Source organism: Protopterus annectens, chromosome 8.part0 (genome assembly GCF_019279795.1).
Source record: "Protopterus annectens isolate FY-2018-M chromosome 8.part0, PAN1.0, whole genome shotgun sequence".
Classification (NCBI taxonomy): Eukaryota; Metazoa; Chordata; order Ceratodontiformes; family Protopteridae; genus Protopterus; species Protopterus annectens.
Window position 1 is genome coordinate 509,829,124 of NC_056741.1, and position 72,089 is coordinate 509,901,212.

At 37.7% G+C, this 72,089-nt stretch overlaps 1 protein-coding gene across 1 annotated transcript; it reads left to right on the forward strand.

Annotated features, from left to right (window-relative positions):
- Positions 1-14,599: 14,599 nt before the first annotated feature.
- LOC122808302 (melatonin receptor type 1C-like) lies at positions 14,600-50,770 on the forward strand. The gene is made up of 2 exons (XM_044079268.1): positions 14,600-14,783; positions 49,980-50,770. Exons 1-2 carry the CDS (start codon positions 14,600-14,602, stop codon positions 50,768-50,770), a joined length of 975 nt encoding a protein of 324 aa, XP_043935203.1.
- The last annotated feature ends 21,319 nt before the right edge of the window (positions 50,771-72,089 follow it).

Sequence of the window (72,089 nt, forward strand, 5' to 3'; positions counted from 1 at the left end):
TATGTACATGAGCCTGTGTATCTAGGCCTCTGCATGTGTATGCATGTTTATGTGTGTGTATGTGTATATGCATCTACATGCTTGTGTTGACATTAAATATTCATATAACTTATATTTTGTATGTAAAATACTTCAAATACAATTTAATTAGGTACAGCAACTTTAAAACATTAGGTGGAAGAAGAGCAATCTTACATAAAAAAATATAAAGAAAGTGCATATACTAACAATAAAGCAAATATGAAACAACTTGATAAGTAGCCCGTTGTCTAAGTGTGGTAATGCCCTTTAGGATGGATGTTACTGGGGAAATAACAAACTTCCAGTGGTGTAGAGACCCTATACCTGCAGCAGCAGATCTCATTGCACCCCTGTGTTGGCATTATTTCTCCAATAACACTCACACTATCAGGCATTATTGCTTGCTTTGTGGTAACTGAGTGATAAAGCAGGCACTGTAGCTTTGCTCATTTTCCTTGGCTGAAAGATGATCACTTGATCAAAAATGCAATGATTTTCAGTAATGACATTTGATTTTCATTGGTAAATAATCAGTTCACTCATTTATTCATGTAGCAGTGGAAGCAGGTGTTGGCTATGAGGTGAAGGGCATCATTAAGGCAGCTATTAGGGTGGTTCTGTCTTCATTTTATTTTTTTTTTTTCATTTTAGCTATGTATACCCTCTTGCACCTCCCATGGCATCAGCCTTGAACTTCCCATTATTACTGCAAGATGCTGACATAAGCAGAACATAGGTGCTTATCCACAACAGCAGACACTGTGTGGTTGTTTTCCTGGTGTTTCGCATGGAAATCATACCATATACCCCTGTACATGCACATTCACTCCCCCCATGTATTGACAAACTCATCATCCCTTCCTGCAGCTGTTTAATCTTGATTCACCTGGCTGTAATCGGGGCTTTATCCCTCTATGTCACTAATTCAGGATAGTGGAAATGAACATTTGAGTGTTATAATGATTCTTTAAAAGGTAAGTTAAAGTAATACCTATTTTATAAGTGTATCTCCTGTTAGATTAGAGATTTCCATTTTAAAATAGTTATTAGACAATAGACATGCTAAAGGATAAAATAAATTGTCTTTCATTTATGCATAAGAGACAGTTAAGCAGAAAGGAAAATAAACTTGCTGGGCTGGCCTATCATAAAAAGACAGTTTATTAAAAAGGAAGGATAAGCATAAAGTGTGCAGACAGAATGCTCTTTTCTCAAGGAAAAGCTCAGCTACAGAATGTTCCTTAATGAAGCACAGACAAAGCCTGAGACCAAGGTTAGAAAAAGTAAACAAAGGAAATTTACTAAACTAAAAGCAATATAATATGCTGTGTTCAGGATAGCAGGGCAGTTAATGTTAGTAAGTTCATTTGACCTGTTACTTCAGAGAAGATGACAAACATTCGAGCCTGAGTACAGAAAACAGGTCATCTAGAGACGACAGTTTACGTTGTTAAGGACAATCAGAATGATGTGCAGCAATCTGAATTATCAGTAACGTTAATAAAGACAGTATTCGGATATTGTGAACATTTAATAAAATCTTATTAAATGAACTATAGTGTTTGGATAATTCTTTCTGAATGCATAAGACTTGGTTCATAAGAGACTGATGCGTATTCAACAGCTTGGGTAATTAAGACTTTCATTTCTCAGTCTCATTGTATACAGTGTTTCCAGCTAGTTATGGCACAGTACAGCATTATCAAATTTTACAATTGCGCCTAATGTGACCTGCTGTCTGGGGAGAGATATATACTCTCACAGCCCAGCAAGCAGCTGAACCTTTTCACATCCAGTTTCCAGCACAAGCATGTTTTCTTAAGTTCACAATGGCTGTTTATACAGCAGAAGTACTACACCAGCACTCTGGAGAACATACTGTCCTTTCAGTGAAGGTATTGTTCATTTCCAGACTAGGTTACACTATGTGTGTTCTACAGAAATCTGCAAAATAGCAGTGTTTCGCTCAACGTCATGAGTTCTACAGACTACAATTAACACTGTTTTCATTAAAAAGAAGTGCTCCTTGTATCATTCAAACTTCAACAAAAACAGCTGCAGTAATTTATTTCAAGTACAGGTTTACTGCAATAACTTCAAAGTTTCATTAACAGTTTAAAGTGACATCAACTGTTTCATAACAGACCTCAGCAGCATACCAGTGCTTTTGTTTCCATAAATAAAGCTGTAAACTCTGTACAGAATAAGTTAAAAATTACGGCATGACAGTTTCTCATTAAGACAGCATTAAATTGCACAGCACCAGTGTTTACTTCAAAAAAGCCTCACACAACTTCAGCAGACTAGTATTATCAAAGCAGTGTTCCTTCACAACATAAAAGACAGTATACCCACAGATTTTCATGTTTCTAGAGTGATGTCATAGAGTCAAGAAACAAGAAAAAGGTTAATAAGCTACAAACATTGGCTCACATTTCCTCCAACCCATAAAGTTATATAAGCCTTTTTATGCACCTTTTAGTTAACAGTTCAACATAGTTTAAGTTACTTAAGGTTTTTTTTTGCATGTAAATATGTCAAGTAATACTGCTACAGTTAAAATGTCAGTACATTTTTGGTTTAAGTTTAAAAATGTTCTCTTAAAGTTAAAGGTTATTAGTTCAAAAATGTTAAATATGTCTAAACGCAAAAGGTATAATGACTCAGAAGTTAGTATGGTCTCCAGTTTAAACATACATGCTTCAGCACATGCAATTCAACATGATTTCAGTTGTAGTATAGTTTCACGTACAAATTTTCAGAATATAATACATACAATTCAGAGTACAGAAGTATGTTGCAGTATTACAAATGTCAACACAGTCTACATACATAACACGCAAGCAATGTTTCAAGTTCACATTGCACTAAACAGAAATAAAAGAAATCAAAACTGCAGATTCTGTACCTGAAGAACAGACTTCAGTGCTAAGTAAAATAATATATTCCATAGCTATCTGTAAAGATCAAAATGAATCTATCATTGTTTAAGGTTACATTGTTTACAGACAAATCAATTTTAGTTACACATAAAAAAGATACAAGTGTGGTCTGGTCAGAATTTAAAAGGTCAAAGATTATGGTAGCTAACAGTTCAAAGTGTAACTGCTCTGTATATACTCGTTTAGACTTCAGTAAAGAGATATGTGCAAATGTACAGATTTTAATAAATTGGTTATGACAGAAACATGCAGATTTATGGGTTAAAGATAAAATAAATTCCAGTTCAGCTGACACAGCTGAAGTGCTTAGAAAGACATATTGGGTATAGTCATAAAAAAGGGTAACTGTATGCCTCTATGTCTTGTAAGGTATATCAGAACTAAGAGTCAAATTAATTAGCAGAATAAAGGTGTGCAGAGTCTGCATGTCCTCTTTGTGGTCACGTGGGTTTCTTCTGGGTGCTCTGGTTTCCACACACATCTCAAAGACATACTGTAGGTGGATTGAACACTTTAAACTGGCCCTAGGCGTGGGTGCGTACACATGTGTGCCTTCTGTGGAAGGTTGGGCGCCGGGCTGGCAACTCAACACTGTAAAATCTCCACTGCCAATCATGAGCAGACAGGTGATCTGCTGTGGTGACCCCTAACCAGGAAAAGCCAAAAGAAGAAGAAGAAGAAAGGGTTTGCAGTTACAGTTTGGTAAAAAAAAAATGTATTAAGATCTTTGTATTAAAGTGTTGCAATGCATAAACAATATCATAATATAGACAGAGACAATATAATGTTTGCTAGTTTGCAGAATGTAAAATTTCAAGTCAATGCTGCATTGTAAAAGTGACAGCACAGTTAAAAATTTAGACCCTATGTATAAAAGTATACATTATGTAATCAGTTTGAGAACTTATATGTTTTGTACAGAGATGGCAGTTTGCCAAGCATATCAGCTCAGATTACAGCTAGTCTAGCAAGCTGAATTAAAGACAGTGCTATCCATTTAATGCATTACAGTTTATTATTTATCAAAAAAAAAAGAAATGTAGACAGTAATAACACAATCTTGTGGCATTCAGTACTAATAAAAAGTTAAATGACTACAGCTAAAAAAACGGGCATGGTGAAAGAATGGGTGGAGTTTCAGTCACTGAACAATATGTTAAAATCTAAGGGTCACAAGACAAATGTAAAAAAGTTTAACAGTTAAAACTGATTGTATATAGGTGCAAAAATGCACAGTTTTACATTATTACTTTATTTTTAATTTAAAATAAGTTCAGAAACATGATACAACTATCACGTTAAGTGCAATTGCTACAGCTAAGACCTTAGAAAAAGCTGACCATTTAGTGGTAAGACAGATACAAATTTTGGCAAGCATTAGATGCCAGTAATGATTTTTTTCCCTGTAAATACTGATATTGCAGCAGTAAAACAGACTTCACCAGTCCCAGCAGTTAAATGTTTTTTTTTTTTGTATGCAAAAACAGTGCCCTAAATACTGGACATGGAAACAAAAGTATGTACTTACTTCCAGTAGTTTCCAATAAAGCTAAACAGGCTACTGATTTAAATATTGTTAGCTTTTCAAATACAAGGCAGCCCACTATGGTTAATGATTGGGTAAATGACATAAGTAATGTACAAAGTTCGAGCCCAAAGGATAATCAAAAGTATGTTGTAGCTCAGGTTAATGTTGCCAGTGACATACCAGATTTTCAAAATTTATATAAAGATTATGACAGTTCAGCACCAAATCAGTTGGTGCATTTGACTTTATTCCAGGTTAAAAGGACAGTAGACCATACATTTCATTACTCATGACAGTTTTCATGCTATCAGGGTTTAAAAGGTCAAAGGTAATTGCAGTCAGTAGCAAGCCTTTGGAGTTTGGATTTTTAAATAAAGCCAATCAGCCTGGAAATAGAATAACAGCAGAATTCTTGTTACATCCCCAGTGTGGCAGTACCATTTTGGAAAATTACATTATGTCAAAATTAAGTGTTGTGTTAAACTTTAATGTAAAAATCAGTTTGTCTACAGACTTGCAAGAGCCAATTAGCAGCAAATGTTTATTTCAGGTAGAAAAATGTATGTTTATTTTCATGTAGGAAAATGTAAATAAAGTCAGCACACAAGCAATGCTGCCAGTTTATAGTTGTTAAAGCTGCATCTCATGCAGAAAATGTAAATAAAGTCAGGGCAATAAGCAATGATATCAAATTAAAAATGCAAATGTTATTTTAAGGACCTGATACTAAATACAATCAAACAAGAAATGAAAAGAAGAGGTTTAAAAGGCCTAACTATAAAGAAGACACCAACATTAAAGCAGGCCTTCCTTTATTTCATCAGCGACTGGAACAATGCAGAGCAAAATTTGATGTGTTTCAGTTATTTCTTCAATGTTTGTTTAAAGTTAAAGCAATCACGTATGTATTCATGTTTCAGGTTCATGAGAATTGTATAGCAGTAGTAGTTTTCAGTCTATCTGTGTTCAGATAAATTTCAGTTTATTTGTGTTCAGGTAAAACTGTCAAAATGTTCTCATGTTTCAGAAAATTGCACAATATTATTAGTTAGGATATAGCATGTACCAGTTTCAGTTATGCTTTTATCGATTTTTAGTTAACACTGGCAAAAGCTATTCTTTTGGTTTAGTTAGTTTCCAAAATATACACAGCTATTTTTAAATGCTCAGTAGATGCTAATGTAAATATAAGTTGAGTTTCAGAATCTAACATTCATATTTACTTATGCGTTCAGTATAATACATGTCAGTCAAATCTTGCTTCACATTATTGAGTCATTAGTTAAGGGTAAAGTAACAGGATTATTTTTTGTTACAGGCTTATTATTTAAATAATAAGCAGTGATAGTGATAGTCAAGGCATTGTACATTTCAGTCAAATCTCAAAATACTTCACATTATTCAGTCATTAGTTAAGGGTACAGTAACAGAATTCTGTTGTACAGGCTTATTTAAATAGTGGGTAGTGATAGTTATTCAAGGCCCTCAAGGCATAACAGGGCAGGCTTAATTTCTTATGTAGTTTACAGATTATAATACATATTACATTAGACATTAAGGACCCTACCAGACAATGTAAAGGTATAGATTTAAAATACAGAAAGCTTAGGTTTTAGTAAACTATTACAGCTCATAAATATTCATAAACATTAGAAAAATTAAGTAGCATTAAATAAAATGTATGGACACTAATTAACACAAAATATGGTAATTATGCTTAAAGGCCACTTATAAAGTTATATTTTTAGTGCAGATTTCAATCATTCTTCAGAAAATAGCTATCATGCTTGATAGACTATACAATATGTAGCATAAATGCTGCCAAGGAGGGGATTTCCTCTATATCTAGTGCAGTAAAAGAAAATTAAGGTAAAAGGTATAGGTGAGCCAAGTGGGCTCAACATTTGAGGCAAATCCGGCAAAAATCCAAAACATGCAAGAAAAATGCTGATAAAAGGGCACAATGCAAAGTTGCCAGTCTAGTCCCAGGAGTAAGGTTTTAAGCAGCTAATAAAGTATAACCCATCAGCTACTAAGTTATATAGGTTTTCAGGAATTTTGGCCTATCATAAAGTATAAGTTTAAAAAAAGCCCTTGTTGCAGAGAGTGCCAGTTTCAGGAAAAGCATGGTACAGAATACAAATACAATTTGCAAGAATTCTTCCTCCAGAAAAAGGAGGTTAAAAATCAAATCATAAAAGTTAAGAGACTTCAATCCAAACAGGCCATAAATGCTCAAGTGACACCTAGTGGCCAAAATAAAAACTGCAAGTTTATTCACATCATAAAGTTAATTCAAATTATAAAGTTAAAAGACTTCAATCCAAACAGGGCATACATGCTCAAGAGACACCTAGTGGTTGAAATTAAAATTGGAGGTTTACCAAATATTTTTTTTTATTTTCAGATTATAAGTCAGGTAGCATAAAGCTAAATACAGTAATTAACAATATAAATATAAGATAACTACAGAAGTAGGTCCGAGTAGACTTTCATCAGGGACCTCAGTGGCAACTTCAAAGGTCTTACAGAATTATCAAATTTTACATCTCCCAGTATTAGTATATCATACTGATAGCACGTGGGGCCATCTCTTATAGTAGAAACTCCATTTTCTAAAGCAGTTGCACAGACGATTTTGGACTACAGGAATGAAGATAATTTTGCAAGCAACTGCTTACTCATCAATAAAGCAGCTGTTAGAAGGATAATCAGGTACTGGTTAACCTGAGAAGGTAGTATGAAGGCAAGGTTAAGATCCTATGGGATCCTACTCAAAAAATGTAATTAAAAAAATCTTAAAAGCATGAGACAAAAACTAAATGTGTTAAGCAACAAAGTATAAAATCTCAAAATGGTGCAAATTCCTGGACTATATGGGTTCTGTCTCTAGGATCTTCATCTTACCATCATACTGCCATATCAATTTAACCTTTATGTGATTACCCTTCTTTCCCCTTTCTTACCCCTGTCTGTTTGTCTTTTATCCCCACTATTGCTCCTCCATAGAGCCTATATTTTAACCCTCTCCTACTAATACCCCTTCTTTACCCACCTCGTCATCTTACCTATCTACTATTATCTCATCCTCTTCACTGTGAGAACTTTTCTACTTATGTTTTTCTTGATTATTTCTGCTTATGCCCAGAAGCTTAGCTTGGGCAGGATGAGAGGGGTAATGGCCCTGGGTGTAAAGTATTGGGTGGGTGCTGCTGGCCACTGATGATCCCAGTAACTCGTTAGTGCGATACCGGCTGTTGAAAGTCAGTATTGCATTTGCAGTCAAACCTAAGCACTGCAGTACTCCATATGTGGTGTAAACTGTAGCAAGCAGTTTGCTACAGTTTAAAAGAAGAAGTGTTTTTTTTTTCTAAAACATTAGTGCTATATTGCTCTGTGTTCCATGCAGGCAGGGTATACAATGTAGTAACTGGTTGCTACATTTGTAGCACACAGTTTCTTCAGTTTAAAAGAAGACTTCTTTTTTCCTAATACATGAGTATCTGAACTCCATGCAGGCAGGGTATAAACTATAGCAACTGTTTGCTACAGTTTTTAAAAGTGGATTTTTTTAATGAACTCTGTCAGGGGAAGGGGGGTTAGGGCACTGTTGGGGCAGCTACAAAAATGGGTCAGGAGAGGTTGTCATGCATCTGGCCACCTGTTTAATGTACCAGTAGAAGGAATGACATTTTTTTTTTTTTTTTGGATCTTCAGTGGAAGAGTTTGTTGGGAGAAGGGTGGCTCTAACTGGAAAAAAAGCACAGTTAAGTGCTTTTTATTTATTTATTTATTTATTTATTTGTTCTTCACTTGAAGAACTGAAGGAATGGGGCACTGGTTTGTGATGCAGGCATAGGGCTCAGACTGAGACAGCTACGCTTCTGCTTATACCCTTCCTTTAATTTCTGCTCCTGCTCTAATGACATCCCACCTCATTAATGTCAATATATACATATACTAAACCCATGTTCATTATTATTGTTCTTACATCTGCAGTTATTACATCTTAACATGTCATCGACATATGTAAAATAATATAACTTCTAAAGTATATGATAAATGTCTTTACTACGTGTCTCAATATTACCTGCAAAATAATGCTTAAAATGTCAAAGTAACACTTAAAATATTTAATTTTTATAGTTTTTCAATGTAAATATGTATTTTATGTAGCGCTTTTCTCTGCAGGCCTCCACTGAAAATGGGACTTGTGCTCATTCAGACTTTTCTGGTGAACGAAAACAATAAATAAATAAATTAAACAAGAAGATGGCATGTTTGTTTGCCACACTAAATAAGTACTTAGTTCATGGTTAACCTTTACTAGTATTTATAAATCCCCACTGTGTATCTTGCACCGTTCATTTGTGCTAGTTTTATGTTTTAGCTGTTTGTGGTGCTTGCTAGCTGCCTCATGCTATCTCAGCTGCTTTCTTGGTTTGTGTTTTAATCTAAGTTGAGGCACTAATCTGTTGTATTTGCTGATACGTGTCATTCATATTTTTCTGAGTTTTTTTTTCTCACTGTGCTTGTGTTCTATCACTGATCTTTTGCTGCTGCTATTTATAAGAAGCTCTACCACATTCTGTATGCGCAATTGGCAGCTGAATATGAGTAGTGGTACCATTATTGTGTGTGTCTAATGATTTAAGGTTTTATCAGATATTTTGTGGCTTCCAACCTTGCTATCTTTGGATTGTAAGATGTCTATTTTAATCAAGTGTTTTATGGTAACTTTTTCAACATTATTTCTATTAATAGGATTCTTTTTGTAGCCTGGAAACATTTGGTATTGCACAGACAGCTTAATTTATTTTAAATTCTGCCTGTTACAGACTGCTGCATTGTCACTGGTTTTACTTTGTAGCCTGTCCTCTTTAAGGGTCACGTTAAGCCAGATAGCTATGCAAGTTCATTTGGTTCAACGGGTCACTCAGCCTGTACATTAGTGGTTAGATCGTATGCAATGTATTACTTTGCATTTGGTCTGGGTTCTGTTTCATCTCAAAGAACTTGGCCTCAAGCAAATTGTGGATTTCCCAGCTGACAACCTGAAGAAATGGTTACCCTAAGGGTGGGATCAGAAGAAAATATACTCGGGTTCTTCCTTTATTTAATTACTGTACTCTTCCTTCCACTTGTCCCAGCATAGCTACCAATATTACTATGCCCAGGCTACTGGTGACTCATACCCTGATTGTACTGATTATTATTTTATTGCAATTTTATTTGTTTTCTTTTAACCTGATTTCTGTACTTAATGCTATAATGTTTTAACTTTGGTTTTACTTGGAATTTTTAATTTTAGAGTTTTTACTTCAGTGTTGTTTGAAATTTGTTGTGTCTTCTTATTCTATAACAGTTCTTTTTAACTTAGTATACATCCCTTTGTCTCCTTCCTCTTCTACCTACACTAATAAGTCAAATGAACAGATGATTATGTTTACTGCATAGGTTTTGGAATGGATGGTGTGTCTGACCAAAATGGACATGCCCATGTTCATCACCCTGGTTGTTCATCAACCTGCTGTCACCTTCTTTTGCTGAATTCTCAGACTTATTTTCAGGATACACTTCCCAATGTCCCACTTTTCCCTCTGCAACAGATGTTTGCACTGGTCATCTGATGACCTCTATTAGGGCACTCAGTATTAACACAGTCATTCTGCAACAAGTCTGAAATTACCTTTGATTTGCTACAATGTGTTTGCCTTTTTCCAGATGAAAAGTTTGACTTTCATTTTGACCACACCCATGCCTTATAGATTTTTGGTGATTTAGTGTCCTCTGACAGACATGACTTGAGAGTAGTGCTGCTATCTGTAATAGTCTTGGGACTGGACTGAGACAAGTTACTGTGTAGTGAACCTACCATAATCACCGGTGAAAACTTTAGCTTATATATTGTCCCTCCTCATATATCATCCATGATTTGTGCGAGTAGGTTCCTACCACAGTTTTCTGATTTCCCAGCTTTACAATCAAATTAAAAGGCAAATTAATGAAGCTAAAAAGGGAAACTATATCTTTCAGAATATCAGTAAACACAACCCTAAAAAAATTTGGACAGCCATTAGAGAAATCTTACATTCTAGCCATAAATACAAACCTAACTCCTCTCCCAATGACTCATCACTTGAAACCACAATATGATTAAACTCTTATTTCTTAGATAGTATATCATCTCTAAGGATTCCTCAACATGTAATCCTAAACTTGCCAGCAGTCCTATATTACTACATCTACTTTCACCTTCAAATATGTGCCCACATCCTATATAAAACTACTCTTAAACAAACTCAAACCATGGTCTACTTCAGCTGATAATCTTCCAAGTGAATACCTTCAAATGGCAGCCGATAGCATTGTTTACCCTATCTCAGTCCATATAAATAGGTCAGTTCAAGAATCCCATGTTCCCTTTCTCTGGAAAACGTCACACATTATCCCTCACACTAAGGTGGAAATTCAACAGACCTTACTAACTGTAGACCTATAGCAAGCTTAACCCCCTCACAAAAATACTTGAAAAATGTATTCAAAAACATTGACTAAACTATGCCCTGCAGGAAGAACTTCTGTCCCCCACTCAGCATAGCTTCCATTCTTCCCATAGTACCAACACTGCACTTCTAGCCTATTTAGATACTGTCAATAAAGCTGAGATAATGGCAAACTAATCTCCTCTTTATTTATAGACTTGTCTTTGCCTTCAACACAGTTTGTCACAGCAAACAACTACTTTGAATGTCCTCATTGTGTCTCTCTCAGACCACCATTCTGTAGTTCAAAGTCTTATTATCCAATAGGTTTTAGTCAGTAAAATGGCAGTCCACCCTCTCACCATACCTCTCATACCTCCCAGTCATCACTGGTGTACCACAAGGCTCTAGCCTTGTTCCCTCCTCCTTAACATTCTGACAAACACCCTCCACACATCCACACAACAGGCCTCCATAATAGAACACACAGATGACTCCACACTCATTTGTACATCTGACAATGTTGCATACCTCCAAAAATTACTCAAGAAGCATTAACAACAACTGAAACATGGTTTTGTAACTCCCAACTCATGTTCAACCTTCCAAAAAAAAGCTATTACTTTTTCATCCAAATCCCTCTCCAATGAAAAAAATAAAATTTAAAGTCTTCTCTCCTGATAATATAACCATTGAAGTCACTTCTCATAGTAAATTATTAGGGATGATAGTGGATGATAATGTTATATTCAACCTGCGTATACAAAATGTATCAAACATTATGGAAGCTTTACAAATCCAAAAACCTTCTCACTGACACAATGGAAACTACACCTGCCACTACCTATCTCCTACCCACACTTCTTTATGGTATTCAAATCCTTACTAACCTTCAGCCATCACAAAAATCAAAACTTGAGCAATGCTATAACAATGTTGCTAAATTTGCAGCAAATCCTCTTTCAGAACCCACCACTGTACAGCACTAAAAAGCTAAATCAGTTAGTATTTCATCAGCTAACATATAGGCAGTTTCTTACCACCTATAAACATATCCAGAATCCATCTGCTTAACCAGCAATAAATAACATTCTACACAACTATGTCCCTCGTTGGTCATTATGGTCCAATGACCAAAAACTCCTGTCTGTCCTCAATCCTATCAAATCTGCTCAGCATTGTCTGTACTAGTACCATGTTGCTAAGACCTGGACATGCTTATCTCTGTCAGGTCCATCGCCTCCTGCTCATCCTTCAAAATGATTCTAAAAGAATTGCTAGCCAAAAGCTGGCTACCAGGATAAATTAAATCTCTAAATATGGAGAAATGCTTCTTCATACCTTACATGCCCTTGTTCTACTTTCTTCAATCACTTCATTTTCTCTTCCCTAGATTTCTCTCTAAATATTCTTTTTTTCTTTTTTGTAACTTTGTAATAACTGTCTGGAGCTTTTCTCCTCGGGTCTCCAATGAAAACGGGCCACTGGTTCAAGCTGGACTAACCCAGTTAACAAATGACAAATAAATAAATAAAATATACCATATGCTTGCTTTTTTCTCACTTTGTATTGCAATTCTTGTTTGCATTATACTAACGTCCCTTTAATTTCTCTATAAGCAGGCTAACATTTCTCTAACTTTTAAACTATTGTCATGTAACTTCTAACTATGCTTAACCAATTATATCTAATTAGAAATGATTATTTAAATCGTATTTGTTTTTTGTATTTTTTTTAAAGACTGTAAAACTATTATTCTTAGAATGTTATGAAATACTTTGGAGCTTTTCTTCCTGAGCCTCCACTGAAAATGGGCTCCCACCCAGTTGGTCTTGCCCAGTAGTCAAATGTCAATGAATAAATAAAATAAAATAAATACACATGTACAGAGTGAGAGAGAGAGAAACAATCAGAAGAGGTGAAAAAAAAAACACTGAAAAATTCTTTGAGTTGGACTCATAGAGACTGACAAAGAATAAATAAATTATAACCATGGATAGCCATATGTCAGCATTTTAATTAATGCTGAGGTGAAGACAAGCTAGGGGCATTTCACATCCTAGGACTTGCCATGGGGGTATAACACTTCAACTCCGATACACATTCAAAAGCCTAGACAGCCATCATGTCAATAATGTGGCATTTACCTGCATTTCAAACATGCATTTACAGTAGATATATGTTAGCAAAGTAGACAAGTACTCATTTATTTCTACCTTGCATAATACACTTTCCCAAGTACGATAATTATAGCACTGACATGTTAAATTTAATCTTATGAGTACACAAGACAGGGGATCTTACAGAAATAATCTGGGTTCAAAGACCATTTTGATTCTATTGTAGTCAAATGCAACTGTGTCAGCTCTCTTGTCATGTATCATATGCAACTTTGGCATGTTCAACTTTCAGCCTCTGTACCTTTGCTGAGATAGTATAATGGCAAGTAAGTGAATGACATAATGAATGCATCATCTGCTCAAAAGAGCTACAAATAATCCTGACTAAATTTAGTTACATAGCAGATGAAACATTATGCTACTGATGTTCAATATATCCAAACCCAAGGATCTGAGTTTAAGCTGCCAAATTTATTATAGTCTGATATGATCACATTTTTTGCAGGAGAAAAACTTTTATACCATACTATTAGTTCACACATTGACTCATTAAAACTATTAAATGATTATCAGTGCACAGAGATTGTGCATCCTGTTACTGAATCATATACATTACTGTCCTGTTTATGCATTCTTCTGGAATTGAAATGTAATTTTCTTTCTAACTCTCTTCCTTAACATTATTTATCCAAAAATGTCTGCATCTTTCTCTTCTTGTCCCCCTCAGGATGGTTGAGGTAATTGCATTTTAGGACTAAATCCATAAACATGATTACAATTCTTCATAACACTAATTACAATATGTGGGAAACGGGTATACCAGTGTAATCCCATGTGTTTTCACTTTTAAAATTTACTCTTCCTGCTCTTTAGGGAATTCTGTTTCTTATAAAAAGGAACATAGAAATGAAAAGCCTTATAAATGCATGAAGTTTCCTAATATTCATAAGCATGTAACATAGCATTGTATATAAAAACATTAGCATAGTATAGTGTGATAGCAGCATGCAAATAACAATTTCCAGTTTCTAGTAGTAATATTAAGTAACAATTTTAGGGATACATTTGTCTAAGCAAAGGCAATGTAAATTCGAAGAAAAAAATATCTGTATGCCAAATTAATGAAACACATTTCCTGCCTTTAATATACTGACAGATGGATCACAGAAAACACTGAATGGTGTGGTTTATGTCTTTTGTGTATGGTCTTCATACTTTTTGTTATACATAAAATACAACAGAATTGCCTTCATCCATAATCTGAAAAATATTACTGAAAGATAAGTTCAACAGAAGAATGAACGTTTGTAATGTGGGTATCTGACCTTTCCTTTAGAATAAAATGTTATCCTACAGTTAAGTTCCATCACTTACAATTGTTGCATGGTACTTTCTATACTAGTAATTATTATATATAATAATAATAATTATGATTTGAATGAAGTAAAACTGTATTATATAGAGAGAATACCGCCATTCTTATATTTCATCAAGATAAGTGACATGAATGATAATTTTACTGAATCATGGCAAATAGGAACTAATTGCAGCAAATTAATCAGTCATCCATCCAAAGCTGTGACCACTTTGCAGGCCATTGTGATGATCATCACTACACTCACAGATATATTTGGAAATATTCTTGTGATACTTTCTATTTTGCAAAATAAGAAGCTGAGGAATCCTGGTAAGTGGAACGTTTAACTTTTTTTTTGTCTTAGGAGAATTATGTTTCTTGGAATCTGCCAAAACAAAATATGCTACTTGTTTTATATGGATTTAAAATAAGACTACTAACTTGCTTAGAATGTCGGAAATACAAAGAAAATGAAATATATATATTTATATATTTGTTGACCAAAGTAAAAAGTGCTGATCCCTCTGGGTCATTCTCAGGCTCATTCTTCTGTATGCAACCATGGGAAAAGTGAAAATAAAAATATTTCATGTCATGCACGGTAACTACTAATGAGATGCATGTTAAGCGAAGGGTATGCCCAATGTATTTAGTTTTTGAGGACTATTAATTTTAAAAAAGTTGTGCTTACATTAGAGATAAAATTTTTTGTAAAGTATATTCAGTTAGCTCTTAAAAATAGACCAGCTACACAGTTAACAAAGTTGTTACTGTAATAAGTCCTCCAGGCACAAGTGTCTTTTCTCCTGATAGGCATGAGATTGTCAGTCTAATTTGCTAAAAAACCCACGACATTCAAAGAGAAAGTAGGGAGAAATAAACCAATGACTTCAAGTTTAAGATTTTTAATCTTACTAATTTGTGCTATATTTCTCATTTAGAAAAATGATTTCAGCATATGATAAAACTCCAATGATCTGAAAACATTCTAAAGGTGTACATTAATGTAAAGAAAGAGCACAGAGCAAAATAAGTTCCTCTCTTTGTGGTATTCATTCCATGCACTGTTGCTAAAAGCTTTCTTTAAGCCACCCTTTGTTTTCTGATCATTAAACACTGCTAATAAATGCACAAAAGCAAAGTCGAAATGCCAGTGGAAGACATGTAAACAGCAATCATAGCAGAAGTGAGTATATCAGCAATTACTGACTTACCAGCTGCTGTGAGACAGAAGAGCACACAGAGTTCAACCATAACTGTAAAGAGCATACCTAATGCTTTTTGCTATTGTGGTTAAAGTGTGTGTGCTTGTTTACATAACAGCAGCTGGCAAATCCAGTACAAAATGCAGCAAATTATTTACATCCAGACAGTGAACTGTCAAGTGTATCCTTCTTTGCATATCAGTCATGTGTGAGTGTGTGTGTATGTGTGTGTGGTGTGTGTGTGTGTGTGTGTGTGTGTGTGTGTGCTCACAGTGTGTGTGTGTGTGTGTGTGTGTGTGTGTGTGTGTGTGTGTGTGTGTGTGTGTGTGTGTGTGTGTGTGTCTGTGTTAATTGTGCATTAAACATTTATATAATGTTTACTTTTTGATGCAAAATACTTTGTTCAAAAATGTAAATATCCAACATCAGCTTTCAGACTGTAGGCATGAGAGCTAGTTTATCTCAATATGTATTAAAATAATATGTATCTATATCTATATATATATATATATATATATATAAATATATATATATATTTTTTTTTTTATTTTTTATTTTTTTTTTTTCTAAGTGCAGTAATGCCTTACAGGGTTGGAATTACAGAGAAATAATGATCCTTCCAAAGGTTAGGAGGTTATCTACTGATGGCATTGGGTCACACAACAGAGGAACGTAATGCTCCAGTCAAACAGTTCTTCTTTGACTTCTTTAATGGCAACTTCTGGATGTTTCTGCTGTACGTTACAAATACCCAAACAACCTAACAAAAACAGAAGGAAATTTTAAATGTATATGGTATAAAATAAGATCTTTAAGTAGAACGACTCACAAGTGTGTATCATGATCCAGATGATCCAGGAGTATTCAAAATAATTATAGAAAGTAAGGACATTCAATATAATTTACAGACTTATTAAAGGCAAAACACAATTAGCATATAAGGCCTTTAGAAACAAAACTCTGAAAACACTGCTTGGACTAAAATTCTACTCAAGTATTAAAGCACAAAAACTTTGCCATAGTAAATATTGTAGTTACATAAAAAAACAACAACTTTGCAGTGCTAATTCTTCAGAGTCTATGAAATAAACATCTATCAGAAGTTTGGTCAACTGAGAATACTGCACAGAAAAAGTTAATGCCAGGTGACTAGATAGTTATTAAAACTACAGGTATAATATTGTACAGACTAATCCCTGTACACTTGCACATTTAACGCACTGAGAACTTCTAAATCTAGAGCATCGGTTAGCTCAGCAAATGTCCAAATTTCTGAATGATAATATTAAATATTTGTTTATGTTAAGACTGAATAGCAATTTTGCTTCAGGAAAGATAAACTCTGACATTGGGAAATTTATGATGAATGCTGTGAGCTACAGGAATTCATTAAGTTAGATGCAATAGCCAAACTAACTTCTCAGAACTGTATTGGGATATTAACCTCCATATGGCTAACACAGGAGGAAGGGGGCATCAAAGACAATGAAGTGTTAGTGGCTATATGATACGGCAGTGGAAAATTCATTCCAGTAGGGGCAAATGAGAATTAACTGCTCCAAGTAGCAAGCAACCGTCATTATGCAAAATACTAAATGCTATCAACTTTATAATTATATTTCACTTAACCAGCAATAAACTAAAGTTCTGTATATATTTAATAATACAAGAGAAACGGATACATATGAGTTAGTTCATTAAGTTAAAGAAGCATGCTTTTGGATTAAGTCTTGTTTTGTAGCTATGTTTTATAGTAGGCATTGGCTGGCTTTGTAAAAAAAAGCAATGCTCCTAAAAGATAACAGACAATGTCTGTTTGCATTCCAACTGGCTAACAGGTCCATCACAGTAACAGTGGACTGTAATTACAAAAAGTTCATATTGAAGTACATTGGATTTTTAAATGTGTTACATTATGCTTATAAATGTCCTTTTGATGATTTTTTTATAATTCACTAATATTTAAAATAGATATCAGTAAAAAGCATTTCTTAATACTAAATGTGTGTCAGGCTCTTTCAATATAGAACTGCAAGGAATGTGCACTGCTTATGACTCAAAATGAAGAACGTTACCCATAAAGACATACATTTGAGAGGTAAAAGTATTCATGCAGTAGGTTTTGACAATTAAATTTAGTTTGCTGCCATTGATCAGGATCTTGTTTGTTCTTGTTGCATTTGCTCAAAGGTAGATACATAAATTAGGAAACGAACTTTGCTTCATTAAAGAGAGCTCCACTCATTTTCATTTGTTCATGAACATCAGCTATCTCAAAAAGTTTCATGCAGGCCTGCTGATGTGTTGAGGATAATCTTGGATTTGATATTGGGCATACTAAAGGCTCTGATTGATTATGCAGAATTATGATTTTACTGTCTCTGCAAAGTAATATTAGGTTTGGATGAAACTCTGACATGCAGAATCCCCTTTCTTTAATCTTTCATCATAAGGTGTAAGAAACTACAGATACAGAATGAAAATATGCTTGTGAAAATGACATATCAAACCAACTCCTGCAAAGTTTTACTGGTCACCTAGCTGGAGTTTTCTGACAATGACTATTGTATGCTTTAAGCTGTGATTCAGCACTATATTTATATTTTTCTTGAGCTTGTCTGGATAATAGAAGCTAATTTCAGTTCTATGTCAATATAACCTTTTAAAAAAGGCTTTCCAGTAATGGACTCACTGAAATATGCTAGCCCTGCAATCCATGAGAATAACATATTAACAATAACCAATGAGTGGGTGTGGTATATTGAAGAACTACCCACTGTTGGTGTGGTTTAAACATGAGGTGAAAGCCCAAGTGATTAAACAAAGGCAACCGTTGGCAAATCTTTAGTATAATCACACCCATGAGTCAGTTATTGATATCATACAATGACATTATTTAAGAAAGAAATTACTTACTTTTCTTAAATAATGTCTTTGTATAACTGCATTGTGGTGTTCTTTTGCATTATTTCTACATTGTGCTGCTTTGCTGATTTACTGTGCATGTGCATGGGACTTACATTCTAACAATTACACAGTACATCAGTGCACTGGAAAGCAAGCAGCCAGGTAAGGAGGATCTCTGTTGCTTTGTAAAGAAAGATCTGTAAAATCTGGAGAGTTTAGAGGTACAAGAAGGGCAAAAATACAAGGAAAGTCATGTATATTTCTTTAGTTTTGCAGAATGTACCTGATTTTCTTTGTATTTTCTCTGCCCTTCATATATAACTCTTGACCTCCAGCTGAAAATCTGTACACTTACAGTGGAGCACATACTAACAGAAGAAAATATAGTCGTTCAATTTACAATGAGCATGCCAGTTGGGATAAACAATCAGCATTCACGTTTTTGAATACTAACTAGCTATCATTGCATAATAATGCCTATAACATGACAGTCTCTCTTGCAGTATTGCTATGGCTTATTGTAGGCTTGAACTGTATCCGCATTTAATTTTGTGATATAAATTGCGACATAAACTATTCTAGTGATTCAATAAACTCCATATAGGCTTATCATAAAGACTGCATGGAGTGTACTTGTTTCTTTGGTGAGCAGCAGCGCTCATTACATATTCATGCTGCACACCGTGGTAGAAAGTAAATAAGCATGGTTTCTTGGCTAGCAATAGTGTTGCTGGCTGGGAAACCATGAAAAGCAACATGGACAGCAGCAAACTTCTAATCCTGCTCACCTATGGGCAAACTAGGTGTGCGAGTTTGCGTGAAATGCCACAATGATTACCATGGTTATTAATAAGGAATTGTACATAGTTTTGATACACTACATGGAAGTCTACACAGTGCAGAGCATTGGGGAAACCTGTGTTGGGCATAATGAACAAATGTTCAAAAGTTATGTAAATGATCAGTAAGGGTACATAGACTGCATTATAAAAAAACAGTTAGGGGAAGTGCTGTGTCTTCAATAAGGACACAGATGAACTGTAGGAATGAACACAGGGAAAAAGGACAGATAAAACAAAATAATGTACAGCAGATGAAAGCATGTCAGTGAAGACAGTTGTACATGAACACTAATCACACATCAACATGATACAATATCTGTATATATGTTCGTGCATTCTTACGTTTAAGTGAGCTTTACTTGGTGTATTGGAGGACTATTGAGTTTATTTTTCAAGCCACAGCGTTCCACGTTTATGTTTATTTTATATATATATATATATATATATATATATATATATATATATATATATGAGTCCCTATGAGTTGATCGACAACTCAAAACAGCGACAGTGACTTCACCGACAAGTCACATCGCCATAAAACACGGAGGTTTACCGAGTAACAGATGCAAATTCGCTACTCATGCCTACCATGGTTTGTTAAGTGTGGCAGTGTCATGCAACCATGGTAGGCATGAGTACCGGATTTGCATCCGTTACTCGGTAAACCTCCGTGTTTTGCGATGTCGGCGATGTGACTTGTCGGTGAAGTCACTGTCGCTGTTTTGAGTTGTTGATCAACTCATAGGGACCCATATATATATATATATATATATATATATATATATATATATATATAAAAAACAAGCAACCTAAAAGGGAAACCAGTAAAATTTGTGCTTTGGCTGCTAGATGGTAGTAAAGAAAGATTAATACTTTGCTGTTTTAAAAGCAGAAAAGATTTAAGTTTTTAACTTACTTACATAACAGTTTTTATATGTAAACATTTTTATATGCAACTTCTAATATTTATAAATGTATATGTTTTTTATCTCATATATAGGGCACATTATTTATTTATTTTTAGCATCTTTTATATATAAGAAGTACTGAGATTAATTTTTAAATTTGTAACTTGTTTTAATGAGTGTTTGACTGTTATTGGATGGTGTGTAATTGATAGGTGGGGTTTTTGATATATAAATGCAACAGTTTTATATGAAATTTTATCTGAAGAAGTCTTGAAATGAAAATCCGGTGATTCAGTTAAAGTGTTAAGTTTTTTGCTGACCTTTTAATAAATCTTTTATTTTGCACTGGACATACTGCTTCACAAGTGCTTTTGGATTTTAATGATACAGCATATATTGCACAGTGAATGTATACGTAGAATGTACCAGCACCCAGGATGAAGCCACAATATAAAAAAGAAATGATCAACAATTGGCTTAGCTCCTGGTGTTAATCTCAGTGGATCCAGCATCTCTCATCCTGGAATGTGACAATACCACCCCTAAGCTCCAACTAAGTGTTAGGGGACCTGGAAACACAGGTAGATATCAATCTGAACTTTGATCAACAAGTTTTCACAGTTTCTACAGTGGTAAGAAATATCCTTCTACATCATGCACCTCATATGTAAGGGCATCACATCCAGGTCTGCAGGTGTTATAACACCAATGTATTAATAGAGTACAATTCATCCATTTGCATGTATCTCACCAGATACCTGCAGCAGTTGTAGAGATCACAGGGTTTTATCAACAAGAGAATTCATGGCCTCCAAAACAATGCAAGAGTTGCATGAATTGACTGAAAGCCCTGTCACTGTATCAAACTGGCTTCTGAGATGTGACTTGTGACTGGCCTACAGGGCAGGCTCTGACCCTGTGGTAAAAGAAATGCTACACATCCTCAAATCTAATGGCCATCTAAACTCCCAAATAACATGAAGCAAAGCTCCTCACTGACCCTATTCAAGTGCAACCTAGAAAATGGATGGGAGACCATAAATCCACTCTAGGTGTGGCACCCATGTTCCTAGTTGGTGTTGACCATACACTCACTCTGCAAATTCCACCCACCTGATATGGACAATTGGTGCACTTATGATGAACACATCTAGGCTTCTAAGGGCTGTAGGACCAATAGCCTAATAACTACAAACTAACTACAAACTACAAAATGAACTGGCACCTCACCTATGTGTCATGTTTAATCATAGCCTCACCTCAGGCTTCATGCCTGTGAGTAGTGCACAGCTACAGTTATCCCACTCCACAACGGGGGATCCACCTTGGATCCCGGGAACTACTGCCCCATCAGTCTGATGAGCCTAATCTGCAAGGGCATGGAACGTATTATCATGGAACTTAAAAACAAAGACTTTGGCAACCTTCAAACACTGGACCCCACCCAGTTTGGGTTTGTGAAGGGCCGATCTTGTCTCCTGATCCTGATTGACTTCTTCAAATTAGTCTCCAGAGCCGTGGATGAGGGTAATGCAGTCCACACAGCCTATCTGGACCTTGCCAAGGCCTTTGGCACCATCCCCCACTCTGGAATCATAGATAAGCTTACTAAGTTGGCATTAATCACTACATCACTCGATGAGTTGCCAACTTGCTTACTGACAGAACCCACACTGTAAAAGTAGCCGACTCCAAATCCAGCTCCAGACAAGTGACAAGTGGAGTACTTCAGGGTTCAGTCCTGGGACCAATATTGTTTGGCATTTACTTCTCTGAAGTACAGGCCAATACTAAGGGACTCTAGCTAACAAAGTTCGCAGATGACTGCAAATTGGGAGCCATTATTGAATCTCCAAATGATGTGGATACTCTATAAAAGGGCCTTACAGAAACAGATGCTTGGTGCCAGAGCCATGGGCTCAAGCTCAATGTCAAGAAATGTAGTTATCCCTTTTGGGAAAAAACATGTACCCGTGAATTACCACATAGGTGGCAGTACACTAAACACCGAAAGTGTGATAAGAGACTTAGGGACACAGGTGGACAGCGGTCTCACCTTCGATAACCACATCACCACAACAGTCAGGAAATCCATGTGACACACCTCATCACTAAGAGCTATTCATCCAGAAAAAAGGAGGTCATTCTCCCACTGTACTCATCCCTTCATTAGACCCATTATAGAATACAACACCCTATTTGGTATGTACCTCTCAAGACACCTTCAACAACTGGAAAGGCCACAGAAATACCTCTCTAAAAGAATCACAGGCCTAAAGCAGATGCCCTATGCTGACCGCCTTTAAAATCTCCAGCTATACTCTGTCGCACATTGTCTACTCAGAGACGATCTCTGCTTAACATACAAGGCCATGTCAAACCCAGAGCTGTTGGACATGCTACACTTAAAGAAATCCTAATCCCTCAGAGCCACATGCTCCAGGGATCTAAACCTTGTCATTACAATAAATAAAACATGCTGGAGGGATATGTTCTTGACAAAATTGTAATGTCAGATGATCATATGGTCATAGGATGCTATCAGTCTAATGGCCAACATCACATGAAATCCTAGCCATTACTATAAGATGAAAGTAACAATGCCTATATGTATATCACTGAAGATAGACCTTTGCTTGTATGTGCATATTTTTTGGATTGCATTACATTTTGCCACTGTCCATATGTAACATGGCACTACACCATTGCAGACTTAGCAATCAGACATGGAGTGGTCTGGGGATATCTTCCATAGGCTCATGGAAGGGCTCTGCTTCATGATGTGTGTATGCATATTTGACATGAGGAAATGCATCACTCCTTTGCAGGATGGATGTCATGTGGCCAGAGGACAAAGGAGGATGTATGAGGCTACGTGAATTAAACCCCAAGTGGTAGTGAAATGAACAGCTATTCCAAAGATCACACAATGATCATAAAGTACTAGCAATCAAACAGACAGCAGTATACTGGGGCTGATATGAATATTACACCTGTGTAGGAATAGAATATTATGAATGCTGTCACAGTAAAAACACCACATATGCCTGGTGGTAACACTATCACATTGCATTTTATGGAGCATGATAGCATCACTGTATGCTGAGGAGAATATGTTGCAAGCACTGGAGGGCACGGATGGGGAGTCACATCCCTGTGCAGAATTACCTCATACATGAGAGTTGTATATATAGACACGCAAGTAGCTTGCTGTCAGATTAAAACACCTATATGTGTAGTTAAAGTACATTGCAAACACAGTAGTTAATTTACTGGCACAGCATGGCTTTGCTTTGTATACTGTCAGAGTGCATGTTACACAGGAAGACAAATAGTTATCTGTATGCTACAACATGATGCTTCAAGGAGTGCTGGAAAAAACTGTGGCCTCACATATTTTAAAACTACCTATATATAGAGCACTATAATTAACACAAGTGTCAGAGCACCATTCTAGCTTTCAGAGTGCCAGAGAATACTTTATATGACATCAGCAGAGTCTGGGGAGAGGAAGATGATAATATGAGTATGCCACATGCTGTTGTAAAATGCTCTCTCTAATGGTAAGCAAGAAAACACACACACTCACACACACACACACACACACACACACACACACACACACACACACACACACACACACACACACTAGATGATTGCAGTGAAAACAGAATCCCTACCTAAGTTTACTGACTAGAGACCTCCATATTTAATGCAAGCGCCAGAGTCTGATTTGAAGATTGTCACACAACACTTTATAGCTAATGATATCAGCAGTATCTGGTGAAGAGAAGATGCTTATAGCAGTGTCCCACATGCCGGTGTAAAATGTTCTTTCTATTGTCATCCAAGTGAACACACAAACACATCAGTTGACTGCAATGAGATTAGAACCACTACCTATCTAAGTGCACAGACTAGAGAATACAGTATTTAAGACAAGTGCCATAGCACAAGTCTGACATTTACAAGGCTGCAGGACCATTTATGGTGGCTGTGGGACCATTTATGGTGGATGACATCATCAATGGATGTTGGAGAGAAGACGTTGGGAGCCCTGTCTGAAAAGGATGTGTAGGCATGACAGTTTTTATAACATCATCATTGGATGTTGGAGAGAACAAGTTGTGAGCCCTGTCTGTAAGGGATGTGTAGGCATGTCCAACTGTCAAAACACTGGTACTCCATGGGATTGAAGTGCTTACTGCAAGATACACAACTATGATCTTCTGACTAGTAAGACACGCACACCCCAGTTGACTATAGTGAGATTAGAAACCTTACTTATCTAAGTACACAGACTAGACAACTCAGTCTTAACACAAGTTCCATGGCACAAATCTGACCTTTATAAGGCTGTAGGACAATTTATCAATGGAAGTTGAGAGCCCTCTCTGAAAGGGATGTGTAGGCATGTCCAGCTGTCAAGATATTAATGTTATGTATTATTCCATATTGATGTGTGTGCAAAGTGTAGAATTTTCTGTTGTGTTTCCAGTGTGCATAGATATATGGTATATAAGAAAGCATTTGTTGTTTTTTTGTGCATGTACTGTGTGTTACCTTAGTGCAGCAGGTTTAGGCGGCATTGAGCAGAGGTAACCACACCAAGAAAGAGCCGTTCACCATCACTTGGCATTGGTGAACAATGCCAAACTCTGCAGAAACACAGAAGCTAGAAAGTGAAGGGCTTCATTGTTATTTATTTTATTTTTTTTTGTACTTAATGTGTGTGGTGTGCGATTCTGTTTTTTGACCAGATTAAAGGTGTTAAAATGCTGAGATAGGAAAGTGGTGAAATTTGAAATTGGAGACAAGCAAGGGGAAGAACAAAGGGAAATCAATATAGGAATGTGCAGTGGGGATAGAAAAGAACTATAGCTACCCAGTTCTTCAACAGTGTGAAACGAAAATATGTATAGAATATTAGCTGAATTTGGACTGTCACCTTAACAAAGAGGGCTGATGACACAATCATGTTGTATAGCCAATTGGATCAAATCAAGTGTTTCAAGAAGACATCTGTGAAGTGGAGAGCTATAATGGGATGCTCATGTTTTGTGGGACAGGTGCCCATGTATTTTTTTAATTCAGTAAGAGATGAATGTCGGTTGAGGGACATAGGTATTTCTAGGTCAGGTAAGTAGGGTAGGTAATAAAGCATATGCAAACAGGACAGACAAGACATGACACAGGGATGGTGAAGGACACAAACTGTTGGGGGACAACATGACTGAGGTTAGGGAGTGGACAACACAGTCCCATACCTGTCAAACATGGGGACAGTAAGAATGTAGTCTTCAACTGTGGGACTGTCATCACAGTCCCTTTACTCTGCCAGCTGCTGGAGTGTTTGATATCTCTTCCTACAGACCATGAGTGAGAGCAGCCTCTCTATCCAGTATAGGCATGCACCAATGGTGATATGCACAACCTTACACACCAATCCTGGCATCTTCTGGTGGGTGATAAAATCACCACTTCCTCCAGTATTCCGGCAGGGTACTACAACACCAGCAGCCACTGTAGTGCTACTTGAGGGTACAGTTAGAGTAGTTTCAGCAGAGGTATTACTGAGAGGTTGGGTACCAGATGTGCTGGGTGTTAGTGCCAGAGCCATTGGAGCTGAAGCAGGAACAGGAAATGACACTGGGGTTGACCTACCTCCCTGTGCTGTAAAGCATTTTGTGATTTGTCAGACATGGATTACATGAAAATATCTTGACAACACATTGCAAAATAAAAAAGTGATAAGGGTTGAGGTGACAGAAAAAAAGAGACATTAGTGCCATGTTATATGTGAAATACAATGCATTATAACAATAATGACAGTATTTTATCTGAACTTTTACATGTAACTATACTTCTTAACAACTACTAACTATAATTATGGATTGGTCAGACTACTCCTTGCCATGTGCAGTTAATGCACATATGCTTGGTCCAACTACAGAGATTAGGTTAACAGCAGGCCATTTATGGCACTTATGTAGAAATTAATTTATGTAATTTAAGTTTTACATGATTTTTGTATTAATTTCATACTTGCTACTTGTGGTATTTGAGCCCACAAAATCTAACTACAGTCTTAGACTTGACTGCTATAGTTGGTGCGTGCTACATGGGCATGCTTGCTTGCTTTTACAGTTAGGATATGCATGCTTACTTTGCTACAACTGCATAGAAAGCAAGAATTTTAATTGAAAAGATGCAATAATACTGCGCTTGTACTGTGTACATACTCCTTGTTTCCCTCAGCCTCTCCATATGCTCATTAGGCATACCAGTCTGGCCTATATATAACTTTCTATCTCCTAGAAATTATCTTTATTAGTATACTTGCACAGTTGTGGGATGTTCTCAGTCCTGAACTCATCCAGCCACTGTTGAGTGTGTCCCCCATTTACCTGTTTAGGTCATTAAAATGATGTCTACACTGTTCTCCAGTCCATGGAGTGCCAGCCACACTGTAGCCAGCCTTGGCCAGACAACTTCAAGCTTCAGACATGTACTGGGTGTCTGTATAGTCCCCTTGCAGAAGCTTTCGGTTATGGCACTTTACAAGGAGTCCAGTAAAGATCCTCGACTCCTCATCTCCACACTTCTGCACCACAAAATTGGGTACCTTATTTTCTACCATCAGACATGTATAGCTAGAGATAACTGCAATAGAAGACCACTGAGGGTGTGTTTTTGGCCTTAATGAGCTCAGCCAGGACCTGTTCCTTGATAATTGTTGGGGGGGGGGGGGTTATACTACTAGACATTTCATTGTGGAAAGCAGGGGACTGGGGATGGAGAACTTTGACCTGAATTTGTCAGCCAGCAATTTCACTATGTTGCTCGGCTCCATGAAGGTGGCACCATTAAGCACCAGTTTGGCACACTAATGTGTGCTGCCTTTGAGGTATCTTGCATAGCTGTAGAAGGCCATGTGGTTGACTTTAGCCTTTGAGGCTATTTTGACCTTGTAACTGAACTTGTTGGACATAATTTGTCTTCTTAGTTTCCTGTTTAGCTTAATAAGAGAACTCGTATCACTCCGGGAGTTGGTCTTCATGGTTATGCCCATGACATTTTTTTTTGCTACATACCTGACTAAGGTTAGGATTCCACCCGTGCGTTTTTTTAGAGGTTGTTTTGGGCTTACTTCTAATAGGTACAGCAGCTTCTATACATCATTTCATATGGTTGCACATGGTTTATCTGAACTATTTTGCATACATTGTCGTGTACCCGGATTTGGGAGGGGCATTGAATTTTGATATTCTATTGCTAAATAGGGTGCAGTTTGCTTTGGAATAGTTCTTAATTGTTACAGAGTTTGCTGGAGTTACTAAGTTGGTATTTATTTTGAAGGAGACATATTTGTGGTCTGATCTCACCAATGAGGATGTGATACTGGGGGAAGTTGCACTTCTTTCCCATATACATGAGTACTAGGTATGATCGAACCTCTGGTGGGTGTGCACTCTATCTGGGCAAGGGTATTTGTGTTAATAAAGTCCAGACATTATAGTACCTATGAGGCAGTGTATGTTTCCCAGTCTGTAGAGTAGTAGTTAAAGTCTCCCAAGAATAATCTGTATGTTTTAATGCTGAGTGTCTCTAGTAGGTCTTGATATGAGGTATGGGAATCTAGGGACATAGAACATGACTTACAGCTTTTGGGACTTTGCATATCTGGTGATATGCACATGGATAAATTCCAGAGCATCAACCTGTTTAACCAATGTAGATTTATGGTTGTTGTTAATGTAGATTGAGACTCCTCCACTTTTTGTCCCTGTCTGTGCAGATGAAGATCCAAATGTGTGGAAGGCACTGAAGTTTTCCACTGCCAGAGGACTTTCTGTGGACTTAAACCATGACTTGATAATGGCACAGATGTCTGTATTCTCCTGCATGAGGAGAACTTGCAGCTGTGAGTTCCTTGTTTAGGCTTCTAGCACTGAGCAGTAACACCTTTATGCTTCTTTGGGTTATATGTGCTATATTGGTAGGTTTTTCAATCCGACTTTCCCTAAAAAAGGGTCTATGAAGGTGGATAAAGTTTTACTCAACATTCAGATGCCTAGGGACGAAAGGTGAAGACCATCTTTTGCAAAATAAATGTGGTTGGCTAACCACATCCTCCCATGCTGACAAATATTAAATTCCCCTGGAATGATATCAGAAACTAAATCAATTATGGAAATCAGTCATCTTTTGTTCATACCGTGGTATCATCCTTGGTGAAGGTAGAATGCTGCTCATTGCAGGGCAGATACCTGTCCTGAGACACATATTCAGAGAAGCCAACAATGTTCTATCTTCATATAGTCCAGGGAAGCATATCTCAGGTCATTAATGCATACACGGACTATAATAGAATCATACTGGAATCTAAGGTGTAGTAACTTGAGTGTGTGCGTAACTTGGAGGATCCAGATAAGGAACTAGTCTTTGTCTTTTTTTGTGACCAGTCTGGTGAGTGAGGCATCTATGTGTTGTACAATTAACTACCAAATAACAAGATAAACCATGTGCAACCATGGTGTTCCTGGGGCACCAGTGGGAGTAGGAGTATGTGTGGTGTTTAGTGTTGTTTGTTGTGACTGCTTTAGGGATTGCTGAGGATAGGCATTACTATTTATAGGCTTTAGGTGGTCTGGGTTGGGAATATTGCTTTTTAATGCCTTAGCATAGGTTGGTCTATGTGTGGGGTGGACAGAACACTACATGTGGTGGATGCAATGTGTGTATTCATCTCAACTCTGTTTGTATATAAGATTTTTCCCTCTAGTGAAATTGTGTAAGTTCATCTCTTGCATACTTTGTTTTTTTTTCCAGGACTAAATGGTTTTCTGTGAACATAAGACAATTGCTACATTGTCTCAGGATTCCCATATTTACCAAGTCAGTTATGGAGACATTTATAAATTGCACATCCATGTTGTCAGGACCTGTATATGGTTGGGCTACTGTAAGTCATGAACTGGATTATACAGAGGTCACATGGTTAGTTTCTTCTGGGGTTTGTCACCACACTAGATTAGATTGTGGGAAGAACTGATAATGCTGTTTTAAAGTGCAAAACTAGCAGCTCTAAGCTTGTGTTCACACAATGGTTTATTTTAGCTACACTAAGTTACAAGTTTCAATTCTAAGTGAAGTCTAATAGATAAAATTTACTTTTTTGATATTTGTATCTGCCCAAGGCACTGCTAACCTCTTGCTGTAATAACACCAAGAGAGACTGCTTGTAAATGTAATGCAATAATAAAACTTAAACTAACTTGACAAGGAAATTCTAAGTATTGGGGACTTCTGGAATGATTTAAAGGCAAAATCAACAAATAAAGCAAAAATAAGGTTATCTGATAAGGATAGAGCAGATGGGAGTGCTGGAAAAATGAGCAGGAGACAATTTGTAGTATAAGAGGTTTATTCAAGTGCAACACTAGTTTGCTGGTTGGGTACTTGGTATTATGGATATATGGAAACAATAGGCGGAAAAGTCCTTAAAGAAGTTACAGAACAGACAATAGGAATGAAAGAGGTTATAGAGAGACTCTTGTCATCAGATTACCATAAGGGATAGAAGTCAGAGGCATAGCCTTTTAAAACCACAGCAAGAAAATGTTGGGAGGGTTTGGGGAAAATTCAAGCTGTAGCTCTAGTCCTGTGTTTACAATTTCAGAAACTTTTCGGGCACAGTCAAAGAACAGGAGTAAAATCAGTAGCAAGACAAACAGAAAGACACTTTGATGTAAGTTTAAGCAGGTATATATATATATATATATATATATATATATATATATATATATATATATATATATATGAGTCCCCTTCAGTTGAGGGAACGTTTACAAGTTCAAACCACATATGGCCGAGACCATAAGTTCTAACTTGTAAAAGTACAATTGGATTGAATGGAGATCTCTGTACAGAGTGGAAAGGGAAGATTTCCCATTTCTACAATGTAGTTTGATCTCGGAGTTAATATATTTAAGTAAGGGGGGTGTGGAGGTGCAGGTGCCCCCCTGCTACAAATGTTTAGTTTTGTGTTTTTTTGTTTTATGTGTTTTTACTTCAGTGTTTGAACTTTTATGAGTTTGAACAGATGGTCTCAGCCATATGTGGTTCAAACTTGTAAAAGTTCGATCTACTGAAGTAGATCCATATATATATATATATATATATATATATATATATATATATATATATATATATATATATATACAGCTATAAAACATACAGAATCACAAACCCTGGAGAAGAATTCACAATACTGCCACAACTGCAATCCCATCACATATTGGGGCACCAGATTATAGGATGACAGCTTTAAGCATGCATATACAGCTATAAAAAGTACTGCAACACAAACTCTGGAGCAGAATTCACAATACTGCCATTTCTGCAAACCTACCACAAACTAACACACCAGATCATGCAGAAATTTACCAGTAACACTGTAATACATGACTAAATAAGTCTCAAATCTGGCAGCAGATCACAGTCTTGCCACAACTATGACATAAGCTATAAGATTGTCTAGACTTGGTTTAAAATACAGGAAAAAATTACTTTTTACATGTAGTTCTAGAAAAATAGAAGTGCAGTATAATGTATAAGCAATGTTAAAATCATAATGCACAATTATTATGCAAATACAAATGAAGCTGCGAGAATAAGGTCTCAGAACAAACTAAAAAAATGCAAACAGATAATAGGCAAAAAGCAGAAAACTACAAAAAAAGGATCACCACACAGGTCACTATAAGTGCAACTTAAAATATATAAGCAGAATTTAAATAAATGCTTTTTTTTTATTCCCTTTTGATGAAAAGCTTATCTCACACCTCTCCGGATCTTGAACAAAAAATCAGATACCAGAGTAAATATCCCACAATTCCTTATTGTATAGACAGACTTTCAAATCATTGTGTATTCTTTCCAGTCCTATAAATAGAACTGGGAGCACACCCTAATGTAGTAACAAAATATTCAGAGTCTAAAACAAAATTCCATTTATCCCTCATTATACTTTTTACTCAGGAGACAATTTGACAGTACATGGAAGTAAAAATGGTTTATTATGTTTCACATTTTCATTCACAATAGTATGACTGCACAACTGGATGGCAGTTAATGTCACAATGAGATAACATTTCACTAAAAAATATTGTTTTTACACACCTTAATTGAATTATCACTTGTGACATAGGCAAATGTACATTTATACAAAAGCAATCAAACTCTATTACCAAATTAACATTAACAGACATTAATCTTCAAATATATTGCTATATATCATATAACCTAAGCAACATTACAAAAATTATTCAATCCCTACCCCCATTTTTTTAACAAGAAACATCTTTATTAAACCATCACTTATGACATAAGCAATCATACACTTACACTAATGAAAACAAACCACACTGACACAATCCTACTTAGAAGCATTTTACATAACAAACCATACTGACACATTCCCAGTTGCAAATAATTTACATCACTTACAATCTACCCAATCATTTTCAAACATTACATAGCTCATTTAAGTCCTGCCTTCTTTTAAACCACATTCTTCCCCTGCATGTATTGTTCCCACAATTCACATTTTTCCTATTTAATCAAATCTCTTTGTAATAACATTTCATTGAGGTACTCACCTTCCTTTATAATTATACTGCCCTCTGATAACAATTGTACAAAGCTCTACATATTGTCCATTAATGAAATTCTTCTTTTGCCATTTTGCAAAGGTACTCGAATATTAAATAATCATTACAAAATGTATGTTTTCTGAATTTTGTTAAAGTGAAATGTTTATGATTCTTTATATATATTTGACTATCTAAATCACTGACAACCATATCATAAGTAATTTGTGAATTTCATAAAGGATATTGTGTTTTCCAGATATTTAAACAATGAAATAAGTTATTTTTTTCCCTTCCAACAGATAAATCATCCAGACATTTTAGGTAAGGGACTAATTCAAATCAAATTGCTGTTCATGTTGACTTAATCACAGACTGGCAAAAATAATAGGTCAAGATGTAGTTATAGCCACCCTTCATTCTTCTCTGAAATTTCATACTCACACAAAAGATAATTACATTTTAGTATTAATTGCATAAATTAGTATAGCTTCAGCTTTAAAATTTTGAAACTTAATCAAGTATTCATTAAGCCATGTTAAGCCATGTCATGTGGTAGCACTAATATGTCACATGAATCTGCTGTTACTAAAAAAAACTCATCAAATGATTTTGTATTCCTTATTTGTTCCAAAACATGCAAGTAGTCTTTTAAAACCTATGGGTAAGTAATGAAGGTATCTTTTGGGAAATGGCCTACATTCTTTGCAAGAGATTCTGCCTTAGATCTGATAGCTAAATTAATCAGTACTATTGGCAGATTGTCCATGTCTTATGTGCTTTCATTATCCCAAATACTGAAGAGATAATCAGATGCTTAGCAATTAAAAATTTATAGAAGTTACTTGAGATATGATAATCCAAAAGCAATTCATTCAGATAATTGGTTACTGTCTCCAGCTTGGGTGGATACATCCAAATTGCCCCTGCACTAGCCTTCAGATGATTGACATTATATATCTCTCCTGGCATTGATAGAGTTGGGAGCTGGAATTTGAGATAGTTGGCATCCACACCATTTCCTCCAGGATGGGAGGAAGTTGTGATATGAGATGGTTGCCATCTACACTGTCTCCCTTGGGATGGGCATATCCATCCTCCCAGCTGTACAAGCAAGTGCTTGAGTTGCTAACCAAACTCGGGTTACTTGGAATGCAATCAGGGCTTTATTCCTATTGGCTACTGATGATGCAGCTAGTCAGATACCATTTTGTATTTAGCAGACAGGATTCCTGCATGCTTCAGTTAATAGAAACAATTATGTAATTAGTGGGTGCATAAAAAGTTAAGGCTGTAGCACTCACAAACAATGGAACCCTTCCTCTTTTTGAAGGGAAAGAACTACCTGAATCATCGGTTCTGGGACTTATGCTACAGTAAGGAAGTAATGCTGTATCCTCAGAAGAAATGAACATCTTGCAGTGAAACATACTCTACTGAAGAGCATTTCTATGCTATAAACTTTAATTCTTTCCTCTAGCCAAAGAAAAGGGAAATATTAGACTTTTTGGGAAATAGTTGTAGTCCTATTTAAGGCTCTGGAACTTTAAAGAAAATATTCTATTTTTTTTCCTTTTGTTCATATTTTATTTTATTTTTTTGGTAAACTCAGTTGTGTAAGAAAGTGCCTGCACTACTGCTGTGTATTGTGGAATGAAAACTGTGTTTTATTAAGGTAATCTCTGCACATTTATGCTTTAATATACAATACTAATGGGTGCAATAGGCAATTTTAACAATTCTTTAACATTGAAACTCCTGACTTTTACATTTTGTTTGTCTGAATAAAGTCCAACTGTTTGAACACTTTTACTCCATTGAAAGATAAAAAGAACATTCCTGTGTTGCTGTGGCATGGCCATTTCTGTCCAAAATGTGAATATGAACTAGAGCTGTTCTGGTCAGTGGTTTCCACTTAAGTTGTTACTTTGTTTTTTGTAGCTGTACTTATAGTGTCATCTTCCCAATGTGCTTCTTAATAAATTGACATGGCTTCTAAGTTGTGTCAGCCTCACTCTCATCTGTAGTCAGGTATAAGGGGGGAGAGTAACTTCATCTCTTACAAAGAGGGATGTTGCTTTGTCTTCTTTAATTAATTCTTCCTCTAGAAAGGCCAGTTCATGAAAATAATTATCTTCATTAGGTTTCCCATCAGCTAGGTTCTATTTCTACTTATTCCATTATTATAGTCCTGCTTTGGTGCTTGTTTGGTGTGTTGCTTAGTGCTCTGTTTGGATATTTTCTTTTGTTTTTGATCCTTATATAGGTTATCTGTCTTTTTTTGGGTTTCTAGTCTTTTTGTTCCTATTCCATATATATGGGCCCATCCTTCTATTTTAGTATTTTGCAGACTTGTCTCCATACTTTGTCTAGTGATATTTTATGCAGAATATCCTTAACTGTGAAATCCCTCTCCTGTCCAGCTCTGGGTTAACTTCTTCTATAATATTACCCACTCAAGATTTTTTTTTTTTGGTCAGACTTAGTTTCAGATTTATCTTTCTTCTAGATACAAACCTTACTGCTTTTTGAATAGTATACATCAGCAGCTAAGTCTTTATTATTGTTGTATATGTTGCATATGTCTGCCAATATATCTGGTGCTCCCACATATTTTCCATGCCTCCTAGAAATGACAAGGGTCCTGTCTAATTATCACATCATGTACTAAATTAAGCATTAAAGTAGTAACCACATTTACATTTCTAATTGGGCTATTGCACACTCATTCTTGACCCCATGTACACACATATCCTTAATTTTCTGATTGCCAGTATCTTTGCAAACATATTGTGTTCTAATTAAAGTAACCTTGTAATCCTTGCAATTCTTTTCCATCTGCAAAATTGCAAATTTAAAACATTTGGTAGCAGCGCAATAGCAAAAGGCAGATTCTGTACTTTCTAAGGCTAAGCAAGCTGCTTCACTACTTTCTGCTGGTCCACTTTCAATGAGGCTTGCTTATCAACTCATTAACTGTTCTTAGTATATTTCACTAAGAGCACAATGATATTATTGTAAGCTATACAATACTTTACTATATGTCGCATATTAAAACATTTAAAGCTGATTATTTCAGACATCATAGAGGATTATGATCATCTTTTCTATCTATATATACCTGCTCTGTAACATGAAATGTAACTGCAAATTGTTCATTAATAATATTGTATCTGTATCTAAAGGTAACATGTACCTAAGAAATTGCACCTGCTCTCTAGCATGAAACATAATTGTAAATTGTTCTTCTTTTCTATATTGTATCTTTATCTAAACTTTGTAACATGGAGCTTTTCTCCCTGGGCCTCCACTGAAAATGGGCTCTCAGTGGACCCCCTGCGCTTTGGACCCCCCCCCCCCCGGTTATCAAACTGGAAATAAATAAATAAATAATCTTAACTGGCTTATTATGTATTCCAAACATGGATCCCAAGAATTCAGCTTAAGACTGAAGCCCATGATTTGAATCTAGGCATCCATGTAGACAATGCATAATAAAAGGTTATGATTGCTAACAAGATCATCATTCTTTCTCCTGCATTAAGTTTTAAATGATCCATGTACTGGAAAGTGTTCAAAGTGTTTTACCAGTTTTGAAAGCCAGTAAACCATAATGCACTTCCAAACAGAGAGAACACACACATCTCATTTTTTTGCTTAAGAATGCTGGATAAATCCAAAAATAATGGGGAACAAACTATACAAATCAGAGACAATCTTTAAATATTATCTTACCAACTTAAGAAGTTTATAAAAAAATCAATATGCATTTTTGGAACACTAAGAAGTCTGGAGATCTAATATAAGTTGACTGCTAAAATTCTCAGTAGTTTACCAGTAAATTAAAAAAATAATAATTACAACGAACAGAAGAAATATATGAGATAAACTCTGGGACAGTTGAGAGACATTTATAGCTAGTAGAAATGAAGCTGTTATATGTTCTGGCACTGTTCTTTGTCAATTGACATCGTCGACTCTTAGTCCTTAACACAAAACCCAGTCATGACAGAACTTAGCACTCGCTTCAGCAATTTTATGATTGTAATTAAGTATTCCCCTAAGCACTTATGTGATTGGGTATTCCCCTAAGCACTTATGTGATTGGGTTTGACTCTAGGGAAGCTGTTAACAAATTTATCTTTTTTCCAATGTTGGAATGTAATCTTGGTCCTCCATGAACTAAATGATTTTTTTTTATTATTTATTCGCAGGCAAGACATAGTTTGGAAAGGACTTGTTAGTAGCTGTTACTGTATACAAGTACTAGTTGTTCAGAATTTTGTATTACATCTGAAGTGCACAATTTAATAAATTGCTAGATAGTGCCGTTTTAAACCTTAAATCTATAGGGCAAGATCTACCTGATTTTCCTTTTTTAAGTAGTAAAAGTAGTAGAAGCACCTGCATACTTTTCTGCCATTTGCCTTAGTTGGCTCTTTAGTATTTGTAGTGGATTTTTTTAAGATTTTAATAGCAATCTCCATTTTAGGGACCAAGCAGAGCAACTGTAGCCCACAAACAGCCAGATGCAAGTGAAAGTACCAACAGCAGTCCTAAGGGGTTGAGAGGTGCTAAAGTTTAAAACTCTCAGCTGTTTATTTCAGACGTTTTGCATTATAGCAGGACTATTCCAAACTCAGATTCAGAGGAGCATCCTTACTAGAAATATACAACTGCCAAATCTGTAGAAGAAAAAGAAGGATCTCTGGGTAGTGCATACTCTGTTCCTATCTTTCTGCAGCACAGTGTTTACTACTTTCTGGATAATAAAACAAGGAAATTATTCATTGCATTTCCCCACCAAATTAAGTATGTTTTTGCCAGCAGTAGTCACAAAAACCCTTTTAACCATCGCTTTTTTCAAGATTCAGTTTTGGTTTATTTACAAGGGAGGTAAAACTTAAAAATAGTACAGTTATTATACAATACTTTTTACTTTGTGGGAAAAAAATAGGGACTGGATTCAATAAACACTACATGGCCTGCTAAGACCATGTGTATATCATGGTATGAAGCACACATGGTACTACTTCATTTTTTCATTTTTTTAGTAAGTATCTGTATGTGCCGTTTAGAGCTGCTCAAACATGGTAAACACTGTGGCATGCTAACAACAACATAAACAGCTGAAATATATGCTTATCAACTTATTCAAGATGGAAAACATAGTCAACAAGCTATAAAACATTCAAGTAGACTCAGTGCAGGTTTTATCTTTGAATTCTAAAATCTATTGGAATACAGCAACAGAAACTACTCGACACTGAAACAATATTAGAGGTTGCAGTTGCTCTTGTACATGTGTATGTACAACAGGCACAAGGCTATGCTACTGCTGCTGCTAGTAGATCCTCAGCCAAGAAGGAGAAGGGTATTTAGACCCCTTTTAACTTACCATGATCTGCATGATGTGGAAATTGTGGAGTGCTACAGGATGTATAGAGACACACTACAGGAACTCTACAACTCTTGCTGTTAACAACTGAAAGCAAGGGCAAACTGAGAGGAAACAGTATTGTGGAGACTAAGGTTTATGTAGCATTTAAAATATTAGCTACAGGAACCTTTCAGATGCCATCAGGGGATATGCTGTGGATATCACAGGGAGTAGCATCCAGGATCTTGCAACATTTTTTAAATGTTATGCTAAAACATGCCAGTGATTACATACAGTTTCCCCATACACCCAAGGACAAAGCTGCAACTATGCAATATTTCAACTCTACCAAGGTTACCACAGCTGCACACAGGTGAGGAGTCAGACTGATAACCACCAGCTGCTGTGGGTGTAGGTAGATGTAGGCATACACAGTCCAAGAACACAAATGAATTGCAGATCCTTGCACACCGTTACTTGCTCTGGTAACTAAGTATAAGGTGTGTGAAATAAGGTTGTTATGTTTCTATCAAATCACACTCACACACAAACCAGTGCATAGTGCAAAGCAAGGAATACCAATGGAGTACTATATTGTTTGCTATAGAAATACCAAGATGCCTACAGAATTGCAAGAGTAAAACTCTTGAAGCATAACTTTTGTGATAGAAACACACAAATAGTACTTGGCTCCCCCACTCCCAAAACAACAAAAAAATGACAGTTTGCACAATCCAAGGAGTAACACATAATTCACTTGCTATAAATGCTTTCCACACAATTCTCACAAAATGTATTCATATTTGCAGTACAAAATGCAATTGTATACAATAGCTAGGCACCTCTCAGTGTGCCCAGCACTCCCCTTGTAGTGTCTATGGGCCATCTTAAAAGCATAACACCCCATGTGTCATTGACAATATAGTGTTTATATTGCCATGGAATAAGATTGAAGACTGTAAGGTAACTAGTTTTAATAATAACATTTGTAATAACAGTTAATAAGGCTGTCTATCTGTGAAAGTCAATGAATGTTAGGAGTGACGTCTAAGAAGTGTATTAAGATAACAGTTTAATTTCCTAATTCATATGTGCGTATATATATATATATATATATATATATATATATATATATATGTGTGTGTGTGTGTGTGTGTATACACACACACACACACACACACACACACACACACACACACACACACACACACACACACATATATATATAACTGAAATGGATTTGTAGGTTGGCGGCTCACAGGGGTAAAGGTTTGAATGAAGTGTTATCTATTAAACCCCATCTAAAAGGTAGAAAACTTAGATAGATATATGCCAATCACACAAATTTTAACATTTGTTATACCACTAGAATAATATATTTTTTATAGATTAGTTTTGTGGCATGCAGGTTATTGCATTTTACATTTCATCATAGATATGTTTTATGTTTTTATTTCACAGTTAGATGTTTATTCAGTGTACACCTTTTTGTTTGCACATGTATTCTTTGTTGTGTTACAGAATAGTTCCTTTTACTGTGCACTAGCACTTTAAATTTAACTTTCAATTGATTGGCTGAGCTTGAAACATTGTTTTTAAATTCAGTAACTCAGTCGTTTGTTGTTTGTCTGAAGAAGCGGCTTTTCAGTTGCCGTGAAAGCGCTTACTATATTAAAAGTTTTTTATCTTTGAACCGAATGGTTTGTTTCCTTCAGTCTTGGAATATCACTTTGGACTTATATTTCACTGACGTGGAATCTTGAATTTGGTCAAGGACTGTTGACTTGAACTATATATTTGTTATTTTTTCGCCACTCCTCAGTTCCAGCTCTTTGTTGGGTGAATATCTATTTTATCTTGGTCTTTACGTTTGGGTGGTTTATCAGTGTTTTTACTTGGGCAATGGAAGGAGCTGAGAGCAATCAAAGTGCAGTTGGCAATTCAAATCAGTTTGCTGTGCAATTAAAAAGTTCAATGGATGATAGCGTGAACCCCTTGGTCAGCTTTGATGGTAATATACCCTCCGATAATGTAGAACTTGGATCGATGGATGAAGCATTAGTAAAATCGATTAAAAGGGATATGGAAAATGAATTCTACAAATTTAAACGCCTCCAAACTCAAAGATATCACATGGAGGCTTGTTTGGCTAAAGGCATTGTACCTAGGGGTTTACGCATTCTTAACATGCCAACGTACGGGAGTTTATATCCCGTTTTACTACAGAAATGGCAACAGATTAATCTGAGTGCCAGTCGGGCCTATATACAGCTACTAATAGACTTTTTTCTTCCAATTGAGGCAGAATGCAAGACTAATATAATTACTTATCAAGATCGATTGGCAACTGTATTGGGAGATAGTCCCACTGAGCTATATACACATGAACTCCTTGATCGCGTTGGTCGTTATGAATCCAATTTGTTAAATAACAAGAGGAAGAAAATGTGCAGGGATCTAAAGGATTTTGCTGAGCAACATGTGTTTGTCTGGCCACGAACGGCACCTGAAAGGAGGGACACTCGAGTCACTGGAAGGAGACCAGAAATTACACGTGTGGGAGAGGTACAAACTACTGCTGATATGAACACAAAAGATCCGATAACCAGCAATACATCAGCCAATAGTAATTTCAACAAGTATTCAACTGGAAACTGTTCTAATCCTGCCCTTACAACTAATATAACTAATGGTGTTATCCATCCTACCAAAGAAGGGGTTTCCGTGTTGGTACCTAATACCATCAACTCACCAGTGGAGAGTAACGTCTCTTCAGTTTACACCACTCCCTGCGAGGGAGCCAATGGAGCTGTGTCATCATTTGACAATCCCCATCCATCTACTACCAATTCCAGCTTGGCAGGAGCTGTTAGAAGAAAGATCCAGCTCGAGAGGATCGAGATGCATAACCCTACTGAGGCCCCTTTTCCCATTCGATTGAACAGAAAAAGATCACTAAAGAGTGACAGCATCAGAGGGGCCAAAAGGAAAGACCCATCAATGGGTCAGCAACAAACACTGCAGAACTTTTGGAGTTGAGCTCTCTTGTACATAACATCTCGAGCTACTCCCTATCCATCTCAGAGACTGAGTTGTTGAATAAAGGTATATCGTTTATTCCTACCTCGAATGTTGACCTGAGCCAAACTATTATAGCCTTGAGACTTTTTGCCAGAAACGTATGTCTGAAGCTGTTTTTTCAAGACAGTAAAGAGAACACTAATCTGCTACCCAGGAAAAAGAGCACTTTTATGCCACCTGCGAATTCCAATGTTGACATTTTTATAAAAGCAGTTAAGAAGGACCTGTATGATTCTTGCAATATACATAATTATGAGTTGGTTAACAATTTAACTAGGTCCCAGGTTGAAGCATTGTATAGTCTTAAGAACAGCAACAGCATTACTATACGGCCTGCCAATAAGGGCGGCCCAGTTGTTGTTCTAGACACTCAATACTATCATACAAGAATGTTAAACATGTTTAGTGATGATGCCTATGAGACAGTCTCTGTCGATTTAGTACAACACATGAAAATAAGTATAGATAGGACTCCCTTGGAATGTAAGCAAGCTGGACTTATGACTGAGGATGTGTTCAGGTTTATGCAAGTGGAATTTCCATTAATTCCTACTATTTCAGGACTCCCTAAGATCCATAAGAATGCCTTTCAGCCCGACCTTAGACCTATAGTGGCAGGCTCGGGATGGCTCACTGAGCCGATCTCAATGTTTTTTGATCAAGAATTAAAACATTTTGTTAAGTTGTCCAGTCATATTCTGCAGGACTCGGAACATTTTCTAAGGGAGCTATATATAAGTGCTTCCACACTTGATCTGGATGATGTTGAAACCATCATTTTTGCTACCATGGATGTGACTTCTTTGTTCACCTGTATACCTAACAGTGAAGGTATACATTTTTTACAGTTGTATTTAGCAAAACATTCTAATTTTACATCAACTAAGGTTGATTATTTGTCCCTATTAATGGAGATCGTTCTAGATAACAACATTTTTTGTATGGTGATGCCTGCTATAGACAGGTAAAAGGGGTCACCATGGGCACTAGCTGTGCTAACAGCTATGCCAATTTAGTCATGGCGACCTTTGAGGATGTTTACATCACACATAATCCACATATTTATTTCTACAAACGATTTGTAGATGATCTCTTTTTTTCTATGGAAAGGGACTTATGAAGAACTTTTGACTTTTTACAATTAATTGAATCTCAGCAGTTCATTTTTAAAATTTACAATGAACTCATCTCTCACTAGTGTGGACTTTTTAGATGTCACGATTTTCAAGGCAGATAATGTGATTAACACCAGAATGCACCGCAAACCCTGTTACAAACCAGCCTTTCTCCATAGAGAAAGTATGCATCACTCACACATTTTTAATAATATTATAAAAGGTCAAGCAATGCGTGTCTCTCGTCTCTCCACCAGGACAGATGATTATCAGTCAGGGTTAGACAGTTTACATGAAGGACTCACCACCCGGGGCTATACTGAGGATGAAATTAATAGAGTATATAGACAGATGGATAGTCTCAGGAAGAGTAGAGCCAAACCATATTATTCAGCCTCTATTAATCATGAGCTGGACTTGAAAGTTGAAGCAAGAACTCGACCACTTGGCATTGTTTTACCCTTTGGTGGTGGACTTAATGCCATTCAAGATTCCATCAAGAAACATTGGAATATTCTGACAGTGGATGATAATATAGCTAGGATAGTGGGGCAGGTTCCGTCCTTTACTTTTAGTAACATGTATAGCCTTAAAAGGTTACTTTGTGGCACCCCCGCACCTATAGTCGGATCTAAGACAGGCTTGGAGAGAACGAGTAAATGTGGAAATTGTCCACAGTGCAGGTTTATTGATGAATCCCATTATTTTAGGCACCCCACCACGGGACATCTATGGACTCTCAACTGTAATAGTGACTGTACCACTAGAAACGTTGTTTATGTGGCCCATTGTGTACAATGTTTTTCCTTCTATGTAGGAAAAACTAACAGGACATTAAAGGAAAGAATACGTGATCATGGGTATTGTCTCACCAGAGGGCAAGAATATAGTGCATTAGCGAAGCACACTCTGAGGGAGGGGGATGCACACAGTTTTTTGTTTCAGGTATTACAGGTTTTGAATGCAGGTAGGAGATTGGGAGATATTGTGAACCTAACAGAGCAGGCGGAACTGAAATGGATTTGTAGGTTGGCGGCTCACAGGGGTAAAGGTTTGAATGAAGTGTTATCTATTAAACCCCATCTAAAAGGTAGAAAACTTAGATAGATATATGCCAGTCACACAAATTTTAACATTTGTTATACCACTAGAATAATATATTTTTTATAGATTAGTTTTGTGGTATGCAGGTTATTTCATTTTACATTTCATCATAGATATGTTTTTATTTCACAGTTAGATGTTTATTCAGTGTACACCTTTTTGTTTGCACATGTATTCTTTGTTGTGTTACAGAATAGTTCCTTTTACTGCGCACTAGCACTTTAACTTTCAATTGATTGGCTGAGCTTGAAACATTGTTTTTAAATTCAGTAACTCAGTCGTTTGTTGTTTGTCTGAAGAAGCGGCTTTTCAGTTGCCGTGAAAGCGCTCACTATATTAAAAGTTTTTTATCTTTGAACCGAATGGTTTGTTTCCTTCAGTCTTGGAATATCACTTTGGACTTATATTTCACTGACATGGAATCTTGAATTTGGTCGAGGACTGTTGACTTGAACTATATATTTGTTATTTTTTCGCCACTCCTCAGTTCCAGCTCTTTGTTGGGTGAATATCTATCTAATATATATATATATATATATATATATATATATATATATATATATATATATATATATTATATATTTGTATAACAATTCTTTGTAACGTGAACAAATCTAACATGTACTTGAAAAACGCAATCATACCTTAGCAGCATCAGAAGTATTCTGTGCAAATAAATCAAAAAGAATATCAATGCTCTGTATTCTACAAATACACAAGTCCTCTCACTTTCAATTTCCCTAGCTACATGGTTATCTTGTTGTGGTGCAGATTCAAGCCTCTGATTATGGGGAAGTTGCAAATGAGGTGTGAACTCATTAGAATTGCAGAATCCTAAACTTTTGGATTCATGTCGCAAATGTAAACATACTGTCGTCACCATACCTCTCAACCTTTTAGAGCAAGGAATCTGGACAAAGCCAGAAATTAAAGTGGGGCAAAGGCACAAAAATAGGGACAATTTTTAAATGTTGCTCTTACAAACTTAGAAAGTTGAGTCTGTCATTATTTTCTAACTTCAGTTTTTAATGATTTGCCACTAATTTGCCAGAAAATGATAATTTTATGAAAAATGGACCAAAAATAAGATGTAAAAATCTGGACATTCTGTGAACAACATCTGTACAGTTGAGAGGTATGGTATTCATTACCTCAGTGTTTATTGCTAATGGATTGCAACTATGAATGATTAGTAGGAGGAAGAAGGAATAGACAACAATTCAAACTCCCTAACTACAGCCTGCCAGAATACACTTACTGTAGAAGTAATTGTAGCAAGCTCTGAAATGTAAGTGAACAGCAAACATTTCTCATTTTCAGTGCACAAATAGCCAAACTCTCCTTCCTTTAATGAAAACTGTATTTCTCTTTCATGTAATATTGTCATACAAAACTCAATACAACCAAGTGCACCTCCAGACATTTCTGCAGTTACATCCTACTACGCCTCAAGGCATCAAATATTGTTTGTTCATATTTGCATTAATAATTCCAAAACCATACTACATACAATGTATCAGAATATTTTATCTTGAAGCATATATTATGGCAAACACGACTGCATTGATATTTGACCTCTGTCAATGAGTATTTGTTAGATCTATAATGTGATAACTTCATTTTTAAAGGCTCAAGCTATACCCACTGGGAGTTAAAGGTACACACTCAAAAGAGCTACACTGCAGGGAATGAGGCAAGGACAATGAAATAAATTGCCCTTTCCATCTCATTTTTCATTTCCTCTCATATTTCAAATAATTATCACATGTAATTATTTAGTTACATCATGAATACCTATTTAAAACGATTAAATAGAGCTGGATTCAAACCATGTATCATCTGGGCTCAAAATAAGAAATCAGTGCTCTTGCACCTGATACCACAGAGTCAGCCAAGGAAGCAGATGTGTTTATTACACTCAGTATTATCCAAAGTGCTGACTGCTTTGCCTTTCTGCTTAGCTTGTTTTCACTGAGGAAAGCAAACCACTAAAGCTCTTATAATTTTATCAGTGAAGCAGAGGACTGAGTTTGCTTGTCACTTAACTATGCACAAATAAAGAAAGCAGTATTAGTGATTTTTTTACATTTATGCTATTTATGGCACAGCATTTATGATAAAAACTAATTATGAACACCATAGTATCTTCTTCTCACCAGCCACTGCTGATATCATCAACTATAAAGTGTTGCAGACACTATAAAAAGCAGACTGTACTGTGGTGCTTGCATTAAATGTGGTGGTTTCTAAATAAGTAGAGCTTCTGTTCTTAGTGCAGTCAATTGATATGTGTGTGTTCACTTGGCTGACATTTGAGAGAGCATTTTATACCAGCATGTAAGACACTGCTATTACCATCTTCTTCTCAACAGACACTGCTGATGTCATCAGCTATAAAGTGTTGTTGCACACTATAAAAGCCAGACGTGTGCTATGGTGCTTATGTTAAACATTGCACATTGGAAATAGGTAGGTCTGTTATTGTCACTGCAGTCAGCTGTGTGTGCATTCACCATCAAAATGTTGACAATTTTTAAATGATATGTGAGTCCACAGCTTCGTTAGACACTCAGACAAACATTTTTTTTGTTGTAGCATACACTGATGATATCAACCTGTATAAAATGGACTCTGGCAGTATTCAGGGCAAGCCTGTGCTGTGGCATTACTATTAATTATCATGTTTACAAGTTATTTACCTACACAGATAGGGTTTCCAATCTGAAACAGGCAACTTGAGTGTCTATAAATACAATGTTCTGTTTTGAGACTATTTTTCACAGGAATATGACTGCTCCCATGTCTTACATTCCACCCAACATGTTCTCCTCAGCATGCCTTGATGACATCATACTCCATAAAGTGCAATGTGACAATGTTACAGTCAGATATATGTGGTGCTGCTACTATTACATTGCATGGTATTCATATATTATACATACACAGGTGTAATGTTCAAATCAGGTCTACTGCTGTGTCTATGAATGATTGATGGTTCACTATGGTCATTGTATGATCTTTGGAATTGCTCTTCATTTCAATACCACTTAGGGGAACCTTTCACATACCCCAATGTATCCACCATCCTCCTTTTCCCTCTGCTCACATGACATCCTTCCTGCAGATGGGTGGAAGATGACCACATGTCATATATGCATACACACATCATGATGCAGAGTCCTTCCATGAGCCTCTGCAAGCCATCTCCAGACCACTACATGTGTAATTGCTAATTCTGTCATGATGTGATGCACATGTCCCCTATGGACAGTGACAGTATGTAATGCAATCCAGCAAATATACACATATGCACATAAAGTTTGTTTTCAATGGTATAACAATGGCTAAGATTTTATGTGATGTCGGCTGTTAGCTTAATAATGACCTATGTCCCTGAACAGTTGACATGTCAATGTTGTTGTCACTGACAAGTGGTATCTTATGGTACAGATGTGCAATATGCCTACAAGAGGGTATTACAATCTGTGATGTGAGCTAATGTATTGATGCCCTTTGCTGCCAATTTACTGCATCCTCCTTCTATGGCAGCTGTATTAATATGCCTCCTGAGAACTGTTGACATGGTATGCTACAGTGTTATGTATATTGTTGGTATAGTAGGACATGTGTAGTTGTAGTGCAGCAGATCAACCTTCTACACAGTTCACATTACAGCATCACAGTGATACTTGCAGTATAGCATAGGTGTGCATGTGTCTATATACTATCATTAAGTGTTCCATGACAAAAACCAATATAAATTCATATTGATTACATGGTCACATAAGACTTGTTTCATAAACATATTGTTATGCTGTTATATACACAACAATGTGTCACATGTTTTGATTCAAATGCAATCTTGTGGAATTCATTTATGTGTAATTGTGTTGCTATTCCATTGGATTATCGAGGTGGTCAGCAGCAACATTGTATGGTTATTAGCATTTATGTCAGGGAATGTTGTACATGAGCCACAAGCAACTGAGCGGTAGTGTCCCCTTCCATGGCATCAGGCCACTCAAACACAGCTTTCTCATGAAACACAAATATAGGCATGTGTTGTGCAATTAATGTAAGTAAGTGACATCGGTAGAGTTATATGACTGTGTGAATAGTACCAGTGTGTGGAATGTGATGAATGACCAGGTTGTATCTGGAGGTCTGGTCACAAATCATTTATTCCAATTAATGTGAAATGTTAAGGATAATAAACAGCTAAGCAAAGGTCTGTATGTGGATGCTATCAGACATACCCATCTGGAGAAAATAGACATTCCATTAGCTGGCAGTTTGTCTCACATGTCAACCCACTGTCATCACTGGCCATCAGCCAAAGTATACATGCACACATTACTCAGTTTTTATTCTCAGGAGGGGAGCTCATTCATGTGCACTGTACATCTAATAATGCAGAAGCAGTGGGCCCTGACAACATCACACATTGCCTATAGCATGACTTAAAACCTGACCTACCAGACACAGTTGGATCCATACTTCAACACAGCCTCCAGACAGCCTATGTTCCCATGGAAGGTCGTACAGTAGCATGCATCCTTCTGACTGTGGGGTACCATCACCTGATGCATGGAGTTATAGACCCATCTGTGAGGTAAGCCAATGAGTCATAATGAACCTTCTCTAAAAGGTCACAGGTAATACCCTGACTGTGTACTAAACTCGTGCTTGATTTGTTAAGGCTTCATCATGTCTGTTTCATCTGCTCACTGTCTTCAAGACGGTTATCACAGGCATGCATGATAACAGCACTATCATTCTGCATAATATGACCTGGTCAATGCATTTGACACAAATCTACAGTCAGGTATTACAGAGAAACTGCCTCAAGTGGCCATAAACACCTACATTACAAAGTGGGTAGATGACTGACAGATAAATATGTTGCAGTGTGTGAAGTCATCTGCATCTGTATCTAGAGTGCGTTGACCAGGTCCATACCTCAGGGATCTGTGCTAGGCCTTTTTCTGTTCATTATTTATGTTTCAGAAAACAAAAATGACAATCATTGCTTCCAAGTGTGGAATTGGTATAATGCAGACAGTATCAACAAACAAAAATGATTTCTCCCATATCCATGGGGACACTGTAGATTAAGAAAAATCATGGGTGGAGTACTTCCATTATGAAGGCAAATACAAAAGCTAATTACAATATAGACAGCACACCCCTATAAGCAGACCAAGTGGTATTTAACCTGTGTACTTAGGTAGATGTTATGTGGAACACCCACCAGCATGTGCCCATATTTGTGACCACTCCCTTGTATGTAGCACACCTCCTGAGTATGTGCTGGACATTCACATCAAAAGACATTATAGTTCCATTATTCTCAGCCCTCACCACACCAATAATAGAGTACAATGCACCCTTTTGCATGGACCTCCCAACACATCTTCTAAGAACGAGTTACTCGAGTGTGCCACTTTTACCACAGTGAGCCCCCTCACATCTTATAGCCATACCTAAGTATTCTATTTGGTGCATAAACATTAGAGGTTGACAGTGCAGAGCCTCATTCAAGGTGTTATACAAGATGTATGTGTGATACGTGTTCCTGAGAAGTACACAGTAAATACATAGCTGAATGACAACATGGATGGCATAGGTTACATTTATGAAAGTGAGGACTGTGGCATATATATGCCATGCAAACCTGTTAACTAGCCAGGATTTCTTATAATTCCAAATTCAGGTGTAACAATGTTCCTCCTAAAACTTCTGACAAATGTTAATTTTTGAGGAAAGTGTGCTTGACTCCCTCATAGATTACTGACAGATCATGACAGTTGTACAAGTGTGTTATTGTAGAACCACCTATAATCACTTACATTCACATATGTTATGTCAATGACATGGATTAACAACAGTAATATGATGATATTGTCCATGATTATGCATGCTTCTATTTACTGTTGTCCATGAGCCTGTTGCTATGTGCCCCATTTGGTTGAGAACGATGCTGACATTACATTCATATTCAGGCAATTCATTCCGCACAGCTTCACAATATGCACCTACTCCCAATTGTATATACCATCCTTGATAAGTGTACTCTCCCGTTTTAATGTCAGGATGCTGGCAGTTTATTAAATCTCCAGATAGACTGTCCTCTTATTCCATTCAAAAAAGTACATGTAAGAAGTCTGTCAAAGATGCAATAAAATGTCCAAGTTTTACATTTATTTTCCATTAACAACTTCACAGCCCAAGGAGTAATGGTTACACCGATAGGCAAGACTCTAAACAGCTTCTACCACATGTTCCAATACAAAAGTCTACATTTAACTTTCCTTTGCAGGATAGTAGTTCCACTTTCCCAACGAAATACTTTTCATGCTAACTCCCCAGAAATCTCTCCTGGGATTAGAGATAAGCACATCTTGCAAGTCTAATGAAATCAGGACAAATATAAAGCTTTATCCTCACATAACTTTCTGCTTCCTGCCCATAATGTTTTTATCAACTATCAACACACCCTTTAGTGTACTTTTAGCATACAACATGTGCTCATTTGTGGCTCCATATCTTCCTCTATGCTCCCACTCATGACTAGTGCACCAAACTGGAAAAGCAGACACTATATGCAAACATGTCTATATTAGAACATCGAAAGTTTAATGGTTTGAATCACTAAAGGTCGACCTTTAATGATCGAACCATTAAAATTTTGAATGTTCAGCAAAAAAAAAAGAAAATCTAAAGGGTGTAGGCAGGGGGCAAGCCCCCCTGCAGCCCCCACATTCCCTGCTACTTAAATATATCAACTCCAAGACCGTACTACATGGAAGTAAATGGAAATCTCATCTTACGGAGATTTCCGTTTACCCATTCGACGTTCTGCACTTTCGCTATTCTCGTGTCGACAATGTCAGATTTAACATTGTCGGCTTTCGAGAATACAATAGGTAACCCATAAAAACATATATAGATACAGATATAGATATATACATAGATAGATACACACACACACACACACACACACACACACATCATATATATGTACATTCATACTTTTTTTTTTTTTTTTTTACATTTGATCCTTTCTGGGATATGATATGAGATATGTTTTTAATAAAGTCATCATTAAACCAGATTATCTTCTTTTTTCTTGACAGCTGTTCCATTGTTATTTAGAAATTATAACATGTAGAACCAATAGTACCTATTTTTTTAAAGGATTTGCAGAAAACATAAGTTATACAATTACCTTATGTTACATATCCCTTAAATTATCATGAAGAATTCACTATATGATTAATGAGTTAAACTTAAATATTTAATTCACATTTGTAATTTTCCATTTCAGGTAATATCTTTGTTATCAGCTTAGCAGTAGCAGACCTGATGGTTGCACTGCATCCTTACCCACTGCTTGTTGTTGCACTTTTACAAAAACAATGGACAATGGGAATGCTACAATGTCAGCTTGCTGCAATTATCCAGGGACTGAGTTTCATCGGCTCCATCCTGAACATTACAGCCATTGCAATCAATAGGTACTGCTGTATCTGCCATAGCCAAGTATATGATAAACTTTACAGCATGAAAAATACTTACTATTTGGTCATCTGGACATGGACACTGAGTATTGCATTAGTCTTACCAATGATTTTAGAGGGAGCATTGCAGTATGACCCTCGTGTATATTCATGTACATTTGTATTCACAACAAATCTATCTTTCACTAGTGTTCTTGCAGTCCTACATTTCATTATACCACTGACAACTGTTATCTACTGTTACACAAGGATATGGATCCTAGTTATTCAGGTTAAATACCGCGTGAGACAGGAGAACAAACAGAAAGTGAAAGCCAGTGAAGTGCGAAATTTTTTTACAATGTTTGCAGCTTTTGTACTCTTTGCAGTTTGTTGGGGCCCATACAGCATTTCTGCTCTAATTCTATCATTTAACCCTGACAGAAAGTCACCAATAATTTCTGATGAGCTCTTTGTTGTTGGTTTCTTTATGGCTTATTTCAATAGCTGCTTAAATGGCATAGCTTATGGGATTTTTAACCCAAATTTTCGGCAACAGTATAAGAATGTGGTTTTGTCTTTATGTTCACTAATAGCAAGGAACCTGCAAACCTTCTAACTTATTTTCTTAACTTACTTCAATAGTTTAATAATTGAATGGATAGATAGCTACAATTTCACACATGAAAATAGACAAACAGACTGACAGATGGAGAGTTTAAGTATCACTCATATAAAAGCAACATGAAGCTAGGGAACACAAAGAAATTCAGGTACAATACAAAACTTAAAATCATAAAAAATTTGAGGGAAAGAGGTAAAGAATTAGAAAATGTAGGGTGGGCATGGTGGTGCAGAGGTTAGCATTGCTACCTCACAGCAAGATGTTCTCTGGTTCGATCCTCGGCTGGGGTGCCTTCTGTGTGGAGTCTGCATGTCCTCCCTGTGGTCACGTGGGTTTCCACCAGGTGATCCGGTTTCCATCCACATCCCAAAGACATACTGTAGGTGGATTGGACACTGTAAATTGGCCCTGTGCATGTGTGTGTGTGTGTGTGTGTGTGTGTGTGTGTGTGTGTGTGTGTGTGTGTGTGTGTGTGTGCGTGTGTGTCTTCTGTGGAAGGTTGGGCACCAGGCTGGCAACTCGACACTGTAAAACTCCACTGCCAATCATGAGAGGACTAGTGACCCTCTGTCATGACCCCTAACTGGGAAAAGCTGAAAGAAGAAGAAGGTAAAGAATTAGAAAATATAGGCCCTGGATTTAAAACAGGCCCTGGATTTCTAGAACAAGTAGTTTAGAAACTGTAGTTATTCTATTTAAAGGATGCCTTCCATAGCCTCCTCTATATTCACTTTGATGAGCTAGACTTTATTATACAATATCATGACAGTTTGTCAAAAGGAGCATACATAGCTAAAAATACTTTGAAAGCAATGTTATTGTACTCCATAAAGTCCTTATTCAAACTTAAAAAAGAAAATGAAACAGGCATTTACTGGTTAGTAGAACAGATATTATCCACTGAAATACATGTACATGACTACAGAGAAGGGTATATGCCTCTCCTCTAATAATGTCTTAAGTTTTGAACTATAAAACTACAGTGCAGATTTGTACTTATATCATATGTAAAAATGATTATATCTGTATTTGATTATGAGAACTGTATTGAAGCTGTCGATATCCTAGTATGCCAGAAATGTGTAATGACTTACTAAAATTCTGCAATGATAAAGGACTATTTTATCAGATACTATGACCTGTCAGTTAAGAACAACACAATAAAAAACATTCATGTACTAAAACACTATAAATCAATATGCATATTATATGTAAGGTGGACTTTTTCATTAATGTTAAAAGACAGTTGTCCTTGATATAGGTCTACATAGTGAATAAATCTTTCTTGTACTATTGACAGGATCTTGTTTTATCTCTAATCATGAAAATAGCATTAAATAATGTAAAACAATGGCCAGCTGCATGAACTACTAAAATCACTGAATACTTACTTTAACCATAATATTGATATAAAACACATTTTTACTTTAAAAAACTGCCCATATATCCGTGGCAAATATTACAGAAATCACTCAAACATGGCTCCTCACCATTCATCTCTACTTATATTATCGTAAATGTCGACACTAATGCTAGTACCTTCCTCAAGACTCAAAATTCTCATATTTCCTATAATTCACAGCTTCTATTATATCTGATCTCTCTACAACTTAATATGATAAATCCAAAACATCCACTAAAACATCCAGAGTTTATTGATAAATCTATCCCTATCATTCATCCTTAGAAAGAACATTGAAAGTAACCCTGGTCCAACCCTATTTCCTGCTTCTTTGCAAATGTTCAAAGCTTAAGATATAAAATTCAACAAATTACTGCTTTCATTGTACAGCATAACCCTGACCTTATTCTTATAACACAAACATGGATTAAAAAGGCAACCTCTCCATTTGTCACTTCTACACGGATTCAAGACCCAGACATAGAAGTGGAGAGGAACAACAATTCTGTATAATTCTCATGTAAACATACAGCTACTCACTGACGCAAAGTCCTCTTTATACTACTATCAACACTGGTTACTAACCTATATCTTCACCTCTAACAATGCCTCTGTTTAACTTAAAACAGACAATAATTACTTAGTCTAATACTTATAAACAACCCACTCATTATCTCCAGTCACAAGTGACCATCTTTTTTTCCAGTCATCAATGAACTAACAATTTCTTCATTTATTATCTCACACCTAAAGTAATATCTTTCCAATCTAACTCTGGTCCCAACATAAAGAAAATGCAATTCATATTACACTCAGCTGAAATAATCTCTAAAATGCTAGTAACTATCCAAAAAAAATGCTTCTTTTTTACGACTTAAATTGTATTGCAGTTTCAAGTGATGAGTTATTGGGAAGTGGTTAGAGCTTTCTGTAATGGGTGTCTAGGATTTTTTAGGGTTGTGTTTACTATCATTCTGAAAGTTATTATTATATAGTTTTTGTCTTCATAAATTTGCTTTTTAGTATGATTGTGATGCATTCTGAAGTTTTCAAGATATTGTGCTGTTTTACATTTTTGCCTTTAATTCCATGCTTTTTCTATACACTGCATTAACACTCTATTCTTTTTAGATAGCCAAATTGCATTGTTTAGTTTTAGTCTGTTCCTTCTAGGAGGTACAATGCTATTTAGGAAAGTTGTATTGAGGTCATTTACAGCATCATGTAAGAGGGGGTTTTTGGAAATTCCAGTTAATAGATTATAGGTTAGAAATTAACATTTCTGGGTTAAACTTGGAAAGGTTGCATGTTGTTTTGCAAACATGCTGTTTAAGTGGATGCTTGGTTATATAGATTGGAAGATGATCACTGAGACAATCAGACATACCTGAGGTGGTATATTTGCTAGGGTCTGATACTAGGATCCAGTCTAAAGGGGAATTTGATGTGCTGCTATAATGAATGTAGCCATTAATTAGTTGAGTGCGACCAAATAAGTTCACAGAAGATGTAGAGGGGAGTTATTAAATTTTATGACCAACCAACTGACATTCATATCAGCTAGTAGTAGTATTTCTTGCGGACTTGTTATGGATATCCAATGTAGGATACCATCTAGTATTGCTGTATTGTTGCAAGGAGACGTAATGAACAGTAAACCATATTTGTTTATAATTTAATAAGAAGCTCTGCTGAACTGAGTTTTGGTATTGGTTTGTTGTAGGGGAAACTATAATAGTTGTTAAGAAATATTAAAACAATTCTACTGCATTTCCACTTTATATGTTCATTACAGATGATATTATAGCTGAGACATGTAATTCCAGCGTTGCTTATGCTGGGTTTAAGCCAAGTTTCAATTACAGCAAGAATATCAAGCTTATAGTGGGTAATCCAGGCATATAGTGGTGAAGCAAAATCTTCTTTCATTTATTTCCAATATAATTTGACTGAGTTTATTAATCTTAGCAGTTATCATCTGATACTAAGCTAGTCTCTTCAGTAAGTGAGATATTTAAGGTCCTTTCTATTTTTTTTTTTTTTACTCCACTTTTAGATTTTTCATGGACATTAGTGAGACAAATACTTTGAGATTCACTTTATACTTGCAAATTACTTTCTTAATTTTATTTTATAAGACTTTCTATAAATAGTTTCACAACTCCACACCGAGGTACGTGCACGCCGGACAACGTGCACGGCTCCAAAACCATATAAACACTCAAAAAACCATGAGCCAGCACGTACGGTTCGATAGAACCAACTTTGTTAGCAACAAGATTCCTTAAATAAAGGAATCTTAATAAACAAACAGCATACCGGTTTCGGCCATATCATGGCCTTTATCAATGCAGTTATAAAAGAATAATGAGGAAACCCGACCCCTGGTGGACCAACCTTATATACTCTATGTTTAAAGGCATACAGAATGTTATATTGCAAACAACATTTGTTTGCAATATAACATTCTGTATGCCTTTAAACATAGAGTATATAAGGTTGGTCCACCAGGGGTCGGGTTTCCTCATTATTCTTTTATAACTGCATTGATAAAGGCCATGATATGGCCGAAACCGGTATGCTGTTTGTTTATTAAGATTCCTTTATTTAAGGAATCTTGTTGCTAACAAAGTTGGTTCTATCGAACCGTACGTGCTGGCTCATGGTTTTTTGAGTGTTTCTTTAAATAGTTATCACAATCTTAAACTAAAAGCAAAAGCACAATGCATTATACAGTAGTATAAACACAGCATTTCCTATGGTGGATTTATACGTTTACATTATAAGACAAATCAGAGATGACTCAGAATGTGATATTCATTAATGTCATGGCTAAATTTTGCCCATGCTAACACAACTAGTTTGTGTTAGTGAAAAGAGCAAACGCAAGAAACCAAAGCACATAGCACAACAAGGAGGCTCACCTGGAGACCACAGCAGAGGTTCCTGAAGACATCGTGATAAACAAGTGCAGCGTCATGTGTATGTGCATGATGCAAACAAGAGTATGCACAAAAAATTGCAAAATCAGAGGTGAATATGCATGCACTCAACAACATGAAGTAACTAAAGCTAGAAACCACTGAGCAAAGAAAAACCTAGCAACAAATGGATGACAAAGCCAGGCAGTGCACATTTCATTAGTTGAAATCACAGAGATGTTGAACATTACCTATGATGTGAGTTGCATAAACAAACAGTCTTTGAAATGTTCAGCATTCAAAATTTGTTTTAGGAGAATATAGCCATGTAAGATTTTTTTATTTTTGATTTATATACAGTACACCCTTCAACATCTCAGTGCAGGACTCCTGGACAAACACACAGATAATGTTTGGAAAATGCACAAACTTAGGGAAATGTGTGAAGAGTGGTCCTATACATCGTGAAAGCGGATAGAAAAACAGCTGTGGCTTTAGCATGCATGTTCTGAATTGTATGAAGACAGACAGTCAAAATTTCTTTCATTTGTGACTGCAATCCTCAAGGATATGCCAGACAACAATAAATGTCAGGTGGCACAGCACAGAACCTGTTATAATGCATAAAGTAGACAAAATGTGAAAATTATAACTTGTGAGAATTATTAATTGTGAGTTGGATGGAGCAGTGGTACAGCAGTAGTGTTGTTACCTCACAGCAAGAGGTTCTTCAGTTCAATTCTCAGCTGGAGTGCCTTCTGTGCGGAGTCTGCATTTCCTCCCTGCATTCATGTGGGTTTTCTCCAGGTACTCCGGTTTCCTCCCACATTACAAAGACATGCGTCTGGAACATTTCTCCTCAGGCCTCTGCTGAAAATTGGCTTAGTTCCAAGATGGACTTTCCTGGTAATCAAATGATTAATAAATAAATGTACACAATGCATGTGGGATATGTCTGTAGACTTGTGTTGTGATACAGCAGTACTTACATAACTAGCAACAATGGAGTGTGAGCCACGGATCCATAAAATACCACCAAGGTGGGTGAAAAATGATATGTAGTTTGTCTTTAAGTAGTTCAGTGCAGCCAACTAGTCCACACATCAGTATATCCACATTGTTATGTTCACAGGAGACACTACCCATGTCATAGTGGAAGAGGCCATAAGAACACAGCTAGTGAAACAACTCATGTGCAGAGTAAGTAACAGGCCTCGATATAAGTGAACCCAGAACTAATTCATGACAAATTTACCATACTTTTGCCTTAATAGGAATAGTCAGTGAAGCACTCATGCTGCAAGTCTCCCAGACCACAGCACACATACTCGCAGAAATATATGGATCACTTACATAGCCATTATTGACTATTCCCCAACTGGCTACCACAACAGTCACATAAGACTACAATACATACAATTATTTTAAAACAAGACAGGTTAGCCAACAATGTTGCGAATGTAACACATAAGCCAAGTAGAAGAGAAAAATTTAGGGAAGACACTGAACCTCTGCTGATGTCACAGAGTTCACATATCACTAGAGGAGCAAGGCATTCCAAAGAAACAATGAGAGCAGAGGCGAGTGTTATAACACATTGCTAGGGTATGAATCAGTTATTATTAGGAAAACAAAATGCACATATCTTTGATTGAGCCCATAACTATGTTAAATTTTATATTCCCAAGGACTGCATATTGTCAAGACATGTAACAGACTATTCAAGAGACAGGTGGCTGCCAAATACATCTCAGGGGAAGTGCCAGCATGATATCAAGAAAATAATATACAATTATCTGGGTTTGACCTCATGACATTAAGACATGATATATTCACAAGGAGTGCATTTTATCTAGGCATACTAACACACTACATAGAGAGATGGCTGCCAAATGTATTTCAAAGCAATAGTCAACTTGATATCAGGCAAACAAAATGCAACAAGCAGTTTCTGACCTCATGACTTTGAGCAAGGGCACATTCACAAGGACTGCATATTATTATGGCATGCCAGCACACTACTCAAGAGAAAGGTAACTGCCTGATACTTCTCGGGAGAATAGACAATCTGATACCAGGCAAATAAAATACACTTAAATGTTATACCTTAGACAATTATAATTCAAGGGCACGACTATAATATGCCTTGACAGAAGGTGTTCAGAGGAATTGTGAATACCCAATAGACATACATTTAGTATTAATGTAGGGGAGTGTCATATATGTAGCGGAAATATGTGTAAGACAGGTGGAGGGTGAAAGCCAGTAGCCAACATCTGAATCAGTGAAAGATATCAATGAGGCATGGCATCCCTCAGATGCACACAGCACACTAACACAATGCTGTGCTTACGTTGTAGTATTATCATATGATCATGACAACTGTCAGTGCTCCATGGGTAAAATCAGCATAGATTTGAACCCTTCCTGCCCAAGCCATGTGTCCATGAATAATGTACTAGCTAATGATGCCATAGAACAAGTTAGTAATCACACATATGGAAGAGGGTCATCAGCAGTTTGTATGTGAATGGCTACAGTCGTGGTTAAAAGATAAAAGTGAGCACAACACCAAGGGAAGCAAACAACACCCTTGTGAAAATGTCATATCAACATATAATTTACCTCCATGGCACAACATGCAGCAGAATTAGGCTGCTAATGACAAATTCTCAGTGTTTTGTTACCATTGAATGGGAAAGGAGAAATACTATTTCCCACTTTTGACTAGTGATGCTGATTTGTGTTAACATTCCTGCAATGATACAAAAAATGGATAATGTGAAACTGTGCATGCTTACAATGAAGGACAGCACCTAGGGAAAAACATCCTCCTATTAAAGCACCTCGTGTCATGCCAGTTGAGTAACCTACCCCTGCAGGTTACACATTGCTTTGTATTACTCACTCATTTAAGTGTTGGACTTGAACATCTGCCCATCTAATTCTCTAGTCCTGTACACTGGCTGCTGATGCCACAGAAGAAGTCATATCACAGATGTTAGGAAGCACACTAATGAAGGGATAACTTAAGCAGGCTGTTAGAAAGTATGTGGCCTTCCTCAAAAAGGAGTACAACACATGCGGAATTACAATCATCTTCCTTTACTCACAGTCTCTAGAGCCATGAACTAGTTGCTAACACCATGCAAGAAGTCATATCAGACTGTTACAACAGAATAGAATTCTACACTTCATCTCTGTTAAATAAGTTAACCCTCCTGTTATCATTTTTGCACACACATACAAGGTACACACTTTCAGTTTTGAACACCTGCCTACCTCAATCTACATTCTCTAGAGTTGTGCACTAGCTGCTGACACCAAAGAAAAGGTCATATCACAGTTATCATGAAGCATACAGTTCAAGGGATAACTTGGGTAGGGAACTTAAATGCATTTGGCCTCCTTTAAAAGGTAATACAGTATTTGAGGAATCACAACCCTCTCCCTATTTAAATGTTAAATTATACATTTCACACATATACAAGGTACGTAATGCCAGATTCAAACACCTCCCTGTCTAACTCACAGCCTCTAGAGCTGTGCACTAGTTGGTAAACCATGGAAGAAGTTATATCCTAGTCATCAGGAAGCACAAAGTTGAAAGGAGTTTGGCGCATACATGGAAGAATGGGCAATGCTTTGTGAAATGGACACCAGCAATGTATGCATCACAATTCATAATATATTGTATTGATAATGCGAACTTCCCAACAGGAGTACATTACACTACAAAGAGTGTTATTCTGATAATAATAGCTGTCTCCTCAGACTGTTACCATTATTGTTTTCAGTTGCATTGTGGGACAAAGCATCCTGGCACAAGGAGCACCATCTGAGTATCAGCTTTGATCAGTTTTTGCAATAGGATGCGCAGTATCACTTACAGTTACTTAAGTTTGGGTAGTGTTGCTACAGATCATGCAATGATGAAAGTAGGAAGAATAAATTGTTGTAATATTCAAAAGTCTATAATGTCCATGTCTGCGCCATAATACAAGTTTTACTTCACATGAATTGTGATGCAGAATGATGTGTGTGTGTGTGTGTGTGTGTGTGTGTGTGTGTGTGTGTGTGTGTGTGTGTGTGTGTGTGTGTGCGCACGTGTGTGTGTGTGTGTGTGTGTGTGTGTGTGTGTGTGTGTGTGTGTGTGTGTGTGTGTGTGTGTGCGAGACAGTGATTCTAAGTATACTTTACTGGAATGAAAGTCATGAGGGACTAACTGACATGTTCCACAGTAATGGTAAAACAAGTGAATTCACATGGATACCCAAACTGCCATGTGTCTGCCCAGGCACAGTTGAAGGAAGTGTGCAAAACAGAAATCACAAAGGTGATGGCAGAGAAACTCAATAGGATGTGTTACTTACTTGTGCAGTCCAGAGTGTTATCCCCAGATTACTGCATTATGTATTGCTGCCATTAAGTCTTGCATTTTATATTTGCATGACTGACAAGTTTATGTTTCATATATGCGATTGATAAGTATTATAAGCGTAACACATACATGCAACAGATGTCAATTTTGCACTCACTGACATCAGTTTACAGCTATTTTTGTAAGTGTGCACATTGAATATCAGACAGCTGTCAGAACTGGAAGAAAATCTTAGACCATCCCACTATCAATTACACAATGTATGCACAGTAGAAATATAGTCTTCAACCTCACAACTGTCCCTAGTGTCTGCACTCACAAACACCTGGGTAGTGCCATATGGGGCAGCAATCTGGTAATTTCCTATAGGATTCCTTTAATATACCCAACGCAGGCACCTAGGGATTTCTCCATAATCCTCTCCTCCAGTGCTGTTGACTTTTGTTGGGTGACATAATTGCCACTTGGTTACTATCATAACGTTGAATGCACATAGTAATATGTGCACATCACTGAACCATGTCTGTGAAATCCATACTACAGAAAGGTCAGACTGCCAAAATAAAACCAAACTGTGACATTTCTGACAGCCCCACAACTAAAAACAAGTGCTAACATGGTTCAGAAAGGGGGTATGATTATGCTGTTAAAAATATTGGTGTTTGAGTTTTACAGTAGTCAGAGTTTGGAATTCGTGGAAGTGGTTAGACGATGGAACAGTCAACATTTTCATAGTAAACTATGCCACCTCCACTGCACCTGCTCCTGGTGGGTACTGCTGCATCACTCCCAAGGAAAAGCTATGTGATGAGGGCAGTGCAGGTAGTGTAGGTGCTGTGGAGGTGACACTGCCTGGTCGTGACACTCAGAAGTCCTAGTTGCATCTGCTACTGGTGGTGGTGCAGCTGCCACAGCCACATGTAGAAGGAAGATGGTCTGAGATGCTGTGTCCAGTCTAGCTCCCTGTGCTGGTGGTTGTGATCAAGAAGGAAGGAATGAATGTTGCAATGCAATGAAAGAAGAACACAATCCAAAATTAGAAATGATGGTGAGAAAGAGAGTAGGAGAGAAACAAAAAAATAAATAAATAACATAACATAGCCTGCAATATTAATGTTACATATTACACATACATTTTAAGATTATTAGCATCCAGATATGAATGTGTCAGACCATACATTACTGGTACACTAATGATATCACATTTCTGTCTCTTACAATTAAAAACTATATACAAAAAGTGTAACTATTCTACAAGTGGTTAATAGATAACAGTTAATCAAATGGGTATTGGGCTTGACCACATGTTATTTTAAGGTATGACTATAGCTAGTAGATAATGAATGCAAAATGCATATCAGACATATTTTCTGATATCGATCTGACATCCAAATTTCTTTAGCTAACAACTGACTTGTTCAAAGTTACATGAGCCAATTGCACTGGTTAGTAAAGTTTGCAAATGTAGAATATGAATACTCATGCAGTTGTCTGACAACCACCTGGACCTGCTATCCAGATACATGATAACATATTTTCAAATCAGTGCTATTGTGACATGGCAGTCAGTTATATTTGAATCCATACTCACCTCAAGTCTTTCTGAGGCATCACAGTCTCTTCTGGTGTGCATACTAGTTTCCTTCAATCTTTGCAGGGGCTATACATACAAAAACTGTAATGAAGACTTGTATATGTTGTCATATCATGGTATAGTATTACATGTTTATTGTGGGATACAGATACAGTACCAATGGTATGGCGGCCCTTCTTTCACCATTTCAAATCATTGCAGTGGCGATGGCACTATTCATACTTTGTGAGATGCCAATAGCAGGTGTAACAGCCTTGGATAAACTATTTCAAGCCTCACTATTGTACTGAGATCCAATATAGCCACCCTGCAGAAGCTTCTAACTGAAAATTTCTAAAAAGAGAGTGCTACAAAAATGCAAGTCTCCTCCTCATGCCATTTTTTAGGGTCCAGGTTTGTTTATGAAGGATTTGACTATGCTACTCAATGATTGCATATTGATACATTATATTCAATAACAATTGTGATGTCCCCATACTGGACAAGTAATCAAGGAGCCTGAATCCCCACCACTGACACTGGAGAGGGATATGCATTTAGAATACAAATGGATACACTTGGTACTTTCAGATGTAGAGCTCTATGCATCAAGCCAAATTTCCCTTAAGAGGACACAGGGCACACACTAAGCCTGGGGTCTGGGTGTCTCTGTCTGTCTCTACCCCCAGGTCCCAATAAGGCTCCCCCACTGGTACTGTGAAACCAGTGCTCCATGTCTCTCGCCCCAATTAGCAGACATACACACTCTTTGAGATTTAATTTTCACACAGACACACACACACACACTCACACACACACACACACACACACACACACACACACACACACACACACACACACACACACACACACACACACACACATATGCACCTGGGAAAGGCTGGCATAGATGATTTGATCTACCAACTTTACCCAGACTATAAGGTAGATTCTCTTCCAGCAGCCAATTACTATAAGTCTCTTAAAAGGGTATCCAATTATGCTGAGTAAAGTTAATATTAATACAAATGGTAATGTTAGCCAAACAGCAAGGCTTTCAGAAGTGGTCAGAGTTATCACCAAGTAGATATGTCCAAATACTCTCAAAGCTTAAATATTTTTTGAAAGGACCAGCCACAATGGAAAGTTTAAATATATTTAATAATAAATAATAAAAGAGCAAGAAAATACTAAATATACAATTACAGTAAACCACCTAGTTCAAACCACAGGAATTATTGAAAATAACATTGATGGACAGACTCATACAAATAAAGAAAAAACAATCTCTAAACTAAGCTTCACTAGATTATTGACTGAATCCAGGAGAATTGGCATTCCCTAATAACTTAGTTGATACAGCAAGGCACAATAAAATACACAAACAGTATTTCTAGTCAGATTCCTCAAAATAGAACACTCCAAACTCAGATATTACTGCCTCTAAAATATGATACGCAAGATGGCTTGCAGAATGTCCTCATCTGGTCTACTGACTCTAGGTTTTCACAGTATACCCCACTGAAACTAAGACAGGAATTTAGCCAAGATGGCTACAATATACATCTAAATGTTTATGGTAGTGCCTGAGCTAATGAAAAAAGGCTTCTTCCAGACCCACCATTCTTAGTCCTATTCAGCACTGTGGGGTCACATTTTAATAGTCTAACAGCTCATTTACATTTCCCTTATTTTTCTTAAAATAAGCTATCTGGTTAACCTCTGCTGTCCCAGTACTCTCTATTAAAACATATGCATTTAATTCAGTTACAATAATATGTGCATATTTCTTTTTATTCCCGCAGAGTGCACTGTTGATACATTTTAACATAAGAAAACCTCACAAATACATTTTCAATACAAGTATATGTACAAATCAGTTTGATATACAAATGGCATATACTGATTTACAAAATTCCACCTAGCTGTGGTGGCACAAGTCATACATTCACTGCCCTACTTCTCTTGGCATGGCTGGCAGTACCTCATATCATCACACCTCTCCCCCTTTGAAGACTCATAGGTTAATAGGTTCATACTAGGCTATCTACCCTAGGGCATTTATAAGCCTAGCCTGAATGTGTTTGGCTTTCGCCACCCATTTTAAATTTATTTTGCTATGCCCTTTTTCGAGGTTAGTATACTGTGCCTCTGTCTAACAGTGACACAGAAGTGATACCCGGGGTAAACCTATGATCTCCCATCCACTCATCAAGATTCCTCTTGAAGAGAGTCAATGAGGGACTCTGCCTAACCTGGACTGGGATTTTATTCCAGAGTGAAGGGAGCCTCTGGGTTATGAATCTGTCCCTCCAGCATGTCCTATTTATTTCAGTGCTGAGGTTCAAGTCTCTCGAGCGCGTAGCTCGATGGGATTTGGATTTTCTGAGGTGCAGCATGTCCATTAATTCCGGGTTGGACATGGCTTTATACGTCAGGCACAGATCGCCTCTGAACAGGCGGTATGCCACTGAGTAGAGCTGCAGTTTCTTTAACCGGGCAGCATATGGCATCTGTTTGAGCCCTTTGATCCTCTTGGTGAGTTACTTTTGGGGTCTTTCCAGTTGCTACAGGTGTCTGGTAAGGTACATCCCAAAAGGGGCATTGTACTCAATCATGGGCCTGATGAGGGATGAGTAAAGAGGCACGATGACCTCCCCTGATCTAGATGTGAATCCCTTCATGATTAGGTGGGCTATATAAAATGTTTTTCTAACCACTTTGGCCATGTGGTTGTCAAATGAGAGATTGCTATCAACTTGGGTCCCCAGGTCCCTAATTACTTCTTCTGTACTTAATGGACTACCACCTATGTGGTAATTTGTGGGCACTTTGTTTTTGCCAAAGGGGATGACTATACACTTTTTGGCATTTAGCTTGAGGCCATGGCTCTGGCACCAGTTGTCTGTTTCTATGAGGCCCTTTTGGAGGATACTTGTGTCGGCTGGAGAGTCAATTATGGCACCCAGTTTGCAGTCATCTGCGAACTTGGTCAGCCACAGTCCTTACATGTTGGCCTGTACCTCGGAGAAATATATACCGAACAAGAGAGGTCCCAGGACTGAGCCTTGTGGGACACCACTTGTAACTGGTTTGGAGTCTGACATGGCTCCAGCAATTCTAACCATGTGGGTTCTCTCCTTGAGCCAGTTTGCAATCCATCTAGTGACATAGGGGTTTATATTTAAGCTGGTGAGCTTATCTATAATGCCCGAGTGGGGTATTGTATCGAAGGCTTTAGCGAGGTCCAGGTAGGCTGTGTGGACCACCTTCCCCTCGTCAATTGCCTTGGTGACTGTTTCAAAGAAATCAACCAGGTTTAAAAGGCAGGATCTGCCCTTAACAAAGCCGAACTGGGTAGGATCCAGTGTCTGTAGGTCCCCAATATCTTTATTTATGAGGTCCATGATGATCCTTTCCATAGCTTTGCAGACCAAGCTAGTCAGGCTTATGGGGCGATAGTTTCCAGGATTTGTTCAGGCACCACCTTTATGGAGAGGGACCACTGTTGCTGTATGCCACTCGTTGGGCACATATCCTGTAGTAAGGCTGAGATTGAACAGTAGTTTTATGTTTGGGTTTAGCTCTTCTTGGAGTTCATGTAGGATGCAGCCCGGGACACCGTCTGGTCCCACTGATGCTGTGTTTTTTGCTTTGGAGAGGGCGGCTCTTACCTGAGCATCTGAGATGTCAGGGGGGCAGCACTCTGCTGGGATAGATATTTGCCCTTTTGGTGGGGGGGGAGAAGTTTGCGCTGAACCTGTCAGCTAGGATGTTGGCAATGTCTGTGGGTTCAGTGTATTTTTTGTCATTTTGGACTCATTCTGAGCATATCTAGGAATTACCACCCAGGTTCCTAACATAACTAAAGAAAGCCTTGTGATTATCCTTAGTGTCCTGTGCAATTTTTCTCTCGAAGCTGGCCTTAGACAATTTTATGAGTGCCCGTAGTTTTTTGCTAATACTGATCAGTGATGCCTTCCCTTTTTGGGATTTTGGTCTATCATTTAGTAGCTTCCCCCTTCTATTGTATAGTTTGTTTATGGCTGGGGTCCACCAGACAGGACGTCTGCCTTTGGAGGATTGGGTCTTGGTTTTATTCGGGATCGCATGATCCATGCATTCCTGAAGGTGTTCATAGAATGCGTTTATAAAGGATTCTGCGGTCTGGGCCATATTTTCCACAGGCCCGGGGGCTTTGAAGGATTCCACCTCGGTTTTGAGGAGTGTGAAATTTGCTTTAGAGAAGTTTTTCACTGTGGTTTTCTGGGCAGGGGGTGGGGTCAGGATGTGAATATCCAGTGAGATTAGTTTATGGTCTGATCTTACCAGTGAGGGATACACTTCTGGTCTGGAGCATAAAGTCCCCATGTTGGTGATGATCAGGTCCAGTATGTTTTCCCCTCTTGTGGGAGTGGTAACAAGTTGTTCCATAGCATTTGAGTTTATAAATTCTAGGAACCTTTGGGCTAGGGTGTTGGAGCTAGAGTATTGCTCCCAGTCTATGTTTGGGTAGTTGAAGTCACCTAATATAATGGTGTTTGGAGAGACCTTCATATTTTCCAGTGTTCTCAGGAAGGCCGAGTGGGGTTCCTGGGTTTGGGAGGGTGGTCTGTAGCAGGCTATAAACTGGAAGGCAGTTTTACCCACTGTTAGTTGCACATGGACAGTCTCTGATGCTTTGTGCTTTGCCACCAATCTGGAGGTGTGGGTATCTTTGATGAATATCGATACTCCCCCTCTTTTTGTGGTTTGGTCTAAGTTTTGGGGCCGAAAAGCATGGTATGAGGTATAACCTGGTAGTGCTGGGGTGCTCTTGGGAGCCCTGAACCAGGTTTCTGTTGCTGCACAGATATCGATGTTCTCCATGCTAAGGAGAGTTTAGAGTGTGCGCATCTTGAGGTTTAGACTTCTGGCATTGAGTAGCATTACTCTTAGTTTCTTATCCCTTGTGATACCTATGGAGGTGGGTTTGTCTTTTGAGCCTTGCCTAAAAAAGGTACTATAGGGGTAGCAAGAGCCTTTGCCAATATCCGAATGCCCAGGGGTGACAGGTGCAAGCCGTCCCTAGCGAAGCATCGTGGCTTGTCGAGCATATCATCCCAAGCTGACAGGCATTGGATCCCCTTTGAATGACAACAGTACTTAAGCCAATTGTTGAAATTGATCATCTTGTCTTCATAGTGTGGCATCATTCTTGGCGAGGGTAAGATGCTACTCAAGGTCAGGGTCATACCAGCCTGGGCTACATGCTCAAAGAGCTCCTTTATGTCTCTTTTCATGTAGTCCAGGGAGGTACGTCTCAGGTCATTCACACCAGCATGGACAATGACTGAGTCATATTTGTACTTGCCTTGGAGTGACCTGAGTGCTTGTGTTATTTGGCAGATCCTAGCGCCTGACAGGCTGCTCAAGCGCCTGACAGGCTGCTCACCGTGACCCTCTTCTTGTTCAGCCTGGTGAGCGGAACATCAGTGTGCCTGACGATAATGTCACCTATTACAAGTGTATCAGGTGTGTTTTGACTCAAGCTAGTTTTTCAACTGAATATTGAGAGACATGACTTGAGAGGAAATGCATGTCTGGGAATATGTTACCACCTTCTCTGTCTTGAGATCCCATTTGTCTTGGCATTGCTGACCACACTACAGTGTTGTACTGTCATATCATGTGCCTGCAATCCTAATCTCCATCTCAATAACTTGGTGTTTTGCTGGCTGGATATATATAGCCATGTTAAGGGATTGTGGTCTGTAACTATAGTGAATTTCCTTCCACAGATAAGGCTGAAGTTTCTGCAGTGCCCATACTATGGCTAGACATTCCTTTTCTACAGCTGCATAACATTCCTCCCTGGGTTGGAGTATATAGCTGAGATATACCACTGGGTGCTCTTCTCCTCCTGAAGAAATCTGGCTAAGTACAGCTTCCATGTTATTGTTTGAAGCATCCACCTGCACAACAAATTATTTGCTGTAATTTGGACTGGTTAACACAGGTGGTCCTCCCAAAGCTCCTTTAAGCTTTTGGCATGCCTGTTCACATGCTGGCTCCACACTACCTTGTATGGCCTGTTTTTCCTTGTCAGGTCTGTGAGGGGAGCAGTTATTGTACTATAATTGGGAACAAACTTTCTATAGTATCCCGCTGTCCCTAAGAATGCCCTCACCTTCTTTTTGGTAACAGTGGTAGACCATGCCTGAATGGCTTCCACTTTGGCAGGGTCTGGCCCAATGTTACCAGTCCCCACTCTATGTCCCAGGTAGGAGACCACAGCCATACCCACCTGACACTTACTGGGCTTAATGGTCAACCTTGCCCTTTGCAGTCTGCCCAGCACATCCCTGACATGTTGAAGGTGCATTTGCCAGGAATGGCTGTAGATCTCAATATCATCCAGTTAAGCAAGGGCATAATCTCCTGCTCCTGCTAGGATAAGTTCTATCAGCTTTTGGAAAGTTGCTGGGGCATTTTTCATCCCAAAGGGTATTTTTGTGAACTCATACAAGCCAAAAGGAGACACAAAGGCTGACCTCTCTGTAACGTTGGGAGTCAAGTGTATCTGCACCTGCCACTAGTGGTCAGATAATTAGCCCCACCCAGCTCCTCTAAGGTTTCATCAGTACTAGGCATGGGGTAGGCATTTGACTCTATGTGACAATTTACTAGTCTTCTGTAGTCCACACACAACCTGGTGCTGACATCCTTCTTTGGTACCAGCACCATTGTGGAAGTCCAGGGACTGCTGGACTCTTGGATGACTCTCAGTTCCAACATCTCCTGTATCTCCTCCCGCAGAGTCTGTCTGACTCACTCAGGCACCCTATAAGGGGCCTGCTTGCTAGGTCTTTGGGGCCCGGTATCCACACAGTGCTGCACTTGTTTTCCAGTGATCATGTCCCCAAATGTCTCTAACACTGCTCAGATTTCTTGAACTTGGGTAGGGGATAGCTGCTGGGACATTGCTACCCCTTCCACTGAGGTGTCAGTCAGTGACTCATTGAGGAGATCAGTCACCAGATCCCCTTCAGAATCATCCTGCCATCCACTGCTAATAGTCAGCACAAGATTCTCCCTATCATGATAGGGCTTCATCATGTTAACATGGTACAATTTGTGCCCCTGTCTCCATCCTAGCAGTTCTACCACATAGACAACATCACTGAGCTTCCTTAACACGTTGGAGGGTCCCTTCCAAGCTGCCTGAAGCTTATTGTGTCTGGCATGAATAAGCACCATCACCTTCTGTCCCACAGCATACTCTCTGGCTTGAGCATTCCTGTCATACCACACCTTTTTTTGTTATTGGGCTCCTGCCAGATTTGGCCGGGCCAAGCCCATGAGCTCCCTAAGCCTTGCCTGAGGTTTAGACATATGCCACAACAGACTCCTTGTGAGATTCACACTCACTCTCTCACTCATCATGAATCAAGTCTAAAGGTGTCCTCACCCTATGCCCATACAGCAACACAAAGGGTGAAAACCTGTGGATTCTTGGGATGTATCTCTGTAAGCAAACAACAGATGGGGCAACTATTTGTCCCACTCTCTGTTAAACTGGTCTGCAAATGCCTGTAGCATGGTCTTGAGTGTAGAGTTTAACATCTCCACAAGACCATTAGTCTGGGGATGGTAGAGGATTGTCTTTAGGTTCTTCATCCCACATCACTCCCACAGACAAGCCAACAGTTCTGACATGAAATTGACACCTCTGTCAGTCAGTATTTCTCTTGGGAAACCTACCCTGCTGAAAATCACTAGCAAAGTATTTGCCACCTTCTCTGCCTCAATAAAGGACAAAGCTATTGCCTCAGGGTATACTCTAGTAGCATAATCTACTACCACTAGGATATACATCTTCCCTGTGGAACTTGAGGCACTCAGAGGCCCCACAATATACATAGAGACCCTCTGAAATGGTCCCTCAATCACAAGCAAAGGCATCAAAGGAGCTTTGACCTTGGTTCCTGCCTTGCCACTGCTCACAGGTCCTGCAGTACCTACTAACATCCCTGGCAATCCAAGGCCAATAAAAGGTCTGCATAATGCATCTCTTGGTACACTTTATGCTCATATGACCTGTAAAAGGAATGTCATGAGCTATGGCTAGAAGTGCCAGACAGTAGGCTCTGGGCACTACCAACTGCTGTATTACTTCCACATCTAACACTCCCTCAGGGGTCCACTCTCTATACAGTAACCCTTTGTTCCAGTACACAGGTTCCCTTTTTCCTTGAGAATCAAGCACCTCCCTAGTTACCTCCTGCAAGCCTTGTAATGTAGGGTTTGAGAGTTGAGCCTGTCTCAACTCCATTTTTTGACTTGTCCTAGCTGCCCTTCCACAAGAAATATGGTATCTTCTGACAGCATGACAGCAGTGCCTCACTGTTAGCCTGGGTACTACCACTCATCTCTGGAATTGCAGTCACGCTGTCCAAGGGAACATCAGTACTTACCAGCAGCCATGGCTCATCTTCATACTCACTGCTATAGGGTTGCTCCCTCCCTGAATTAGCCACATCACCAGTCCTGGTTTCATGGATGTGGTCTGTCTGGATCTCCTCCCCAGGTTACAAGACCCACATGCCCATCTCCAAGCCATTTGTATTCCAAGTGCACCTCCCTCTCCAGTGTCAGTGGTGTGGATTCAGGGTCCTTGATTACTGGCCTAGCATGGGAACGTCACAACAATACAATGTGTGTGCCACCCTGTGTGTTAAGTTGTATTGTGATATCTATTTTTCATTCTATCATGACATGGATGAGGCTCACAAATCTGAAATAACAAGGGATCATCATAAAGGAATCTTCCTTTCTGAGATTTTGAGAAGGACGTCATAGTACAAGCCCTCAGTCTCCATGTTGGATGACTCCTTGATTTAAATGGCTCTGACAAACCCTTTTCTGACTGTTTCTGGCAATAGGTGGTCAAGAATGTCATTTATTTTGATAGCTAGGGCAATATATAGGCAAGTATCAGATATAGGGCCAGTGGCACAGCCTTAGCACATGATGCAGTACTGCATCTTGGCCAACTGGATAAGGCCATGACATGCATGGCAGCAGTCTCATCTTTCCTTGCATATTGATACTGATGAGAGCTTGCTCTGCAAGGAGTTCCACTAGCTGTACCCCAACCTAGGATAGACGCTGGTGTGCTATTTAACTATGATCAATATCTGCTGGAAGATGTGCCAGTGTGATAATGACTATAAGTACTGACTCCCTTTGGTGTAGAAACATCCACAACCAGTATTGCTGGGTAAGTGCTAGCATTCCAGGAGTGGGTTATGACTCTTCCATGGCCAGGATTGTTAACATCAGAGGATATAGCAGATGACTAGCCATGCAGACATCCCTTTACACTTTAAATATTACTCATAAAAGTCACTGCATGGTTGAATGTATGATTCAGTATATACAAGGAATCACACTACCATAAATCAACTGCACAGTCTGCAGCAACCTCACTACTCCTGCAATGACTCTGTTGGAGCTAGCCTGTGGCTCCATGATGGCTCTGCAGATATGTTGGGTGGCAGCTACTAACACACCAACCTAAAAGGGATGGCAGTAACCATGCCATTGGTGAGCTCCATTACCAACTCCCAGTGTGGATCTCCCTGTCCATGAATGCACTACTGTGTGCCACTACACTTGCCTGATTTATAGTGTCCCCATTAACTTGTTCAATATCAGATGGTAGAGTGCCCTGGGTATGTGCAGACATAGAAACTGTATCCATATACTGAGTAGTAAATGTAAGGTCACACTTCCTGTGTTTAACCATTCCTCTGGACCTCCTGACTGTGCCATCTCATCCCCATCATCATCATTAGAGTATAGCTTCTCTAATATTGGAATGTGTAGTTCCACAGTGATGGTGCCAGATAATGATTCACCAGGAAATACACCGAAACAAAAAATATCAAGGGTATGTTTGACCCAGCATCACAACTGCATATACAACTTCCATCTTTATGACTGCAAAAATATAATATACACCTGGATGACAGATGTAACTGTATGCTAGAACTGAGGCTGGTATTATGAACTGTAATGTGACTAATAGGTAAAAATTGGGGTACACATTCATTTTAGGACTGCACAGCTGGGGTATCATCTATTGAAATTCTCTGTGGCCTATCCAGCTGTGCCATGAAATCCAGCATCACACTTTAGAAATTTGTAGAGCTGATATTTCTTTTAAGTGAGACCAAGAACTCCTCTGTCACTGTAGGGGATTGTTCAGAAGATGGCCAAACATCTTTTACCCTGTGTTACTGTGCCAGGAACTCTGCTCTTTGTGTGGCAGCAAGGCTCATATCAATTACCTCGTGGTGGGCCATATTGTAATTATGATCCTAACTACCCACAGCATTAACATTTTGAAACATTCATGCCAGACATCATCAAGGAAGATTTGATTTGTGGAATGGATTGCAAAAAGCCATCTACCATGTAGACAGAAGGCCTGTAGTATCACCTCATTTTCAGCATCCATAAACTTGGGAATGTGACTGGATATGGTTTTCTGCACCTGTTTCTAAGGTGTAGCTGTGTTGGTATAGAAAACAGTGGTATTAACAGCCCTGAATAGGTCTTAGGAATCATAACACTAATACTATACTTTACTAAAAGGTCATCTTATATGCTTTAGTTGGGCCTAACACTAGCATATTTCTATCCACAAAGCGATCTTTACCTGAATGTCAGGCATTATGTGTACTAAGAACATTCCACCAACTCCCAAAAAATAATCCTGTGACTGCATGTTAACAAGCACACAACTTAACAATCACATGAGCATTACAATATAAGTAGTAAAAAAGTTATAGTTGATCATATATGTGTACAGTACACATCAGTACAATGCTGCATGGCACAGTACTGGTGCTACAATGGTTGTAACAACTCTGCATTTACTATGGTCATTATACTTGCAATGCTCCTATCTTGATCTGGTCAAGGCATTTGACATAATACCCCACTCAGGTATTGTTGACAAACTCAGGAGGTTAGGTATAAACCCTTAT

What these genes read in the sequence shown, in the direction of transcription:
- LOC122808302 (XM_044079268.1), top strand. Translation starts at nt 14,600, where the DNA reads ATGAATGATAATTTTACTGAATCATGGCAAATAGGAACTAATTGCAGC. An exon ending in TAAGAAGCTGAGGAATCCTG is followed by an intron (nt 14,784 to 49,979) that starts GTAAGTGGAACG and finishes TTTCCATTTCAG; the next exon opens with GTAATATCTTTGTTATCAGC.